Here is a 72,089-nt window from a genome sequence, read left to right as displayed (position 1 = left end):
CACCACTCCACCAACGTCGCACTCAAAACACCAACTTCCACCGTAGTCATCGTCACCATTGCCTTCTACAACACCGGACTGGATCACTTCCGCATTGACTCTCAAAACTCTCTCTTTGTTTACATTTAATAAACATTGTTATATTTTTCACCTGCATTTGCTTCCGTCTCTAACGAATCATTACAGAAGAATATGGCCAACATGGAAGCAGCAGGTGGTCAACCGATCTCCGCGTTGGAGGAGTTTCTCCAGCGATCCCTGGCTCGTATGGATCATCAGGATCAAACCATCGAGGATATGCGGAAGGTCGTCCAGGTAATGGTGGCGAAGGTTTCCGAGCTCTCTCAGCGATCTCCGGACATCACGCCTCCCACTGCGCCACCCATGCCGCCCGCACCATCTTCACCTTCAGGGGGTAGTTTCACCCCGGAACCGAGACTTCCCATCCCGGAAAAGTACGCTGGTGAGCCCAATTTTTGCCGTACTTTTCTCTCTCACTGTTCTTTACACTTCGCCCAACAGCCCCGGTCGTTCTTTCTCGAGGAGACGAAGGTGGCGTTCACACTCTCATTACTCACAGGCAAGGCTGCCCTCTGGGGGACGGCGGTATGGGAAAACAAGGACAGCTGTTGTTCCTCGTTCGCCTCGCTTGCTGAGGAGATGAGGAGGGTTTTCGATCGCTCCGTCGCCGGGAGGGAGGCCGCCCGTCTCCTCACGGATCTCCAGCAGGGGGAGCGGTCGGTCTCGGACTATGCCATCGAGTTCCGTACCCTGGCGGCGGAGTGCAGGTGGAACGAGGAAGCGCAGTGGGATCATTTCCTGCATGGGTTGGCGGATCGGATCCATCGAGAGATCATTACGGCGGAGTTACCGAAGTCGCTCAACGGGTTGGTGGATTTGGCGATCCGGGTTGACGCACGCCTTTCCACCGCTGCCAAGAGGAAGATTCAAGGTCCAGCCCTATGTCAAGCGGAGTCCACGGATCCGTTCAACGAAGTTTCCGCCGGTGGTCTCTCAGATCCGGAACCCATGCAGGTGGGTCGAGCTCGGTTACCCCGGGAGGAGAGGAAGCGGCGGAAATCCCTGGGATTGTGTATGTACTGTGGCGAGCCGGGTCACCAGTGTCAGAGGTGCCCGGTAAAAGACCAAGCCCGATAGTAAGACAGAGGCTACTATCGGGCGGGATCTCCGCACAGAAGACCTCTACGACATCCACTCTCCTTCCGGTGAGACTACGGTGGTCCACTATGTCACACTCACACCCTTGGCTTCATTCCCATAACCCAAGAATTGACTGGAAACTGGGTTCTGTTACCAGCTGGAGCGAGGAGTGTCATAAGTCCTGTCTTGTCTCTGCTTGTGGTTCTGTTTCCGAGTCTGTGTTTCAGGGGAAAGCAGTGGATTTGTCTACCGTGCCCGCAGAGTATCACGACCTGAAGGAGGTGTTCAGTAAGTCGCGGGCTGATTCTCTTCCTCCTCATCGTCCCTATGACTGTGCGATAGACTTATTGCCAGGTACGTTTCCGCCTAAGGGCAAGTTATACTCTCTGTCCGTTCCGGAGATGGAGGCCATGGAGAAATATATTTCTGATTCTCTGGCAACGGGGTTCATTCGCCCTTCCTCATCTCCAGCGGGGGCGGGGTTCTTTTTTGTGGGTAAGAAGGACGGATCCTTGCGACCTTGTATTGACTACCGAGGGTTGAACAACATCACGGTAAAGAATACTTATCCTTTGCCGTTGATGTCTTCAGCCTTCGAGAGGTTGCAGGGAGCGTCCGTCTTCACTAAATTGGACTTACGTAATGCATATCATTTGGTTCGCATCAGGAAGGGGGATGAATGGAAGACTGCGTTTAACACCCCTCGTGGCCATTTTGAGTACTGCGTGATGCCTTTCGGTCTCACGAACTCGCCGGCAGTCTTTCAAGCACTCGTTAATGACGTGTTGCGAGACATGGTAGATCAGTTCATATATGTTTACCTGGATGACATATTGATTTTTTCTTCGTCTCTCCAGGAACATTTGCAACACGTACGACGAGTGCTTCTGCGGTTGCTAGAGAATGGGCTTTTTGTCAAGGCGGAAAAATGCGTTTTTCATGCACAGTCTGTTTCTTTTTTAGGACACATCATTTCGACTGAGGGTGTTCGCATGGATCCTGAGAAGGTTAAGGCTGTGGTAGATTGGCCATCCCCAGAGTCTCGCAAGGCCCTGCAGAGATTTCTGGGGTTCGCCAATTTTTACCGGCGTTTCATTCGCAATTTCAGCCAACTAGCCGCACCTCTGACAGCTTTGACCTCCCCTGGTTTGACGTTCAGGTGGTCAGACGCAGCTGAGGCTGCGTTTGCCAAACTGAAAAGCTGCTTTGTTTCAGCTCCCATTCTCGTTACCCCTGATCGTTCACGTCAATTCATAGTGGAGGTCGACGCGTCAGAGGTGGGGGTAGGAGCAGTGTTGTCCCAGCGCGCATCCTCAGACGGAAAGGTTCATCCTTGCGCGTATTTTTCTCATCGTTTATCTCCTGCGGAAGTTAACTATGATATTGGCAATCGAGAGTTGTTGGCGGTCAAGCTAGCACTGGAAGAATGGCGTCACTGGCTTGAAGGGTCGGGTGTACCTTTCATTGTATGGACGGACCATAAGAATCTCGAATACATTAGAACCGCCAAAAGACTTAACTCCAGGCAGGCTCGGTGGGCATTGTTTTTCGGTCGTTTCGATTTTACACTTTCTTACCGGCCGGGTTCCAAAAACATCAAACCCGATGCTTTATCCCGTCTTTTTGAGCGTTCCGATCGTACTGCTACTCCCGAGCCCATTTTACCGGAGACCATCATTATCTCCGCGCTCAGATGGGAGGTCGAATCGAAGGTTTTGACAGCCTTAGAAGGGGTAACGCCCCCGGCTCGCTGCCCACCGAACCGTTTATTTGTGCCGGAAGGGTTACGGTCAGACGTCCTCCAGTGGGGTCATGGTTCCAGTGTTGCTTGTCACCCAGGGGTTAGTAGAACTAGGTTTCTAGTCAAGCAACGATTTTGGTGGCCTGGTATGGCTCGTGATGTCCACGACTTCGTCTTGGCTTGTTCGGTTTGTGCCGTTGGTAAGACTTCCAATCGTCCTCCAGATGGGTTACTTTTACCGCTGTCTGTCCCTTCGAGACCCTGGTCCCACATATCGCTAGATTTCATTACCGCCCTCCCACCCTCTAAGGGTAATACAGTGATTTTGACCGTAGTGGACCGGTTCTCGAAGGCGACTCATTTCATTCCCTTGCCCAAATTACCATCAGCCAAGGAAACAGCGGTAGCTGTCATTGATCACGTCTTCCGTATACATGGCCTCCCGACAGACGTGGTCTCTGACAGGGGTCCCCAGTTTGTGTCCAAATTTTGGCGAGAGTTCTGCAAATTGCTAGGGGCGACTGTTAGCCTTTCATCCGGGTTTCATCCCCAGAGCAACGGTCAAACCGAGCGAGCCAATCAGGACGTCGAAAGGGTGTTGCGATGTCTGGTTTCCAAGAATCCTTCGTCCTGGTGTCAGCAACTCTCAATTGTGGAGTACGCACACAATTCTCTGCCGGTGTCATCTACGGGCATGTCTCCATTTAAGTGTAGTTTAGGGTACCAACCACCTAATTTTGTCAGTACTGAATCCAAGGTGTCGGTTCCCTCCGCAAACGCACTAGTCCAGAGGTGTCACCGTACCTGGACCAGAGCTCGCAGAGCTCTGCTCCAGGCAAGGTCACGCACCAAGGCTAAGGCCGATCGCCACCGGTCGAAGCCTCCCCGATACGTCGTCGGTCAAAGAGTGTGGCTTTCAACCCAGAATATTCCGATGCGTTCCGTCTCGAATAAACTTGCTCCCAAATTTATTGGCCCGTTTTCTGTTACCAAAATCATTAATCCGGTAACAGTGCGTCTTAGCCTTCCTCCTGCGTACAGGAGGGTTCACCCCGTCTTTCACGTCTCCAAAATTAAACCGGTGATTTTTTCCCGTCTTAATCCGCCTGCCCCGGTTCCCCCTCCGCCTCGTATCGTTAATGGGGAGACCACATATTCGGTTAACCGTATTCTGGACTCCAGACGGAGGGGACGCGGATTTCAGTACTTGGTGGATTGGGAAGGTTACGGTCCGGAGGAGAGAAGGTGGGTTCCTGCTCGGGACATACTGGATCATCGCCTTATTGATGATTACAATCAACAGGTAAAGCAGGCTGGGAACGCCGAGGGGCGTTCCTAGGGGAGGGGGTACTGTCACGGTAGGAAAATCCATTGTTTTCCTCCGTGTCATGTTTGTGTGTGTGTGTTGTTCACTTACCCCTGCCATGTGCTCGTTAGAGCAATCCCATTCACCTGTGTGTTGATTGTCTCGCTCCAGCTGTTCATCATTACATCATCTCCATATATACTCACCTGACTTTCTGTTCCCTGCCAGATTCTATTGTTTGCTCAGTCTCCGTGTTGCTTGGTTGTTTCGTGTTCATTGGATTACGTGTCACAGTTGGATGTGTATTGTCGTCGTCGTCTTCGTGTGGATGTTCCGTGTCAGCTTGGATTTCACCACTGCTCACCACTCCACCAACGTCGCACTCAAAACACCAACTTCCACCGTAGTCATCGTCACCATTGCCTTCTACAACACCGGACTGGATCACTTCCGCATTGACTCTCAAAACTCTCTCTTTGTTTACATTTAATAAAAATTGTTATATTTTTCACCTGCATTTGCTTCCGTCTCTAACGAATCATTACACAACTAGGAGGACCAATAGTCTTGGTGATCCACCCGGAAAAAGAAAATCCTCCGCAATACCTTTAATGAACAAACCGTCAAATGAAACATATGTAGAACTGGGTGAAATATTCACAAATGGCCGCTAGACGGCGCTATTACCTCAGCAATAACCCAAATACCATCTAACACAGATTATCACAGATACATCCAATTAACGGTATAAGTAAATAACGTATGTATGCTTAAAGGAACAGTATGTAGGATTGTGGCCAAAACTGGTATTGCAATCACAAAACTTGTGGCTAAAACTGGTACTGCAATCACACAACTGGTGGCCAATACACAACATGACAACATAAACATCAGTTGAGGGCTGCAACTCCACTTTTTAAATGACAATATTCTGGCCAGACCACTGTTGTTAGTGATATAAGTATTTGACATGAAAATGATTTCTTAATGTCTAGTGACATATCAGGGCCATTTTATGATTAATTGATATACATTTCTTACATACTGTTCCTTTAAATGCTAACATACTAATTTAGCAACAAAACATATACAAAGGATTGAATATTATGCTATTAATATGGGCGATTGCAACAATGAGCTAACTTAAAACAGTTATGCTTGACATGACCGTAGATTAGTACACATATAAACGTGATGCACAATTCTTAATGCACGTAAACAATAGTATCTCAAACATGAAGAAATATAACTTACAGTCTCAAGGACGCACACATCAGAACGAACAATAAACTGCCTCGTCCATAGCGACCGAACTATTCAGAACTTGTCCGAATTTGTCTGGGCGGGTCCATAACTCCGCCCACATATTGCATCACCAATAACCCAGGAAGGTATTTTATACAACAACTTAAGTAGAACCAAAACAGCAGAAGACGACTTATTTTACTAAATATATGAATACAAACAGTGTAAGTTGTTCAGGGTTTACTCAACTAACTAATGAAAAACTCAGCAAATAAATTTTACAGTTGTGTGGATGTATAAGATTCATGTAATTTGTGTGCATTTATTGTGAAGATTTTGTGTTGTTTTTGTACCTCGTAAAAACTGCAAATATAATTGTTTATAAAGAGATTCCTTAAATAAAATAAAGACCAACAGCATCTGACAGAGATCAGTGTTGAGATGTTGAGTCTGATTACTGATCAGATTGTTCAGCACACAACTGTAAGAATCATCCAGACACTTCAGATGAAGAGAGATGATGTTGTTGAGATCAGACACACTGATCAGTTTATATTTAAAATTTAATAAAGTATTAAAGTATACAGTAAAGAAAATAATTGATAATGTATGATAACATAAAGCTTTAGGTAAAAGACATGAAATATTGAAATGGCAACGTATATCACATTTATTTGAATGTTTATCCTTTCTTTACTCACCATACAGTAAGATTGATTTTAAGTTGGTCTTTTTTTGGTGTTGATGACCTCATAAAGTCCAGTGTGTGTGATGTTGGTGTTTGTGATGGTCAGAGATCCAGTGTGTTTGTTTAACTTGAATCTTCCTTTAACTCTGTCTTTATAGAAACGGACATTATTTCCCTTATCTTCTAGTTCAGCTATGATTGTTTCTGGTACGGTCATTTCTTGACATCTAAACTTCCAGGAGATTCCCTCTTTAATCTGTGTTTCAGTGAGATTGACAGATAATGTGACAGAATCTCCCTCCATCACTGACACAAACTCACCAAACACACCTTAAGAAATAAACAACAACCTAAGTAGCCAACCTAATAAATAGTCTACATAAATAAATAAAACCCTTATCATCATGAACACTTCAAAAGCATTGTAAATTGTATTCATATTCTTAAGAAATACATTGAAACTTTGAAATAGTAGTTAAAATGTCCAGTTCATGTTCTGTCACTAAACACTTACACCCCTTCTTTCACAATGACATGGACTAGTCCGTAACGGTGTGCGCTGCGGCGCGAAAGATAAACACAAAGTGACACGGGGACTGGGAAAGTACACGAACAGAGACGTATCAAGACAAATATAAACACGAAAATGGGGCTTTGGTGAGTCAACATTGATAAAAATGATTTTGTGGTGAAGTAAATAACGTTACTAAAGAAAAAACTAATTTAACCCTACAGGGCTCCAGACTGCGAATAAATAGTCGCATTTTGCGAGTATTTTCCCTGCCTATGCGAAATTTTTTTATTAAACGTCTCACTGGGGCGACTGTGAAATTTAAATACAATTATATTAATATAATGCGCAGGCGATTGCGTCTGCGGTGCATTCAGTCACTCTTCCTGTTGCTGTCCGCTCCCCCGTCTTTCTATCATAGCTCAGGTGCATATCACCTCTCTAAATCCGTCTCTTTTGTCCACTTTCGACCGCTTCTGCCCTGATTACTTTGAGGGGTGGTCTATGGAGACGGCGGGCAAGAGCTAGTTTTTGTGCAGCATCAGATTTAAATAATTTCTCCCTCATTTACTGTCCGTGGCTGTTTTTGCCCCATTGACTTATTCTTTATTGGTTTGTGTAGTGCTGCACTTTGTGTGTCCTCTGCTTTCCATCTTCATTTTGGAGTAAAAAAATACTTTTATAGTTCGGATAGGGGACCCATACGTACCTTCGCTTTGGGCCCCCAATTTGCTAAATCCGCCACTGGGCTTGTTGATGTCCCGCAAGCGGATGACGTCAAAATACGGCGAGAAAAATGCGACATCAGGCTCCTCTTATGATTCTTCGCTCTCGCGGTACATTGACGTCACCCGGAATGAAGTCGAACACATTTAGCGATAATCTCTGCTTATTTGATATCATTATGTCATCTGTCAGTCAGTCAGGTAGCTTGAAATCATCGAGTGAATTTATACACACACAATCTTAAGTACTGAATTATCAATGTCACAAAAACAGTTTATTACTGAAGACTCACATACAACACACGCATACACTTTCTTTGACAAATCATTTCTACACACTTTGTAAGAATAACATGTATATATGAAAAAAATATTACCAAATTTGATTGATTATTTGATAACTGTTTTATAAATGTATGTGTAATAGTTATGAGTGTGTTTTCATGTTTAAACACTAGATGGCGCTGCAGTGTAATCTGTCATTAGGAGACGCATATGAACTGATCACTGATCAGATCTGTTTAAAAATCAATAAATATACTGTTTAAAATATAAAAAGATGAACATATGTTTGTAAATAAAGAGATTTATTATAATTTAAGAATATATTTCATGAACACAACCAATAAATTCATCGAATTTGAACTGTAGCATCAACAAATTTAACAACAAAGTTTTGTCTGTGAATACCATTAACATAATGTATATATGAAGGAAGTGACATCACACATGTAGTTCATCAACAACTTCAGGAGGCTGAGGCCTCAACCCAATATTATGAAGCTGCAGACTTGGAGCCTGCAGCTACAGACCCCCAATCAGAGACCCACATTCTCAGACTCCTCGTTTTTCGAGACAGCGCCCCCTGCTGTTTGGAAGACCGTATAACACCCTTATTCAATCACAATTCTATCACTGTTACCTCACAGCAAGAAGGTCTCTGGTTTGAGCCCCTGTTAGGTCAGGTGGCCTTCTTGTGTGGAGTTTGCATGATCTCCGTGTAAGCATGGGTTTACTCCAGGTACTCCGGTTTCCTCCAACAGGCCCAAAACATGTACGTTCTCTTTATGAAGCCTGAACAGTTTTGAATGTCAAATATGCGATTAAAAATTGTGATCCGGTTATTGTCTGATGTATTTCTGTCGCTTACATTTTCTTACACACTGAAGCCAACAGAAAGATCTGTGAGATATGACAGATGAAACACTGAACTGAAACTGAACTAAAATATAAAAGATGACTCTTTGAGTCATCACATTTACATTTATGCATTTGGCAGACGCTTTTATCTAAAGTGAGCAACGCTTTATGCTGCTAATGCAATGCTGTGACACTAAACTATACAGAAACACAGACACTTCATCAAATTCAATGACATTCAGACATTTTTAAATCTGTCTAAACATTTTATGTGTGTTATTGTATATTTATACATCATTATATATCTGAACTTCACCAGAAGCAAACATTTATTTCTGTTTTATACTGAACTATAGTGGATGACACAACACTCATATCTCAAGTTATACACAGCAAAATCCCCGGTGTTAAATACACACTGTGGGTGTATATATAATCCACTCCCAGATGGGTGTGTATAAAGACTGGTGTTAAAGTTTAACACTGAAGCAGTGTTAAAGTTAATGAGATAATGAAGTGATGATTAAGACATTAATGGTGAACACCTGCTGGTCATTCTGTGTCAAATCAACTTCAATCAATTTTCCCTGTCTTTAATGTTTTATTTTGATGACTCTTTTTCTGGATAAAGTAATACTAAAATAATGCAGAAAGACAAAATATTTAAATGTAATAGATGAAATCCCCATAGTTAAATAAACACTATCATCATCATCTCTGTTTGAAAACTAAAATTACAACTTGCTTGCAGAGTTACATGGATAACTTTGATACAACTGCTGTAAATCTGGTTAATAAAGTTAGTCACCATTGTTCCGATTAGTGTTTCCTTTAGTTGGGTACTTGGGTCTTAAAGTTTATTGTTAGTTTTTTTTCTGCTTATTGTGGCAGTGTGTTTATTAAACACATCTGTTAGAGCAGAGAAAGATGAGAGAAATGAAGTCTAGAACTATTACAATGTTAGTTAGTATGAAAACATAAGTGTTGTGATTCAATGATCTCATACAAAAAAATAATCACTGAATATAAGTGTATAATTTTATATTCGGTCCACCCCATGAAATCCATATAGCCTTAAGAGTTAATATTTTTCACCGAAATCTAATCTGTGCTTTCCGTCAGACACACTGAGACATCAACAATCAGCCTATAAAACACAATCATGGTGACAATCAACAACAAAGCTTCATGTCGCAATGCATGCTGGGTACCAGGATTGTATAAAACTCATTCATAACTCCCATCATGCATTGTGACATGACGAATTGTGCAAATTTCTTACCATTTACTGTCACCCTTGTTGAGATTTGTATCAGAAGTTATGATGTCTCTCTTAAGCAAAAAAAAAAAAAAAAAAAAAAAAACTAAAGCATAACAGCAGTCTTACAGAACAGTGCCTTTCATACAGCATGTTTGTATATGCATTGTTGTCTTTATCATTTATTTATGCTCAAATGTTTTAATGATTGGTAAAAAATAAAATAAATAACCAAACTCAGATGCTATGAAAAGTTTTCCCTCTACATCAAGCAATGAACAAACAGTCTTAATAAAACAATGTTACAATTGCTAAAAGAGGAAAATGAGTTTAGTGAAGGTTAAAGGAAGAATGCCTAACTAAAGGAAACGTTAATCACAATAATGGTGACTTCAAATGAACCCATAACAAACACAAACTTAAGATTTAATGTGATACATTCTGTGATTACATCACGTCAGAAAGAAGATTTGTCTACTAAATCACGTGTGTGGATGCTTGTATTTTGTTCTGCAGCTGTTTAGAAGTTTAACTTATCATCCCGGTTTAGAAAATAACGCTGCAAGTTATAATTTTAGTTTTCTTAACAGAGATGATGACAGAGAGGCAAACGTGAAAGATTGCAGCTTTTGGAGTCATACACCCAATAATGTTCATTTAATACTGGGGATCTCTCCTTAATTCATCCATTGCATTTTGTCTTTCTTCATAACCCCAGTATTACTTTCTCCAAAAAAAAATCCAGGAAAATTTAGTTAATTTGACACAGAATGACCAGCAGGTGTTCGCCATTGGTGTCTTGATCGTCACTTCATTGTCTCATTGACTTTAACACTGCTTCAGTGTTAAACTTTAACACCGGTCTTTGTGCACACCCATCTGGGAGTGGATTGTGTATGCACCCGCGGTGTGTGTTTGGCACCGGGGATTTTGCTGTGTAGCTATCTAACAGTGAATGTCATGAGTATTATGGGATGTGAGTCTATGTGATCATAAACATAATCCCATTGATTTATAGGATTTGCATAAGTGATCATTAATGACATCAATACAAAGATGCTTCAGAATCAAATTTATTCTCAAGTTTCTTTATTTTTCACATGTATCAGATATAATTTACACTTGTAGTTTAATGAATTGATCAATAAAATGAGATTTTGCCAATAAACACTGATGAAGAAAATAAAGCTGAATAAAGTTTGAAAACAGTCGAGCTGAACAAATGAAGAATATTAAAGAAATAATAAAGATTGTGTTTAGATATAATGAATAATGTGTGATAACTATAATAAATGAACTGAAGAGGTTTAGTGGAGTTTATCTGATCTCATCCTCTTCTCTTCATCTCTTCTGGATCTGATGTCATAAACCACAAAACCAACAGCAGCCACGCCCACCAGAACAGAGACGACCCATCGGATCACAACTTTAGTAAAACCACAACAGCAGTAGATCTTATCTGAGTAAAGAAATGAGTAACAATGAATATATATCTTATACTTGCTCTTGGTCTCAAATAAAGTAACTTGTGGAAATTTTTACAAAAAAATAAACTTTGTAAAACATTTATTTTGAAAATTCTATTTAATATAATGATTGTTTATAAATAGATTTCTCAAATAAATAAAAAAGAATAATAGGAGTCATACCTGAACACGTCTGACAGAATTGAGTGATGTTGAGATGTTGAGTTTGTTTTGTGATGGGATTGTTGAGTACACATCTGTATGTGTTGTTATCCTGATATTCAACCTCCAGAGGTAGAGAGTTGTTGAGATCAGACACACTGATGCTGGACAATAAACTGTTTCCTTTATACCAGGACAGACTCACATCTCTCACATTCAACACTGAACACAATAATGAACAATTTGATGATGATGAAGAACATTGTGAAGAGTTACTGCTGATGACAGGAACCGGCAGACGAGCTTTTAAAAAAAAAAGAATAAATTATGACCAGACTGATCAGACATAATCTAATACAATTTTATTGGTCAGTTCATATTAAAAATTAAATAAAGTATTAAAGTATTCAGTAAACAATAATCAATAATGCATGATAACATAAAGCTTTAGGTAAAAAACATCAACATATTGAAATGGCAACGCATATCACATTTATTTGAATGTTTATCCTTTCTTTACTCACCATAGACAGTAAGATTGATTGTTTTGAGATGTGTACTTGTACGGATGATGTTCACTTGATAAAGTCCAGTGTGTGTGATGTTGGTGTTTGTGATGGTCAGAGATCCAGTGTCTTTGTTTAACTTCAGTCTGTCTCTGAATCTTCCTTCAGCTCTATCTTCATGTAAAGTGACATTTTTTCCCTTATCTTCTGTTTCAACTATAATAATTTCTGCTGCTTTAATTTCTTGAGATGTAAACTTCCAGGAGATTCTGTCCTCTCTCTGTGTTTCAGTGAGACTGACAGATAAAGTCACTGAATCTCCTTCAGTCACTGACACAAACTTACCAAACACACCTGAAGAAATAAACAATAACATGAATTACAAACACAACTCATGAGACTAAAAATCTCCTTTCATTCTGTCAGTACAGTTACAGTTAAACATCATTATAACTAACCACATGTCTAATAAATCACTTATATAAAGTTTGACTAAAGTTTAAAAGTTATAAAAGCAGAGATGACTTACCCACCAGACTCCACAAACACAAGCAGAATAAAATCACATCAGACATTTTCTTCAGTAAATAACAGTCCATAATAATTCATAACATTATATTAATCTGACACTCATAAAGTTCATAATAAATCAATCTTTATCAGATAAGAGAGTAAATGACTGACTGAATGATTTCATGTAAGTTTGAATCCTCACAGGTCTCAGTTCAGTGTCTTAATATTCACATCTTCATCACAGCCCTCTGCTGGTCACATTAAACATTGTCGCTGTCAGTCATTGTGGGTGCAACCCAGAAACAAAATATTTATGTTGTGTCTCAATCAGATCTACTGTATAGAGTCTGTGATTATACGTCTGCAAAATCATTTCAATGCATTTAACACAAAATCCCAAACTGCACTGCGAACAGCATCTCTCTATTTTAAAGTATGCAGGCTTTTTTTTTTTTTTGATGTCTTGTTTGATGTCCCGCACGCGTATGACGTCAAATACCGTGAGAACAATGCGACATCAGGCTTCTCCTTATGATTTCTCGCTTCGCTCTCGCGGTACGTTGACGTCATCCGGCATGAAGTTGAACACATCAAGAGATAATCTCTGCTTATCTTATATCATTATGTCATCTATCAGTCAAGTAACTTTAAATCATTGAGAACTTATAAACACAATTTTAAGTACTGAATTATCAATGTCACAAAAATAAAAAAGTTTATAGGGTTCTCAAGACTCACACACAACACACACACATACACTTTACTTTCTTTAATAAATAATTTCTACACACTTTGTAAAAATAAAATGTAATATGAAAAAAACTATTACCAAATTTAATTGATATATTGATTATTTCATAACTGTTTTATAAATGTATGTGTAATAGTTATCAGTGTGTTTTCATGTTTAAACACTAGAGGGCGCTGCAGTGTAATCTGACACAGCTGAACTGAACACTGATAAGATCTGTTTACTGTAAAAATCAATAAATATACTGTTTAAAATATAAAAAGATGAACATATGTTTGTAAATAAAGAGATTTATTATAATTTAAGAATATATTTCATGAACACAACCATTAAAGTTCACCCGTAGAAACATTAATCTTTATTTAAAGTGCGTCATATTTGTAGTCAAAATGTAACATACATTTCGAATTTGGTGCCTATTTGACTGAGAAAAATGAGTGTTTGTAGTCTCACCCCCTCAACAAAGATATTGGACTTCCTGCTTTCAATGATGCAAAATGATGATTTTTACATCATAGAAAGAACGAAGTGCAACACTAAAATATCGGCAATGAGGAAATGATGCACGACCATTCAAAAACATGACTGGGGTTCTAACTATACAAAGCAAATGGGTGAAGTGTCCCTTTACCTAAATTCATCAAATTTGAACTGTAGCATAAACAAATTTAACATGAATTACTATAAAGATATTAAAAATGCAAAGTTTTGTCTGCTGTGAATACTGTTAACACATAACATAATGTATATATGAAGGAAGTGACATCACACATGTAGTTCATCAACAACTTCAAGAGGCTAAGGCCTCAGCCAGAGCCTGTGACTATAGTGGCAGGTTAATTTTTCCGTGGCCCTGCTATTCTCACGGATTGGTTACTAAACTGTTTTGTACTGTTTTCCTACCATTGTTGCTTCGGTTTAGGGTTAGATTTACATGAAATGACACCCCTACCCAAACCCAACTCTAACCCCAACGCCAGGTGACAATTGTTGAAAGTTTAGAAAATATAAAAGAATAAATCAGAAAAAATAGTACACTCTAAAAAAATAATCCGTAAAAAAACGGATAATGTCCTGGCAGAAAATTACCGGCACCTTTTCCGTTATGTTTACAAAATTTCAGTTTATGTAAAAACGGAACATTCTGTAGATTTATAGAACACTGTCCGCAAATTTACAGAACATTGTCCGTAACCTTTAGGGGCACTTCAATCTGCCTATGAAACGCAACAATGGTGACAATCTACAACAAAGCTTCATGCCGCAATGCATGCTGGGTACCAGGATTGTAGAAAACTCTCTTAACATTTACTCTCACCATTGTTGAGATTTGTATCCAAAGTATTGATGTCTCTGAAGCAAAAACCACAGCTGACACATTTGCAGCAATCTTATTCAAGACGGTGTGTTTTTAGATCAGCATAGAGCTTCACTCTTATACATTTCTGTTCTTTATTCTTATTTTATCATTTCATATTTAAATGTTAGGCAGCATAACATAAAAACAACTAAGCTTATATGACATTATAGACAATTCTCCTTCCTAAAACAATAAACAAGTTGTAATTGCTACAAGCAAAAACACTGTTGCAATGCTAAAAGAGCAGAGTCAGTTCTATGAAGGTCAAGGGACAAAAGCCTAACTAAAGGGAACACTAATCACCATAGTGGTGACTTCAAATGAATCTAAAACAAACACAAACTGGAGATTTAATGTGATAAATGTTGTGGTAAATATCCATTTGACTTACACGTCACGTCAGAAAGAAGATTTGTCTACTAAATCACATGTGTCACTGCTGTAACAGTTGAGCATTTGTATCTTGTTCTGACAGCATTTGTTTAGAAGTTAAACATCATCCATGTTAGAAAATAACTCTGCAAACAAGTTGTAATTTTAGGTTTCAAACAGAGATGGAGATAGAGAGGCAAAAGTGAAAGATTGCAGCAGGAGTTATTGCACCCATAATGCAACATGTTATTAAAAAAAACAGATAAATGCCTGTAAAACATAAATACGGAAAATTCCTTCATATTTACACAGTACTTTGTCCGTTTTTTTACGGATTTTTTTTTAGAGTGTATAAACCAATAGTTAAAGTGACATACTAACGCAAACACCAAGTCTAACCCTAAACCGAAGTGAAAATGGTTTGAAAATAGGAAAAAGCAGCTGAGTAACCAATCCGTGAGAATACCACGGAAAAAGACAGTTCGTAGCAGGGCCACAGAAAAATGCGGAGATCCGTGAGAATGCCACTGCCACGGAATTTTGTGAGATCAGGTTGGTTAGTGTGATGAGGTGAAAGGTCAAAGACTAAACATTCATCTGAACAAATAAAAGTCATTGATAAAAGAGTAAGAGCTCAAGATCAAAATGTAAACAAGATTTTAGCAAGCAGCCATGTTACTGAATTAACATTTCTACTAACTAATAATATTGCAGGATTGTTTGTGGTTATATCCTTTAATCTCACACACCAACACAAAACAGCGGAAATGTCCATGAGGTCTCAGATTTCCATGAGCTCATATTTCTCAACACTTTATCCACAAATAGCCTAGTTCCTCTTTCATCTCTGCTGCTTCTCTTTATTCTTTCTTTTACTTAATAACCGTAAATTGAAATAAGAACATACAATCTTGTCATGGTCCTGCCTTCCTGTCATAGTGATTCATAGTTCATGTGGCAGTACCCATGTTTGGTGTGGTAGCTCATGGCCTTTGGTTTAGGTAGTGTGCTCGGGTGTCTTGTCTCTTGTCTCTGCCCCCTCGTTCTCCTGCTTATTGTTAATCATTAGTTTATTCCCATCACCTGTTCCCTCCTTGTTATCTTGTTTGGTTTCCTTATTTAATGTCACTGTTTCCTTTGTTCTGTGCAGGATCATTTTGTACCGTGTGTGTTTGCCAGTCATGTTCGTCTAGAAGTCAAGTCTAGTTTATCTGTCTAGTTGTTTGTGAAGTTTAGCGTAAAGTCTCTGTTTACCCAGCTAGAAATAAAAAGTTCTAAGAACGTTCCCTGAAAGTTCCCGAATGTTCCCAAAAACATTCTGCCAACGTTGAAGGCGATTAGTTTTTTTTTAAGTTCTAGGAACGTTTCTGTTGTCTGAACGTTGGAGTAATGTTACATTTTACCATTTTTGGACGTTATGACAGTGTCGTGTTTTGATGTTCACACAATGTTTAAAACAACAACTGTTTATTATATTGACTTGTTTAATTGTTATGTAAATGATAGAGAAACATTGCATTTTATTATTTTAGAAAACATTATTTCTGTATGCAGTAAATATATTGCTGTAGAAAACTCAATTCACTTACTAGGTTTAGATGTTGATGTTTGTTTCATTTTAAATCACCCTTATTGTGATTAGTGTTTGTTTTAGTTGGTCTCTTGACACTTGACTTTTTGCTTGCTAGTTTTTTCCTGGTTGTGTTAACTTTGTGTTAATGCACCACATTTGTTATGAACATGCCAAGTTAATAGTGTTATTCTGTGGTTGTTGGTACATAATGGTAAAGATCATCACCTAATTCATTTACTAATCAAAAGTTTATTTTCTGTCAAAAATGTAAATAAGATCCAGCACTTTCACAGCATTTTGTCATTAAGGAGTTTTAGAAACTTTGGACAAAAAATATCTGCTATATAACTGGGATGCACAAACATCAAGAATCAGACTATGAATCTCAATCATGGTGACAATTAAATGAAAAACTTCATGCTGCAATGCATGCTGGGTATTAACAAATTACAAATCTCATTCAGGACTCCCAGCATGCACTGCAGCATGCATAAATAAGGATTTTTTTAACAATTTTAATTGTCACCATGGTTGAGATTCATAGTCTGATTCTTGATGTTTGGGCATCCCAACTATACAGCGGATATTTTTTGTCCAAAGTTTCTAAAACTCCTTAATGACAAACTGCTGTGAAAGAGTTGGATCTAATATACATTATTGGCAGAAAATAAACTTTTGATTAGTAAATGAACTAGCTGATGATCTTTACCATTATGTACCAACAACCACAGAAATACACTAATACTTTTCATAACAAATGTGGTGCATTACCACAAAGTTAACACAACCAGGAAAAAACTACTAGGCAAAAAGTCAAGTGTCAAGAGACCAACTAAAACAAACACGAATCACAATAAGGGTGACTTAAAATGAAACATCAACATCTAAACCTAGTAAGTGAATTGAGTTTTCTACAGCAATATATTTACTGAACATTCAGAAATAATGTTTTATAAAATAATAAAATGCAATGTTTCTCTATCATTTACATAACAATTAAACAAGTCAATATAATAAACAGTTGTTGTTTTAAACATTGTGTGAACATTAAAACATGACATTGTCATAACGTTTAAAAATGGTAAAATGTAACATTACTCTAACGTTCAGACAACAGAAACGTTCCTAGAACTTAAAAAAAACTAGCCGCTTTTAACGTTGGCAGAATGTTTTTGGGAACATTCGGGAACTTTCAGGGAACGTTCTTAGAACTTTTTATTTCTAGCTGGGTAGTGTATATCCCCTGTTGATGGGTTTTGCCCCCACGTGGGCTATTGTTTTGTCTTGTGTTTTCACTATTAAAGTCTTTTGTTAACCCCTCCATCTCCGTCTGCATTTGGGTTCTTCCTGCAATCCTGACAAGTCTATGATCTGTGTTGTAATCTGGTTTTGTTAGTTTATAATATTCATTTATGCTCCATTCCGTTTGCTTTGACACTCAGCATTAGGGATTTGAACAAACATCTAACGGTACATATTAAATTTATATCTCATGATATCACAAAGTCTTGGCTGTGACCTGGGGCCTCATTTATAAAACTTTGCGTAGGATTTGCGTCAGAAGTGGCGTACGGATGAAACATAGGATGGGCGTACGCACAGAAATATTCGGATTTATAAAACCGTGCGCACGCACATCCTACGCATTTTTTCCCTTAATAAATCACAATCAATTCTAAATGTAGCGCAGCTTTTGGGGCTTCATGACACGCCCATAGTTGCCCATAAATAGTCCGTGAAACGCCCACAAGTTAATATGCATTGATTGCGAAATCCTGGCAAACACAGAGAGGAAATAAAAAAAAAAAAACGTAAATTCACTCAATGTGAAGTAGAAGTTATCGTTGGCGAGGGGGAAAAGAGGAGAAAAACGTTGTTTGGAGGGCACAGTGTGGGCATTACGCATTGTGATGGGGCATTTTTTTCCATTCATTTAATTGCATCTGACAAGCTACAGATGTCGGTAATAATCGACGTGGAAATGGGACATTGTTCAGCGCAAATGTAATTTCTTGTTGCTTCCTGAATGGTTGAGACATACGCCATACATTGTTTTATCAAAAATAAAACACACTAAAGGCATATGCATGAATACCATAATTCCGTAGATTATGAAGATATGGTTTACTATGAAAACAACTTTCCCCAGTGGACAATTAATACATCTATCTATTTATTTATCTATCTATCTAACATATATCTCCTTAATTATCTATCTATCTGTCTATGCAATTGCATCTATATCTGCTCCGCCAGACGGACACATTGACGAGAATATCAGTTTCGTACATTATTTCATTCTGTTAACTATATTCTTTATGAGGATGAATTGCACAACATGCCAATATTATTGCAGAACATATTTCACTTTTCTTTTAGCAAATATGTGTTCATTTAATTTTTTGTTGTAATTTTCGATTTATTTATTTATTTATTTTGTTTCCCTGCTGATCGATCAAACGGGTGTTCGTGTAGGCTGTTAATTGTAAGACTTGCTTTGTGAAGTCTTCATGCTATTTATGAGAGGTAGTGTTGTCATTTTTACTTTCACTTTCACGTGTTTCTTCCATCTGCCGTCAGTGTCGCCATTTCTCATTTCACCCGTTTTTGTGCGTACGCCTGGGTCAGAGCTTGCGTGACGGACAGCACATTTTCCCGTCAAGTTTGCTTTTTATAAATAACAACTATTGCGTAGAGAGTGGCGTACGCATTCTTTTGTGCGTACGCAACGTTTATAAATGAGGCCCCTGGACCAAAAAACAACCATAGACCAAAAAAACAAGCCAGTAACCCCATAGCAACAGAAATTAAGTTCACTTGATATCATTTGAGCACTGAAAAAAATGATTCTGTGCCTTAGTAAATTTAACTTAAAAGAAATTATTAAATTCTATTAAAAAATGTAAAAAATAACACAAAAAATTTAAGTTAATTCTAAATTAACAAATTATTGAGTAAATTTCACTTAATTTTATTATGTAAAATCCACCCAAATTTGTAAGAAGGGAATTTTGTGTTGAAACTACTTGAATTATTTAAGTTAATATAACTAACTAGGCAGTGGGCTTGTACTTCCCAGCATGCTTTGCATGGGACTGCATTTGGAGAGTAAAATTTGAAATTAAATGCCATTTTTTGTGTTTTTAACAAAAAAGAAAGACTTGTTAGTGTTTCAGGTTAAATTATCTTTGAGATTTAGAAGAGTTTCTGTTTCTGTTTTGAGTTTTGTGGTTACCATCATTCAGAAGAGTGGTGCTTGTGTATAGACAATATAGGCGACACAATGTAAATCATGATGTAAGCAATAACTGTGCTTATGCCAGTACTGAGATCTATTGAGTCTCTTCTTACTTGCTCAACATAATGTGGCAGTTAAATGTGAAAAGTTAAATAGAATAAAAGATTAAAAAAAAAACAATTGGATTATCTTAATTTTAGTATGTAGAAATTAAACCATTAAATTGATTTGTTTGCACATAATTAATTTTAGTGTACTGAACATAAAAATTTTAGCAAATTCTACTCAAAATAATTATGAATTTAATGAATCTGAAATTACATATAAAATATAAGTACACTCAATGGATAAATTATAAGTACACTCAACTTAAATATATATATATATATATATATATATATGTATATATATATATATATATATTAATTGTGTGCATCTTCTTGTAATAATAAAATTAAGTAAATTCAACATAACATTTTTTTCAGTGAGTATACAGTCATTTATATGAGATATAAGTGTGAATAAATGTTGTTTATTTAAAGAGGTAGGACTTAGATTAGGTGAATGTGATGTTTGTAGATTTTAGAGAAACATTGAGCACTAAACAACAAACCTCATTCTGCTCCTGACTGTTAAAGAAAACACAAAAAACTTCAACCCATTTTTTAAATCTGTCTAAACATATTATGTGTGTTATTGTATATGTGTATTACTTATCTGAACTTCACCAGAAGCAAACATTGTTTTAAGTTTTCATACTGAACTATAGTGGATGACACAACACTCACATCTCAAGTTATAGATATCTAACAGTGAATGTCATGAGTATTATAGGATGTGAGTCTATGTGAGTCATTGATTTATGTAGGATTTTCATAAGTGATCATCAATGACATCAATACAAAGATGCTTCAGAATCAACATTTATTCTTTAGCTTCTTTATTTATTCACATGTATCAGATGAATTGATCAATAAAATGAGATTTCACCAATAAACAATGACCCAACTTAAAGCTGAATGAAGTTTGGATCCACAATAATATTTAATAAGAAAACAGTCGAGCTGAACAAATGAAGAATTTTAAAGAAATAATAAAGATTGTGTTTAATGAATAATGTGTGATAACTATAATAAATGAACTGAAGAGGTTTAGTGAGGTTTATCTGATCTCATCTTCTTCTCTTCATCTCTTCTGGATCTGATGTCATAAACCACAAAACCAACAGCAGCCACGCCCACCAGAACAGAGACGACCAATTGGATCACAACTTCAGTAAAACTACGACAGCAGTAGACGACTTCTTTTACTGAAGATAAGAGCAACAATAAACCAAATTATGATTCATTATCATCTAATAAAAAATCAATGTTAATTTCTCAGGATTTATTCAATTACACGATTACATAAAAAACACAATAAAGATTTAAATACGCAATAGAAATTTGTGTAGATCAGTGTGTTACTAATTTGTGTGCATTTATTTATTTATTTCGGTTCAAATATAATGACTGCTTATAAATAGACTCCTTAAGCAATTAAATAAACAATAAAACCTGTTGTACCTGAACAAGTCTGACAGAGATGAGTGATGTTAAGATGTTGAATTTGTTTTGTGTTGGTATTGTTCACCACACAGCTGTATTTGTTTGTATCCTGATATTCAACCTCCAGAGGTAGAGAGATGTTGTTGGTGTTGAGATCAGACCAACTGGTGCTGGACAATAAACTGTTTCCTTTGTACCAGGACAGACTCACATCTCTCACATTCAACACTGAACACAATAATGAACAGTTTGATGATGATGATGAAGATGATGAACATTGTGTTGGGTCTCTGGTGATGACAGGAACAGGAAGACGAGCTGGAGAATTTAAATAAATAAATACAGATTTAAAATTAAATGTAACATTAGAGAAGCAAAGTTAAAAACTCATCTATAATGTTCTTAATAATTGTAACACATTTATATATATATATAAAACATAACAGGGTGAAAACACATGAATGAAGGCAAATCTTTACTCACTGACAGTGATGTTAAATATGTTGAGAGGTTCATTTTGGCTCCTGTTGGTTATAATATAAAGTCCAGTGTGTGTGGTTCTGATGTTTGTGATGGTGAGAGTTCCCGTCTCATGGTTTATAAGAAGTCTGTTTTTGAATGCTCCATCAGGTCTATCATCATATATAGTAGTTCTATAGTTTATCATTTCAGCTATAGGAGTTTTATTAGGTCCAAACTTCCAGTAGATTCCATCTTTTATCTGTTTTTCAGTGAGACTAAACGATAAAACGACAGAATCTCCCTCCATCACTGACACAAACTGACTGCCAAACACACCTGAAGAAATAAACAACAAGAATTATTGAAGATCATTTATAGTCAAGTTTGTTCTCTCATGCAGATATTTTGTACACATGAAAGTACAGCGTTTATTAAATTATAATAGAAAACAAAATCTTCTCATATTTTGTATGTGAAGTGAAGCTCTCTGGCTCATCTCAAACAATCATATAATTACTTTGCTTTTTAATTAAATTTTACACACTTGACTTTAGTTGGATCAGTCTTGTTTTGGTCATATTAAAAAGCTGCTCATATAAATGTTTAGATTTACTGAATATTATTATGGGACATTTGATTGACATGATGTTTTGAAAAAATATAAACCTTATGATTAATTTCATTGTGATCATTGTCACATATTGGTAACTCAACTACTTTTTCCTATTTTCAAACCATTGTTGCTTCGGTTTAGGGTTAGATTTGGTGTTTTGTATTAGGATGTATTGCACTTATTGTATAAGTATTGGTTAATTTTTTCTAATTTTTATTTTCTGATTTTTAAACCATTGTTGCCTGGCGTTAGGGTTAGCGTTGAGTTTGGGAAATAATGTCATTTTATGTAAATCTAACCCTAAAATGAAGCAACAATGGAATGAAAGCAGGACGAAACAGTTGAGTAACCAATACGTTACAATGACACATAAACAGAAATGTGTGATGCAATCATGCCAAAATGTGGAAATTCATGGATACTGGGTTGACTAGGTCTTTATTAAATTCAGTGTTACATTTATGTCAAATATTATGGAGGACCCAGCTAAGCCCCACCTGCATTTGTTTATTTATTTTTTGGTCCTGGATCAAGGTTTTAATCAAATAAACCCTCAAATTAACTCAAAATTAACTTAAAATCAAAACATTTTAAAACCCCTAACCAAATACACAATCTAAAAATCTGTCAATTCCTCCAGAAAACAGCGTGAGGCGCACTTAAGAGTTTCATTTGTTTTAGATCGAAAGCTCTTGGAGTAGTATAGTTTATTGCGAAACTGGGATAAATAATGAACAATATCAATTGTGGCTGCGCAGAATGAGAAAATTTTATTTATCTAGCATTTTAATTTTAATAAAAAACACCCCTAATTATATTATTAATATTGTTGTGCTTTATAAGAGGTCCCTCAATACTTACAGGAGGTCAGGGGCCACCCCAGCCCCCCCTCAATTTAAACACTGCTTATATTAGGACAGTAAAGTAGTTTTACAAACAAACCCTACAATAAACATTACTTATGTGAATCTTGAAACAAAACAATAGCTCTGATGTCTGTTAAGATATACAAAACATGAATTTTAATCATAAAGCCCTGTCCGGTAACTACTCCTAAATGTTTTATCTGTATTTAAACCGTAAGAAAAAAAACTTACCAGACAGACTCCACAAACACAAACAGAAGAAAATCACACCGTTCATCTTCTCCATCAGGACAGATCTAAATAATAACTGAAGAGAAAACAGATATATCTTAGAACTGATAAATGAATATAATGTTGAGTGAGTAATTCAGAAGTGAGTTAAGTCTGATCAACACTTCTTGTTTTAGTTGTTTCGTGTTTCTTAATAGTTGTTGTGTAAGAAGACACATCTCAATGTCACACAAATCTATAACTATTGTGATATAAATTAATATCATATTAAGGTGAGCGCCCTCTACTGTTCACACTAAAACTCTTTTTGTAAATATTATTTCATTTGTTATCAAGTAAAATGATACCCTCGGAGTCAAGCTTACATCACTAGTCCAGCAGGTGGCGTTAATGCATTAATCTTACAGGTCCTGGTTTGTCAAAACACTACACACAATTAACACAACCCTACACCAAAGTAGCACAACACTTCAGATCATTTGCAAAATGGAACACTTTTGCCTAAACTATACACAACTTTATAAAAACAATACTTTGTTAAGTTTCATAAGACTTTTATCTTTTTGAACCAGTTACACACTGTTTCTAACCTTAAACACTTTTAACAAGTCTAATTCTCAGTGATTACTGTAAATGAAGTACACAGAGAAAGTGCAACTATACAATAGTTCACCAAATACTACACAAGACCAATGCCGCAAAATATCATTGATTTATCTCCATTTAACCAAATCAGTCAACATGGAGAATCACAACAAAACCTGTCCAGGTGTCATGCTACTACAGTAGTGTACATAGCTCAGCAAACAACAGACAAGTGTAAAATACTGCATCCAGGTTACAATTACAGTAAATGACAAAATTGGGGCCCCCTACCAGCAGTCATATTAGGGGGCTCCCAAACAACCTAATAAATCAATCAATAAATAAAACCCTTATCATCATGAACATTTCAAAAGCATTGTAAATTGTATTAAAATATGTTGAAACTTTGAAGTAGTAGTTAAAATGTCCAGTTCATGTTTATCTGTCACTACACACATACACCCCCGAATTCTTTCACAATTAATTGGACTAGTCCATAACGGTGCGTGCTGCGGCGTGAAAGATAAACACAAAGTGACACGAGGACTGTGAAAGTACATGAACAGAGACGTATCAAGACAAATATAAACACGAAAATGGCCTTTTGGTGAGTTTTATATTATATTAAACGTCTCACTGGCACGACTGTGAAATTTAAATATAATTAAATTAATATAATGCATCCAATCACTCTTCCTGTTACTGACCCGCTCCCCCGTCTTTCTTTCATAGCTCAGGTGCATATATCACCTTTCTAAATCCGTCTCTTTTGTCCACTTTCGACCGCTTCTGCCCTGATTACTTTAAAGGGTGGTCTATGGAAACGGCGGGCGAGAGCCTCTGCTTTCGTTTTCGGGAGAAAAGACGGGTTTAAAATGACGCGAACTAATATTATGTCAGAGTCCGGTGCTTGTGTTGTAACTAAACATGCTGCACAGTGTTTTTTATATGTGTATGTATGTAAGAGCATTCTCTGATAGTTTAGCGCAGCTCGCAAAATTAAACTAATGAAAGAGGCGGAGATCAGCTGCTTTAGTTTTATCAATGAAAGCCTAAAGAGAGCGCTGTACACACTGCATATTCACGCTAGGAGTCAGAAATCAGTACCTCAGATTATAGTTTACAAGTCCAGGCCAAATGATATCTTCAGAGTGCATGAAGACATTTTGTAGTGATTACAGCACAAGAATATGATTTCTTTACTCAAGTCCGTGTTAAAGTAGTCTAAAGCTTTTACAACAAAGTAATAAAAAGTTGATTGTTAAGTTTAATGGTTTACAGTAGGGCAAATATATGTTAAAAATAAAAGTATGGTAAAGTTAAAAAAATAATGAATGTATATAAAGAATACAATTATTTGCATTTGTAATGAATTTATTAATGCATTAAACATGTTTGGACTTAGTTTTAGTGTTTATTTTTTGTTTTTACACCACTCAGTGACTGGTGCCACCAGCTGTACAACTTGGTGGCACCAGTGCAACCTCTCTCAAATGTTAGTCTGGAGCCCTGGCTTATGTTATGTTGGAGATGTTTTCGTCCACTATGGGGTGCTGTTGAGTCTTAATTTGGCCACAACTTTCTCTGTGTTTCAGCAAATGGAATGATTTTTGGTGAAAATTCTTTTTTTGAGAAAATGCTTTGAACATTTTTCAAAAACTCAACAATAAACTGTGGGCAAATTCACAACCCATTTGTTGTGTTCGTGAAGAAAACATCAGAGAAAACATATTTTTAATATAAAATGTGATTGTAGACTGGATTTTTTTTACCTTTAATCACAGTCTTGTGCATGTGAAAGATTACTAACAACATTGGCTTTGATGCATTGCTAGTATTTGTGCAGCATCAGATTTAAATTATTTCTCCCTCATTTACTGTTCGTGGCTGTTTTTGCCCCATTGACTTATTCTCTATTGGTTTGTGTAGTGCTGCCCTTTGTGTGTCATCTGCTTTTCATCTTCATTTTGGAGTGAAAAAAATACTTATACACTGCAAAATCCCGGGAGTTAAATTAACACTGCTCAGTGTTTATATAGGTCCACTCTCCAGAGAGTTAAAAAAGTAACACCGGAGAGAGTTAAAAGCAGCAATCTGTGACTTTCTCCTTTCTATCACCATCTCTGTTTGAAAACTGAAATTGCATTTTACATCTTACTTGTAGAGTTATTTTCTTATCTTAGGACTAGATGTTGGCTGTCCCATTCAAAGTCACCACCATTGTGATCAGTGGCTGCTCCAGTAGGACTAGACTCTTGACTCTTTGCTTGTCAGTTTTTTCTAACTGCTATATCTTAGCGTGTTTAAAACACATGTTATAGCAAAGAAAATGTTACTGTGTGATTGAGTATTGATGATTAAAACAAAATGTCAAACATAATCATTTAATGAACAGATTTATTAATATAGTTTTTCCTCCCTCATCAGAAGCATCATTTTCTATTAACAATAAATTACTACAGTTCAAGGTCCAGAACTCTCATAGCAGTTTATCATTCTGAAGGATTTTGATAGTGTGCACAAAAACATTAACCGCTGAACAATTTAGATACAAAGACATCAAGAATCGGAGTATGAATCTCAACAATGGTGACAAAGAAAATGGTAAAAAAGTTCATTATTTATTCATGCCGCAGTGCATTCTGGGAGTTCTGGATGAGATTTGTAGTTTGTTAATACCCAGCATGCATTGCAGCATGAAGCTTTTCATTTTATTGTCACCATCATTGTGATTTATACTCTGATTCTTGATGTTTAAGTGTCTACGTTATATTGCAGTTAATCTGTAAGTGTCAGTGTTTCAAAACGGTTCAGAATGAAAAACTGCAATGAGATGGCCGGATCTCATACTACAGTATCACATTATTGACAGAAATAAATACATCTAGTAAGAAGTCACTAAATACATTATTTTTTAGGAGTGTTTTTTGAAAGCATATCCTAAGAACCATTACAATCATAGAAATGCACTAGTGTCTCCTCTTTGGCCACAACAAACATGTTTTAAATACATGCAATTATAACAGCCAGAAAGAGCTGAAAAGCTGAGACTAAGACTCAAGAGTCCAATTAAAACAACCATTGATCACAATAATGGTGACTTTAAATGAAACAGCCAACATCTAAACCTAAGTTAAGAAAATAACTCTACAGGTAAGATGTAAAATGCAATTTTAGTTTTCAAACAGAGATGGTGATAGAGAGAATAAAGTCACAGATTGCAGGTTTTAACTCTCTTCGGTGTTACTTTTTTAACTCTCTGGAGAGTGGACCTATATAAACACTGAGCAGTGTTAATTTAACTCCCGGGATTTTGCAGTGTAGATCTGATGGGGGCCCATACATACCTTCGCCTTGGGCCCCCAATTTGCTAAATCCGCCACTGACTCTTATATAAAAGCTGTAAGTGTGATGAGGTGAAAGATCTGATCACAGAACAGTTTCTACATGTTATTAAACTCAACATCATCATTATTCGCTCATCTTACTGTAACTTCAGCTCTCTGGGTTGTCCAGTTTCCTCCCATAGGACAAAAATCATGCTAGTTATGTGAACTGAAGATGACAAATTTCACCTAACCTCAGTTAAACAAACAAACATAATATCTTTGAATCTTTTTATATTTTCTTTATATATTTTGTATATTTGTATTACACTGTTCTTTCATAAGTTAATTGTGTGATCTTTTACTTTCACTTTCATTTTAAAAGAGTATTAAACCTGTTTGACTGTTGTTGTAAAATGTTTAAGTTAATTTTCAGATGGACTGTTGTTTGTGTCTCAAACATTCACACATTTATATCAGTAGAAAAGATCTGTCAACTTTTGTCACTTTGGGTTTCTGTAAGCTTCAGTTTCTTATGAATTGTGCTTTTAGCAGACAAATGTAGTTCCTCTTTCTTTAAAATTAATGTTTAGGCCTACTGATTAGAAAGTTAGCCTTGTAACCCTCAAGATGACTAAGTCCACACAACACCCTTTAAACAACTATAAACAAATTTAACTGACTAACATCTAACTGTCCACAATCTAACTTTGATTATATAATAAAATACATCTTCTGTATCTGTACTGTTGTTAAAATGGTCAAAAAGATGGCCCTAAGAAGTTATTGGAGCAGTACCTTTCAACATTATTCACCATTTACACTGTAAAAAATTTTTTGTGAAATTTACGGTAAATTACTGGCAATTAAGTTGCCAGCTAATACCCGTAGAATTAAAGTAATCTCCCGTAATACGAAATTACAATACATTACCGTAAAATAAAAACGGTACCTTGCTGTAGTTGTGTTGTGGTTTGTTGACGTTATTTTACAGCTTTTAACTGAATAAATACGGTATAATACTGTTTATTTTTATAGTATGCTAATTTTATAATGCCCTGGAAAACAACTCATTTCATTTAGAAAACCAATTGCCTGATCCATTCAAGTTTAAATATATATATATATATATATTCACATGGTGTTAGTACTGAAAAATTCATTTGAGTCCACAGAAAACAAATATAACTTTAAACTTAAACTGCAAACATTTAATGTGCAGTAGTGTTATAATCACTTTCACACAAATCTCACATAGTTCATCACGAACAAACTACACAATAACTGCTTTGAAATAAAACAACAGGCAGCATAACATCAATGATCTATTGCCCATCCTTGACCTAAACAACCACACTATTCTTCAGCACAATGGTAACCCAAAAACTGAGTCAAATCCTAACAAAACAAATCCCACTAAAAACATTACCTGTTTAACCCATTTAACCCTTTAAACCCCACAGCAAAATCTTTGGTGTCAAAGAACACTGCTTAATGTGCCAACACTACAAAGAGTAAAAGAAACAGAGCCAATGTTGAAGTGAATGAGATAATGAAGTGATGATTGAGTTAATGATGAACAGCTGCTATTAACAAACACAATCACTGAATGAAAGATGAACAAGAACCGAATTAAAGAGAAAACAAGCAGAAACTCAAGTTACAGACTTACAGTAGATGAGACTCAGACTTACTCAGATTTTCTAAGATCTCACAAGAAGAGCATCAAACTCTACAAACAGCATTACCATCTTCACTTATTACAAACCAGTTAGATTTTATTTTATATGTACATTAGCTCTTACTGAGAAGTAAATCATTAAGGGGTGTTTTCCTGGACAGGGATAATCTTAAACCAGGAATAGGCCTTAGTTTAATTAGGAAATATAACTAGTTTTAACAAACATGCAAACATTACAAAACAAAACAAAGGGCACTGATGTATTTTAGGATGTGTCAGTCTAAGTTGTTTTGAGTTTGGACAGCTCTAGTCTAGGACTCTCCCTGTCTGCGAAACCGTTCCAGTTGATTTTTTGTTGAAAATAATAGTTACCATTCTCGTGATCAGCGGTTGCTTTAGTAGGACTCTTGATCCTTGGCCTTTGGCGTTACATTTATCCTGCTATTTCAATGTGATTTTAAAGACATTGGGTATAGCAAAAATAGTATAAAGAAGTTATAATCAATGACTAATAACCATTATGGTGTTAGTTTCATAAGTTAAATGGAATTTACTGACTTTATACAGAAACTCATAAGTGATTAGATGGGTGGCAACCCCTTATAGTAGTCTAATAATGAAACAGAAACTCAGTGTTAAAGTATACAATCTTAAATAGGTTGCGAATAAATGAAAAAAAAAAACATATGCAAACTACACACACAGACATCAAGAATCAGTCTATGAATCGCAACAATGGTGACCATCAAATGAAAAGCTTCATGCTGCAATGCATGCTGGGTATCAGCATAGTAAAAACCTCATTCATGACTCCCAGCATGCATTGCATCATGAATAAATTATGCAGATGAAGTGTTTTCCCATTTTCTTTTGTCACCCTAGTTGAGAATCATAGGCTTATTCTTGATGTCCGTGTGTGTCAGTTGAGGGGTAGATTCAAGTTTGCAAAAGTCCATATGTATGCATCTCTATCAAGATATCAAATTACTGTAATAGCCTACTAGTATTTGTTGATTAATGATTCTGATTCAAACATGTAAATATTTAGTCATGAACACCCCTAAATACTACTAACTGTCATGATGCGGTATAACAAGGCTTGTAAGACAAACTACTGAACAAAAACCAGACATCCAACCTCATGAGACTCTATCACCTCTTGGTTTTCTTTGCCATAACAAACATGCATCATAAAGACACAGTTATAGCAACCAGACTGAAAAACAAGTCAAGAGCCCAACTAATGAAAACAGTGATCACCATAATGGTGACTTTAAAGAAAATGCTTGTAAAGTCTAGTGAACACATGTTGGTTCTCAGAAAGAAATGTTGTAAATGTATAACAGAAATAAAATCAAAGTGGTTTATAAGTGAAGATGGTGGTAATGGTGTTTGTGGAAATTTTTAATTCTCCTCTGGTGATATATGGAGAGATTTATTGTCTTCTGTTATTTTCAGTTGATGTTCATCTAAGTCTTTGTGTCTGTAAGTGTTTCTGCTCATCTCTTCTCTTTTTATTTCTCTTTTCTTTAGTGATTCTGTTTATTAGCAACAGGTGTCCATCATTAATGCTTCAGTACTTGAACTCATTGACTTGATTGCAGGTGGATCATTAGGAAACTAATGTAGGGAATAGTGAATGAGGGTGTAGGGTGTGATTTGGGACGCAGTCTGTAATGGTGGACAGTGTACAAATCCTGACAAATCAGGAAATAACGGGACGATGTTGTGGAATCTCCATGGTCTTATTGTAAATTTACAATTGTGGACTGTAAACTGTATGATATCCCACAATGCATTGCATATAACATTGTTTAACCGTGAAGTTACATATACAGTAATTTACCGTAAGATTTACCGTAAAAGACCGTAAAATTACAGAAATTTTTTACAGTGTAGGTACAGATATTTTTACATTTGGTACCAAAATATACCTCTGGGGTATACTAATATGAACTCTAGGTATAAAGGTGTACTTTTGGGAAGGACACTTCCCTAGACATATAGGGATTGTGTTTTATTGCCTGTGTATTACTTTTCATTTCTCAGCACTTTCACAGCTTTATAGCTTACACTTATTGTTATTTCATTGACAGAATGCTAAATGTTTTCTCATTTGTAAGTCAAAAGTGTCTGCTGAATTATTGTCAATGTAAATAGTGGATTGATCTTATTTGACCTAGGCCAGTAAGATTTATACGCGATCAGAGGGGTGAACTGGTTATGTGGAGCAATGTGGGCCGGCTCGCTGTTATGCTGGAGAGTTATAGAGAAATAATAACAACGATTATAATACTGTGTTTTATCTTTGGGCCCACTTGTAACTCGCTGCTGTCCTGCTGCTTCAGTGTCAAAATATTGACGAATCAAAAATGAAAGAAAGCTGTCAATGCAAGTTATTTTCAGTTAAAACAGCTTAAACATGTGTCTTAGTCTAAGTCTTAAACCTTATCTGTGAAACCAGGGGTTTATGTGTGTTAGTGTATATTTATGGTATATACATTGCGTATGCAAAATAAGGATTTATTTTTGTTTTCTTTCTGAAATATATTTGATGTGTAACGGGTGTGCTTTAAAGAAAGCGATGAAGAGGAGAATCCATGTGCAAAAGGTGTTTATTATGTAAAATCCCAATAAGGGCCAGCAAACAAATCCAAAGGGTTAATCCAAAATCAGAAATCCAAAGACAGGCAAAATATATCAGGGCAGGCGGCAAAACAGGCAATAAATCCAAATACAGGCACAGGTCAAAACAGGAACAGATACAAAAACAGATTAACAGGTAAACAGATTCAGGATACAGGCAAATACAGACAGAATGTGGCGATGTAATAATCAGCCAGGAGCAGGTGAACAGGATGTGACTTATATACAAGAACAAACAGGAAGTGTGAAGTGAAACATACGCACAACCGGCGCAACGTCATAGAATGTCTCTGAACAGGTTCACGCCCACTTTTGGGGGAAATCGCACTAGACGTTCCATTGACTTCCATTCAAAATAGCGGAACAAAGCAACGTTCGTACACAGCCGGCAGGCGTAAATAACTTATGAAATCACTCAGATTAAACACGTTGAGTAATTATCTGTCCACCCTGCCGGCCATAGAGCGCGAAAGATACATTAACACATTTAATTTGGTCAATATAAAAACATGTCTCTTTCATTCTCACAGCATCAAATTTGTGTAACAACGCTCCCTATTGGCTAGAGGTGTCTTACCCGGACATTAAACACGTACCTCATCAAGTCAACAGGGAAGCAAGTGAATGATTTTACTTCGTATTTGAAAGTTACTTCGTATTTATTTATTATGTCTTTATATTTAGAGTAATGAGTGCACTTTTCCGTCCAGCCATACAACTAACTGGCTTAGCGATATTTCCAGCAATCACTGGATGGCGTTGTTACACAAATTTGACGCTGTGAGAATGAAAGGGACATGTTCCCACACTGACCAAATTAAACGTGCCAATGCATCCTTCGCGCTCCACGGCAGGCAGGATGGACAGACAAATACTCGACATGTTTAATCTGAGTGATTTCATAAGTTATTTACGCCTGCCGGCAGTGTAAAAACGTTGCTTTGTTACGCTATTTTGAATGGAAGCCAATGGAGGCGCTGCTTTTTTAACCCCCGAAAAGGGGCGGTGACGAAATTTACAGTCAAGTTCCCGGATGTGCCGGTAGTCCGTATGGCAGGATGTATATCAAAATAAAAGCCAGAACAGAACAGGATGTCAAAATAAAAGTCCAAAATACAAAAAATACACAGAATACAAGAAAACACAGAACAAAACCTTACATGATGACAGCAGAGTGAGCATAATAACAAACTACATAATAACCCCAAAACACCTCAACAACCACACGCCAATACGATTTAAGTTCACTTGATATCATTTGAGTATACAGTCATTTATATAAGACATAAGTGTGAATAAATGTTGTTTGTTTATGTGGAGATGTTGGACTGAGATCAGATGACCACTAAACCACAGACCTCAATCTGCTCCTGACAAGTAAAGAACATACAAAACTTTAAAGTGCCCATATTATGAAAAACTCACTTTTTCTTGGTTTTGGGGTGTTCTTTTGTGTCTCTGATGCTTCCACACGCATACGAACTTGGAAAAAAATCCATCCATGCTGTTTTGAGTGAGATACAGGTTTCTGAATGTCCTCTGCCTTGAGTCTCAGATTGCACGATTTCAAAATCAGCTTCGTTGTGACGTAACTAGCCTTTTCGTCACATTCCGTTTGAATTTTCCCGCCCACCACCCCACTCGCAGGTCTCCACCCACCAGGTAGCTAGAGAGCAGTCACTTTGCTGATATCCTCTATACTGTTATCATGTCTCACTGAAATAACAGCGCTATTTGGATATTATGGATTATACTCCCGCCTACTTTTAAAAACAAAGTTTTAATGCGTGTTTATGTGTTTACTGGAACCTAAAGTGTAATCTCATATACAGTGTGTTACGACGTAAATAGTCCTCAGATTGTAGGCGATATTATATTCTATTACAAGATGTTCATATTTCACAGATTATACGCATTTGTGGACAAAAATGGTCATTAGAGGTATTTTATTGAATGGTTCTAATGGATTATTCACACACCTGAAACAGACTGGATTCGACTTGCGATCATTATATCAACACAAAGTTAAGAAGTCCCGTTTAAATTTTGCATGTTGTCATTCCGACTTTTGTCACAAAATACTACATTTATGATGCTAGAGCATCTGTATCTCAAAACAGAGACCATACACAACCCATTCTCACTCCTGAAGGCGTCAAAATCTGAAGCATGTTCAAAAGCCTTCAGCGTCAGTATGAAGACGCGAAGGGTGCCCCTATGCGTCACTATATCGACGAAATGGGAACTCCGTTGCTTTCATGCTAATCCCTCAGCGTCGGATATAGACGAAAGGGAATCCCGGAAGGTGATGCTGTCACGTTATGCGACGATCGGCAGGATCATGCCGCTTCTGGACGGTAACTACTCAATTTTTGTTCCAAATGTTATACCATTGTCGCTTGGGGTTGGGGTTAGAACGACTTTCTGTTACATAAAATTACATTCTAACCCAAACCAACTCTAACCCTAACCCCAAGTGACAATGGTTTAAAAATCAGAAGACAAAAAGTATAAACCAATACAGACATCCTAACCCAAACCCGAAGTCTAACCCTAACCCCAAGCAACAGTGGCTTAAAAATCAGAAGACAAAAAGTATAAACAAACTGACATCCAAACCCCAAGTCTAACCCCAACCCCAAGCGACAATGGTTTAAAAATTGGAAAAAAATAGTAGTTACCGTCCAGAAGCGGCATGATCCTGCCAATCGTCGCGTAACGTGACGACATCACCTTCTGGGATTCCCTTTCGTCTATATCCGACGCTGAGGGATTAGCATGAAAGCAACGGAGTTCCCATTTCGTCGATATAGTGACGCATAGGGGCACCCTTCGCGTCTTCATACTGATGCTGAAGGCGTTTGAACATGCTTCAGATTTTGACGCCTTGGGGAGTGAGAATGTGTTGCAACACACTGATGCTAAACCCGTAAGTTATACCTTTTAAACGATGTATAGTAATCTTATTATTAATGTTTGTAGACAGTAGGCTATATAGATATTGTTAGCAGAAAAAAACTGACATCATCCCGCCCACGAATTGGTGCACGTCGAGGGTGTGAACTTGTGTGTGTGTTTTAGCAGTCAACCGCGCTAGTTAGTTTGCAGCGTGGTTTCTCGTGCAAAGGCAGTGACCAGCTACCGTACTTTTTCGAAAGTTAAAAGAAATATTTAACTGCTTTATTTTACAATTCTACATGAACTTACTAAGTAATAGTGTTTTGCCAAACTAACCAGAACCAGCCTTACTGACCTGGCTTTTCCGACAAGGCTAACGTACCCCCAAGTCTCTCATCACTTTCCCAAGATACAGTCCGGACCTCCCACTAGCTTCTAGCAATTAGCATGCTATCCACAAGCAGTATACATCCCCCGCCGGCTCTTAATTTCTGTTATTTGCAAAAATTATGCGTTTGAAAATGTTTTATAACAGGAATATGTTAGCATTGTCCAGGGAAAATGAGTGTATTGTTGAGACTGCTACATCACAATTGACTCTGGAATCATTGTGTGTCATGAGTTTCTTCTCCTGGAGTGTACTTATTAGTGATACTTTTCTGCTTGATTTGTCTGTTGGCGATACATAAACCGTTAATAATATTATATGATATATAAAAATAATAATACAGTCTGTACTGCTTGCGATACCATTGTGCATGCACTAATGATGTTAGTAGTGGGGCGTGGCCAAAGGAGCAGCAGCTCATAAATATGTAATGACCAGCTCAAAATGGCACAATCTGAAATGCCCTGAAACAGAGGCTACTAGAGATGAGTATCAATCTTTTCCTACAAGCAATTTTGAGCAAACAACTTTTGAAACATGTTTTATGGAACTCATACACCTATTTAACTTGTGGAAAAGCAGTCATAAGATGGGCACTTCAAACCAAGGAAAACTGAAGAATATCTGAAGAGACACAAGACAGGAATCTCATGAGCTTTAGTAGATGAACAGAAAAGATGAAGATCTGAGATAAACATTAACTGAAGAACTGAGTTCACACGTTTATTTTAGTCTATAGGTTTGTGGTTATGGTCGTGTTTGGTCTTCACAGCTCTTGAGCTCTCTCGTGTTCACATGCACTGAATGTTTTAATCAATCTGAAGTCCAAACTAATGGCTTGTTTGTATATATTTTACACAACTATGGGTTAAAACAGTCCAACATTTTTTAGGACAGTGCTTCCCAGGCTGAGGGTTGCACAAGATGGAGTTTTATGACATTTTATAAAAACATTACTTAATCATACATTTGCTGTAATCAAACACCAGAAAAATATAGCTAGCAACCAAAAGAGATGTTTTATGTCATGAATTTTCTTTAAGTGGGGGACAAAGATGGGATGCACCCTACACAAAGGGTCACATTATGACCACCTGCCTAATATTGTGTAGGTCCCCCTTTTGCCACCTGAACAGCCATTTTAAAGCTTAGTGGTTAGCACTGTTACCTCACAACAAGAAGGTCACTGGTTTAAGCTGCTGTTTGGATCAGTTTGTTTCTGTGGAGTCTGTATGATCTCTGTGTGTAAGCGTGGGTTTACTCCGGTTTCTTCCCACAGGCCAAAAACATGCAAATTTTCTTTATGGGTCTTTGCCTGAACAGCTATGAATGTCAAATATACTATTAACCATACTATACTACCATTTTTTACCGTTTACACATTGAAGCCAACAGAAAGATCTGTGAGATATGACAGCTGAAACACTGAACTGAAACTGAACTAAAATATAAAAAATAAATGTGCATATTAACATTTATGCATTTGGCAGACGCTTTTATCTAAAGTGAGCAATGCTTTATGCTGATAATGCAATGCTGTGCCACTAAGCTATATAAACACAGACTCTACATCAAATTCAGTGACATTTAGACATTTTTAAATCTATCTAAACATTTTATGTGTTATTTTATATTTATACATCATTATATCTAAACTTCACCACAAGCAAACATTTATTTCTGTTTTCATAATAAACTATTAACCCTATAGATGAACACTGAGTATACAGAACAGACCATGAAGTGTCTCAGGTTATAGATATCTAACAGTGAATGTCATGAGTATTATGGGATGTGAGTCTATGTGACTCTTTATAATAAACATAATCTCATTGATTTATGTAAGATTTGATGAAGTGATCATCAATGACATCAATACAAAGATGCTTCAGAATCAACATTTATTCTTTAGTTTCTTTATTTTTCACATCCATCAGATATAATTTACACTTTTAGTTTAATGAATTGATCAATAAAATGAGATTTTGCCAATAAACACTGATAAAGAAACTCAAAGCTGAATAAAGTTTGAATCCACAATAATATTTAATAAGAAAACAGTCGAGCTGAACAAATGAAGTATTTTAAAGAAATAATAAAGATTGTGATTATATATAATGAATAATGTGTGATAACTATAATAAATGAACTGAAGAGGTTTAGTGGAGTTTATCTGATCTCATCCTCTTCTCTTCATCTCTTCTGGATCTGATGTCATAAACCACAAAACCAACAGCAGCCACGCCCACCAGAACAGAGACGACCAATCGGATCACAACTTCAGTAAAACCACACCAGGAGCAGGTCTCTTCTGAGTAAAGAAATGAGTAACAATGAATATATATCTTATATTTCTTAAATTAAATAAAGACTAACATCAGTCGTACCTGAACACGTGTGACAGAGATCAGTGTTGAGATGATGAGTTTGGTTTCTGATGGTATTGTTCATTACACAGCTGTAAGAATCATCCAGACACTTCAGATGAAGAGAGATGCTGCTGTGATCAGACACACTGATGCTGGACAATAAACTGTTTCCTTTATACCAGGACAGACTCACATCTCGCACATTTATCACTGAACACAATAATGAACAGATTGAGCTTGATGATAATGGTGATGAAACTCTGCTGATGACAGGAACGGGCAGACGAGCTTTAAAATAATAAAGAATAAAAAATAAATTAAATATATAATAAATGAGATCTGATAAGTTCATCTAATAAGATTTTATTTGTCAGTTAATATAAAGTAGTAAAATATACACTCTTAGAATGGATGTGTTAAAAACAACACAATCAGTTATGGACAATACACTAAATGTATTGTCTCAGAATACACACATCTCTGTGTTATTATTATAACAGTGTTATTATAACAAAGAATTAACACAAAATTACACATAATGTGTTACACAAAACATTTTTTAAAATTAACACATCCTTTTTTTAGAGTTTACAGTAAAAAATAACCAATAATGTACGATGACATTAAAGGGGACATATTATGAGATTTTTTTTAAGATGAAAACTAAGTCTAAAATAGGTCTGAGCAAAAGTGTCCCGTTTTGGGTGGGTCATTTGGAATGCAGGTGGGCGGATGGGGTGCAACCACTGATCGCGGTGATGGTGGTTTGTTGCGGTTGAAACTCAATTGTGCTGTGAAATTTTTTGTCTCTCTCTGTCTCTCCGTACTGAATGGTTGTGCTGTGATTGGATAGTGCAGATAAAGGGGGCGGTATTACCTTATTCTGACATCACAATAAGGGCCAAATTACAATGACCTATTTTTCACATGCTTGCAGAAAATGGTTTACCAAAACTAAGTTATTGGGTTGATCTTTTTAACATTTTCTAGGTTGATAGAAGCACTGGGGACACAATTATAGCACTTAAACATGGAAAAAGTCTGATTTTCATAATATGTCCCCTTTAAGCTTTAGGTAAAAATATTGAAATGGGAACACAAATCACATTTATATATTTGAACATGGATCAGTTCTTTACTCACCATAAACAGTAAGATTGAATATGTTGAGTTGGTTCTTTGTGTTGGTGTTGATTAGTTGATAAAGTCTAGAGTCTGTGGTTCTGGTGTTTGTGATGGTAAGAGATCCACTGTGATCCAACTTCAGTCTGCCTCTGAATCTCCCATCAGCTCTCTCTTCATATAAATTGATATATTTGCCACCAACCTCAATTTCAGCTATGGTGATTTCAGCTCCAAACTTCCAGGTGATTCCCTCTTTTCTCTGTGTTTCAGTGAGATTGACAGATAAAGTGACAGAATCTCCCTCCATCACCAACACAGACTCACTACCAAACACACCTGAAGAAATAAACAACAAGATGAAATACAAAGACAGCTAATTTCTCTCTGTGACTTCTGTGTGAAAAATATAGCTACCAACCAAAATAAATTGTTTTATGTCATGAATTTTCTTTAGGTGGGGACAAAGAAGGGATGCGCCCTACACAAAGGGTCACATTATGACCACCTGCCTAATATTGTGTAGGTCCCCTTTTGCCACCAGAACAGCCCTGACCTGTTTTAACACATCAACTTGTTTGTCCTGAAAGTTAATCTGTAAGAAGCCCCACCTCTTGTGCAGTGTTCCTGGTCTGTAGTGGTCAGTAACGATCAAAAGTGGTCCAAGAAAGGAAACGCAGTGAACCGGTGACAGGGTCATGGGTGGCCAAGGCTCATTGATGCACGTGGGGAGCGAAGGCTGATTTAACAGATGTGCTACTTTAGCTGAAATTGCTGAAAACGTGTTGTGATAGAAAGGTCTATAGTCCGTGCCTCGATGGGTCAGGCCTATTTTGGTGGCAAAAGGAAGACCTACACAATATTAGGCAGGTGGTCATAATGTTATGGCTGATTGGTGTATTAAAATAAACTTCTGTGCACTGTCACAAAAAAGTCAAAAACTGGTCTCTATAGCTGTGACTGGGGCAGTACCTTTGAAAAGGTCCTAGTATGTACCATTTACTGTAGGTAATATTAGATCACAGTTAGTGGAGCCCAGTCTCCTGAAGATGCGTATAAATAGCACGAAGTGTAAAACTCGTGCAATACATACGATAAATTCCACTTTGGCGTGCATATGATATGCAAGTCCTTCCCATTCACTTAAACGGTGCATCTTTTTTTTTGTCGTTTTATTTATTGGTTTCTCATTTTTTTTGCTATTTTTTACCATTTTCGCTTGGGTTTAGGGTTAGAACAACTTTTTGTTATATAAAAATGACATCCTAACCCAAACCCCAACTCTAACCCCAACTCCAAGCGACCATGGGTTAAATATGGACAAAAACATGTATATTAAATAACCTCATTAAGCAAATTTAAAATCTAACCCTAAACCCAAGTGAAAATGGTTTAAAAACAGGAAAAAATTGAGAAACCAATAAATAAAACGACAAAAAAAGATGCACCTTTTAAGTGAATGGGAAGGACTGGCGTATCATATGCACGCCAAAGTGGAATTTGGCATATGTATTGCACAAGTTTTACACTTCATGGTATTAATATGCATCCTCAGGAGACTGGGTAGGTTAGTGCTGGGCCTGTGGTGTTTTGTTGTTAAGTTTTAGGTATATCATTAGTGGGGGTGTGGTTTTTCCATCTGCGGCTCTTCATTGGGTCTATAAGAGCTTCTATATGCGGGGCAGTTTTCTATTATTATTTGTGTCATCCAGACCTTCAGCTTTCAGTCCTCTTCCATGCATTCTTCACTACTGATGTCCATACTACTAATTATTTGCTTATCTTTTGTTAAATATATTAATTTGTTAAATAAAACTCTTTTTCCTCAGGGTTCCCACTCCTAAGTTAACTTCAAATTCAAGGACCTTTCAAGGACTTTCCAGGTCCAATACCCTAAAATTCAAGGACTAATGTGAGATCTCAAGTGAGAGCAAGGTTACATTGTGTTATCTTTTAAGATACATTGTTACAGTTCCCTTTCAAGGGAACTTGCGCTGCGTCACTGCGGTGACACTTTGGGGACGCCTCCAGGGGTAAATGCGTCTGAATGTGTATATCAAATTCAACCTATAGTCAGGCTTAATGACAAAGACACGGTGACGCGGGAGCCAGGAAGTATATTGCTATCTGAAATATTGCCAAAGACGGCGTTACAGGGATGCATGAAGTATGACAAGATAGACTCAGCGCCTCGTTCCCTTCTCAGGAAACAACAGTTACATTCGTAACCCGAGACATTTTCATGTGTCAAACACAACTATACCAAAAAGCATTTTGGTATAATTCAAAATTTGTTTAGCACGTGTGCTTAAAGAGTCTAGAATTTTTATGATATTATCCTACACTACACAGGGAATAATATGGATTTTTTTTCCAGAAAACGTCTTGCATAAAATATATTCAAGCACTTTCAATGACCTGTATCTATGTATGGAAATTTTCAATAACTTTTCCCCCAGATTCACAAACTTTCAAGGACCAGTGGGAACCTTGTTTCTTTCGTGCCCGCCTGTGTTGCCTCTTGTCAATATTGCAATTCTGAGCCAGTTGTAACAGTACAGATATGTATATATTTGTTACCAATATATACCTCTGAGGTACTAATATGAACTCTCAGGGTGGCACAGTGGCTTAGTGGGTATCACTGTTACCTCACAACAAGAAGGTCTCTGGTTTAAGCCCCTGTTAGGTCAGGTGGCCTTTTTATGGAGTTTGCATGATTTCTGTGTAAGCATGGGTTTACTCCAGGTACTCCGGTTTCCTCTGACAGGCCATGCAAGTTTTCTTTATGGATCTTTGCCTGAACAGCTATGAATGTCAAATATACGATTAAAAATTATGATCCTGTTATAGTCTGATGAATTTCTGTCGCTTAGATTTATTTACTCACTGAAGCCAACAGAAAGATCTGTGAGATACGACAGATGAAACACTGAACTGAAACTGAACTAAAAGATAAAAGTCTTTGAGTCATAAAGCATTTTTGCACATTTTTATTTATGCATTTGGCAGACGCTTTTATCCAAAGTGAGCAACGCTTTATGCTGCTAATGCAATGCTGTGACGCTAAGCTATACAAAAACACAGACACTTCAACAAATTCAGTGACATTTAGACATTTTTAAACTGTTTATACATCACATATCTGAACTTCACCAGAAGCAAAGATTTATTTCTGTTTTATACTGAACTATAGTGGATGACACAACAGTGAAGGTCATGAGTATAAAGTTTTAGGTATAGGGGAGACCGGGGCTGGTTGTCTCACGGGTTGGTTGTCACACTGTTTATTCCAGACATACTACATGGCGCCGTGGTACAATTTTGATATCAATTTGTTAGTCTTTAATAGCTTACTCATTTGCATTTGTAATTTTGCTAAGCAGACACAAAACATTGAGGTTAGGAGACAATTTTTTATTTTATGGGTCAGAGTAAATTTTCATGTTGGTGTTGTTTTTGTGTTGAGATCTTGTAGGATATTAGTCATTCAAAAACAAAACACTCATTAAAAAGCTAAAAGTAGTAGCTTTATTTTGAATCATCTTTTAGCGATCAAGTTAAAGCCGTGTGGCAGCTAGCTTAGCATGTTTGTCAAGAAGTCAGTTGGGGATGGTTGTCACATAGCTTGCGGGGTTGGTTGTCACATAAGAATATTGGACATGTAGACCTTTTAAGACTGTTTGTCTGTTTGTTTGTTTGTTTGTTTTTGTTTGCTGTTAAAATAAAATAAATAAAGCATTAAATAAAGAGGTTTGAACACTAAAAATTATTTCATTTTATTTCTCAACACAGTAGACAATGGGCTTTATGCCCAGCTGCACTACTTCCTGAACTTCGGCCGGCTTCTTGTTTCCTGTCTGCCATTGTTGGACGGGCTGATTAATTCAGGTGTGCCTGACCTCAGTAGTCACAATAACAAAAATTAGAAACACCTGGATTAATCAGTTTGTCCAATAATGGCAGACAGGAAACAAGGAGCTGGCTGAAGTTCATAGTGCAGATGGGCATAAAGCCTATTCAAGTAACTGATCACCCACTTTAATCCCATTGTTTAAACATAAGGGGCATTAATAACAACTATCATATGGGGTGGATTCATATTAAAACTTATTTGCAGTTTTTAGCTTAAAAAAATCAAAAGTTACACATTATCTTTTCAGATCCCAATTTATCACTGAAATCCTATTGAACCTATATAGGGACAACCAACCCCATACCCTGTGACAACCAACCCCGTGATGGGGTTGGTTGTCACATTGTGTCAGAGTGTCTTTGATGGTTAATTACTTCCTGTTACAATACAATCGAAAAGTAAAAAGTATACACATATAAAGCCAAGACTCCAAAGTTTCATTTCATGTAGGAATTACTGCTGAAAGATTTTTTGAAGATGAGCAATTCATGCATGAGTAAAAATTGTGACAACCAACCCCGGTCTCCCCTAAGACATAAAATATTGAAATGGGAACATAAATCACATTTATATATTTAAATATTTATCTGTTCTTTACTCACCATAGACAGTAACGTTGAATGTTTTTAGTTGGTCTTTTGTTTTGGTGTTGATTAGTTGATAAAGTCCACTGTGTGTGATGTTGGTGTTTGTGATGGTCAGAGATCCAGTGTGATCCAGCTTCAGTCTGAATCTGAATCTTCCTTCAACTCTATCTTTGTAGAAACGGAAATTATTTCCCTTATCTTCTATTTCAGCTATGGTTGTTTCTGGTGCGCTCATTTCTTGAGATCCAAACTTCCAGGCGATTCCCTCTTTAATCTGTGATTCATCAAGACTGACAGATAAAGTCACAGAATCTCCCTCCAACACTGACACAAACTCACTACCAAACACACCTGAAGAAATAAACAACATGAATTACAAACACAACTCATTTCTCTCTTTGTCTTCTGTGCGAGCGAGAGCTAAAAAGACATGAGACTAAAAATCTCCTTTAATTCTGTACAGATACAGTAATAAGTACAGTTAGAGATTATTATTACAAACCACATCTCAAATCAATCCACTTATTTAAAGTTTGACTAAAACTGAAGTGAAGTTATAAAAGCAGAGATCACTTACCCATCAGACTCCACAAACACAAGCAGAATAAAATCACATCAGACATTTTCTTCAGTAAATAACAGTCCATAATAATTCATAACATTATATTAATCTGACACTCATAAAGTTCATAATAAATCAATCTTTATCAGATAAGAGAGTAACTGACTGACTGAATGCTTTCATGTAGTTTTAATCCTCACAGGTCTCAGTTCAGTGTCTTTATATTCACATCTTCATCACAGTCCTCTGCTGGTCACACTAAACCTCTTACAGCAGATCTGAGACCTCAAGACACTTTCAATGAATATTAAGAGGTAATGTGAGGTGTTATTGTATTTAAATGATTATATCATTATTAAGATGTTTTCTGGTATTTGCTATTAAATTAAATGATGCTTAAATTGCACGATTGATGTAGTCCAGCAAGTGACATGAATGATCTTCTTTAAACCAAACGCCAGTTTTAGAGCAGAAGAATGACAGTGCAGTGTTGCCAAGTCCCCAGTGTTTTTAGTCTGTTCACTTTGAATCTTTTTAAGATTTGATATATTACATAGATTATTTTTTTAAGATTTAATGATTGTATTGAAATATTTTTATCTACCCAATTTATACTCTACAAATAATAAACTATAATTGAAAACATAAAGTCAGTAATAAGGACATTTTTGTGAGGGAAGCGAAATGCTAGGAAACTTTTGTATTATTTGGCAACCCTGGACCCGGTTCACTGACAGATGCTTTCATTATTTCACTTCTACTCTTTCAGTGGATACAAAGAATTACTGGCGTCTCTTTCATAGCATAAAATTAATTGATGTAAATGCATTAGTAAATGATAGTGGATGTAGGACTGTTGACCTAGTAGTCGTTTAGTGATTGTCGCTGTCGGTCATTGTGGGAGCAACCGAAACAAAATATTTAGGTTGTGTCTCAATCAGATCTATAGTGTGTGACGTCTGCAAAATCATTCCAGTGCATTGAAACACAAAAATTATGCAGACTTGTTTGAGGTCCGGCAGACGGATGACGTCAAAATACCGCGAGAACAATGAGACATCAGGCTTCTTCTTATGGTTTCTCGTTTCACTCTCGCGGTACGTGGTCGTCCTCCGGCATGAAGTTGAACACATCTAGAGATAATCTCTGCTTATTTGATATCATTATGTCATCTGTCAGTCAAGTAACTTTAAATCATCGAGAACTTATAGACACAATCTTAAATACTGAATTATCAATGTCACAAAAACAGTTTATTACTCAAGACCAGACATAAAACACACACATACACTTTACATTCTTTAACAAATAATTTCTACACACTTTGTAAGAATAACATACATAAATATGAAAAAATACCAAATTTAATTGATTGATTTATTATTTGATAACTGTTGTATAAATATATCTGTAATAGCTTTAAGTGTGTTTTCAATGTTTAAACACTAGATGACGCTGCAGTATAATCTGCATTAAGAGCCAGCTGAACTGATCACTGATCAGATCTGTTTAAAAATCAATAAATATACTGTTTAAAATCTAAAAGGTGAACATGTGTTTGGAAATAAAGAGATGTATTTGATGAACACAACCATTAAAGTCTTGACTAAATTCCTCACATTTGAACTGTAGCATAAATAAATCTAAAACGAATTATCATAAACATGTTAAAAATGCAAGGGTTTTGTCTGTGAATACTGTTTTTACACATAACATAATGTATATATGAAGCTGAAGATGAATGAGATGAAGGAAGTGACATCCCACATGTAGTTCATGGTGGTGAACTTCAGGATGCTGAGGCCTCAATTAGAGTCTGTTGAGTTTATAAAGACTTACAAATATCTATGAGTGAAGCAGGGGCGTAGCCAGAATTAAATTTTTGGGGGGTCCTATCTTAAAATGAGGGGGCAACTAATATCTATACATATATAAGATGTAGATGGCGCATTGTCACCATATGAACTCTCATGCGAAGATGACTGCGTAAGTTACGCACAACAGCGCGTGACATGAGCTAATCCAATCAAGATTGAAAATAGCTGCATTTTACCGCACAGCATTTTGATTCATCAATCTATCAATCAGACTAAGAAATCAACATTTTCTTATTTTACTTTAAGCAATTGGAAATCTGAAACCCTCATGGCTACGCCCCTGGAGTGAAGCTGGATGATAAACTGGACTGCTAACACAGACGCTCTGTGCAGGAGAGGACAGAGACGCTTACATCCTCAGAAAGCTACGCATCATTTAACATCTGCAAAAAAAACTCCCTGCACAGCCTCCTTTAATCTCACACACCAACACAAAACAGCGTCAGTGTCAATGAGGTGTCAGTTTTCCGTGAGCTCATTTCTCAAGACTTTATCCACAAATAGCCTATAGTTCCTCTTTCATCTCTGCTGCTTCTCTTTATTCTTTCTTTTACTTCATAACCTTAAACTGAAATAAGAAAATACAATCTATGAAATAAGAAAATACAATCTATGATCTGTGTTTTAATCTGGTTTTGTTAGTTTATATTATACATTTATGCTCCATTTCCATTTGCTTTGACACTCATCATTAGGGATTTGAACAAACATCTAACTGTACATATTAATCTTATATCTCATGATATCACAGAGAATTGACTGTGATCTTATTTGACCTGGGCCAGAAAACAACCAAAGCCCCAAACACCTCAACAACCACAAAAAACATAACAGTAACCCCATAGCAACAGAACTTAAGTTAACTTGACATCATTTGAACAGATGTGAGATAGAAAAGATAGATAAGATGATAAGATCAGATAAAGATCTGAGATGAACATCAACTGAAGAACTGACCTCACACATTTATTTTAGTCTATAGGTTTGTAGTTTTGGTCGGTTTAGTCCTCACAGCTCTTGTGGTGTCTTGTTTCATTCTGAAGTCCAGTGAGTTTTATGTCTAACTGTTAGACTTTAAAAAACAGCAAAAGAAGCCTGCACGCTGATAAATTGCTCCGATATAAATTTAATAGTGCAACATTTCGACCATCAGTTCTTCATCAGGCACAATATCACCGTGTAATCAATTCGCCTCTAGAAAACAGGTGTATGACTTTATTAGACTCACTTTCAAAATAAGATTCACTACACACAAAAAACATAAATTTGCTTACATTCTGTTCATGTGAGCGAATATATGCTTTTTTGTGCATAGTGGCCTTATTTTGAAAGTGAGGCTAATACCTTTGCACAAACGAATCCTAAACATACCTGCCTAACCAACTAATCCGGCTTATGGTATAGGTCCTGATGGTTGAAACGTTGCACTATTAAATTTAAATTGGAGCAATTGACCCTTCGCTAAGCCCCGTCCTCCTTAGTTACTGTTGCTACGCCCAGGGATGCTGTAAGGGGGGGTAAACAATCATGATTCTCGGGGCCCACGAGTAAGAGGGGGCCCAGAGAAGCCCCCAAAATTGTGGTGCTAAAAAATATTTAATAGTAAAAATTATTAACTTTAAATTATTCTTTTTGCTGTTTACTGGTATCAAAAAAATGTATTTATTTAGGAAACACAAACGTCTGTGGGCCCCTTTCCCCCCTCTCAATTGTCATAAAATGGTTCAGTCCGCCCAAATTGTATAATCCAGGCAACACAGCTTGACTTCACTTATAGTGCCGGCAGAATATCAACTTGACTGACAAGGAAGTGAAAATGCCTCAACAATCTGGAAGTCAAAAACGGAAAGAGAAAAAAATAAGAAGTGAAAGAGGCAAAGGGTCGAGATTATGTTACCCAATTTTTCACAAGAAAATGTGGGTTTGTAAGTAGGCCTAAATTGTTAGTGGACCGCCGTCCGTGACAATGATCGTAGCTTACGGCACTTTTCTGTGCTAACGCGCACACTTTGTACACGAGGCCCCAGATCTCTACGGTAGCATTTTCCGACAAGTAAGCACGTTTATTTATGCACGTGACTTATTTGGACAAAGTTATTGACTATGCAAATTTCAAACGGTCAAAATGACGCCTTGTTCATTCTAGTGTTAAAGATAATTACCACACTGCAAAAAAAAATTTTCAAGAAAAAATTCTTAGTATTTTTGTCTTGTTTTCAGTAAAAATATATAAAATTTCTTAAATAAAGATGCTTTTTCATGATGAGCAAAACAACCCAAGAAAATAGGTCTAGTTTTTAGACCAAAAATATTACATTTAAGGGATTTTGTGCATAAAACAAGCAAAAAATCTGCCAATGGAGTAAGCAAAAAAATCTTGAACATTTTTCTTAAACACTAAATTCAAGAAAAATTTGCTTACCCCATTGGCCGATTTTTTTTGCTTGTTTTATGCACAAAATCCCTTAAATGTAATATTTTTGGTCTAAAAACTAGACTTGTTTTCTTGGGTCGTTTTGCTCATCGGGAAGGAGCATCTTAATTTGGGAATTTTTTGATATTTTTACTTAAAAAAAGACAAAAATACTAAGAATTTTTTTCTTGAAAATCATTTTTTGCTATGCATAAGTTTAAATGTTGCGGTTAAAATGACTACTGGTGGCCGTTCTAGTGTTAAAAGTGCATGATAGGGGAACTCAATTTTCTCATGTTAGGTCAAGAAAATGCTGGAAAAAATAACAATACACAGTTTTAGTTAAACATTCAACACTGCAAAAAATGACTTTCTTACTTAGTATTTTTGTCTTGTTTTCAGTAGAAATATCAAAAAAATCTCAAATTAAGATTCTTTTTCTTGATGAGCAAAATCACCTAAGTAAATAAGTCTAGTTTTAAGACAAATTAATATACAATTTAAGTGAAACGAGCAAAATGATCTGCCAATGGGGTGAGAAAAAATTGTGAAATAAGATTTCTTTTTTCTTAAACACTTAATTCAAAATTAAATTAAAATTTTCTCACCCCATTGGTAGTCAAAATACCGTAAAAGCGCATTATTTTATGTAAATTAATATGAAAAAAGTCTCAGCTGTGTTGGGGGCCCTGTCCAGATTCTTTTCATGGGGCCCAAAATCCTTAGCAGCGCCCCTGGCTACGCCTGTCAAGCCTAGTTACTGCTACCCCCCGCGCCTAGTTACGATTGCTAAAATACGATTGGCCTGTGGCGGTTTTCAAGCGTGGCTTAGCGAAGGGTCAATTTATCAGTGTACGTGCTTCTTTTGCTGTTATTTCGTGTTTCATTATTCATTGTCCTGCACCTGCACAAAAATTCTGGATGTTTTTGGATGCGCAGTTCTCTTCGCATGCTTTTGATATCTGTTGGACTTTATCCTACAAACTGATGAGTTTCAAGTTGTTTAGAATGATGAAGATATTCATCATTGGGTTGAAACAGTCCAACATTTTTTAGGGCAGTGGTTCCCAAGCTGGGTGGCGGCCCAAGATGCCCCAGTTTTCTGTCATTTTACAAAATACATGTACTTTATGACAAATTCAGTGTAATCAAACTTTAAATATAGCTACCACTGTTTGAGGTGACCTTTAGGGTGTATTAATTATGTAGGAGTGCAACATTTTCAGGACCAAAATAGATTTTTTAAAGAAAAAATACAGAAGCCCAGTAGGGGTTGAACGACTTCAAATTATTTAAAGTCGACTGTTATGACATCAAGGTCGAGTTGACGTCAACTAGTCGTTGATGTCAATCATATAAAACACAAGAGATGGGACTGCTTTGCAACATGTGGCAATTTATTAGCAGAACATTAATACAGACGCTGATTATACAGCTTATGATGCAACTTAAATTAAAAAAAATATACAGCTCATATGTTGCAACTTAACGTAACAATGCAACAATAACTCCCATTTTAGAGCATTTTTTATCGATGCATGTCAGCATAACAATGCTAAAATTATACAGCTCCTATGTTGCAACTTAATGTTAACAATGCAACAATAAATCAAAAAAGTATGGTTCTCAGCGCGACTAGTTGACATCAGGGTTAAAGCGTCATGACATTGCATTAAGTCGACTAGTTGGTTCAACCCCTAAAGCCCAGAGGTCATTGGAGGTGCAACCTTAAATGCATTGTTAGAAAACTATAAATTAATCACTCTGATAGTATGTGGGGTAAAGGAGAAATCCATGTTGTCATCTTTAAAAACAGATTCCTTCATGTAAAAACTCATCAATAGGAGTTTTAACACCTACACTATCATTCTGTCAATCACAGTGACTCATGTCAGTCAACAGATAATAGCAAACACTGTTTAATATCAATTGAACACAAAAGACACACAAAAATACAGTACAATAACTTTCCAGTAAATTACATTTGTAGAGGTCTCTTGTGTTATTGTTATTTATAATAAAATATTAATATATATATATATATTTGATATTTGTGTTAATACTAACTAAACAAACTACAAATAAATTAGCAAGAAAACTAGAAAAACACACAAGTAAAAACTAAATTGCATAATTCCTCAAAAAACCATAACATACTTATACTGCACAATAAAACATATACACACAAATTTACATCTGTTAAAAAAACGATGGGCAACCCTCCGATCGCTCCGATGAAGCCAATACGGAATGATTTAAACTGCAATTTTAAGCTCCAAAGGGAGTTAATTCCCATAGACCTCCATGTTAAAATGTCCAACTTAACAGTAGAAAATAATATGTTTACAGCCTGGTACAAAAAGTGTTTTTGGTCTGTCTAGCTAATTTTGCCCTTTATAACAACTGTTTTTGTAACTCATCCGTTTAAATAATATTAATACTTAAAGTTCAGCATAATTAAGGGCGTGGCCATTTGAGTGATGGTCGAATAGCCACTGCTGTCAATACGGACTAGCGGCACATCCGGGAACTTGACTGTAAATTTCGTCACCGCCCCTTTTTGGGGGATAAAAAAGCAGCCCTTCCATTGGCTTCCATTCAAAATAGCGGAACAAAGCAACGTTTTTACACAGCCGGTAGGTGTAAATAACTTATGAAATCACTCAGATTAAACATGTCGAGTATTTATCTGTCCACCCTGCCTGCCATAGAGCCCGAAAGATACATTAACACATTTAATTTGGTCAATATAAAAACATGTCCCTTTCATTCTCACAGCGTCCAATTTGTGTAACAACGCCGTCCAGTGATAGCTGGAAATATCGCTAAGTTACAGTTTTTTCCAATTGCTAACACACAATTTTGCAAACTAGTCTGGTTTTATCAAAAAACTTAACACAATTTACAAAACCACTCACCCAAATAGCAAAATACAACATATATCCTGCAAAATGAAGCACTCCAACCGAAACTACATATAACATTATCAAAATCAAACTTTGACACAAATTGGAACACACTTCATTCATATTACCAGATTTTTGTCTAACCAACTACACACAGTTGGGCACAATGAAAAGTGCACTTTTCTTTAGTATGCTTTGCCATAATACTAAAATATGTATTAGATTGTTCACATGCACAAACATATTTGCAGATACACACACATGCTGTTGATTTTTTTTATTTTTCACCAAACAAGTCACAACGCCTCGTCCACATCACAGGCAATATATTCCCTTGCCAGACATCGAGGGAAGAAGCGCCTTGAGTGCCTTATCCATCCCTAAATTGCACCAACATCAATCTCATCATATGTCTCTTCCATAGCTTGCAAAAGAGGCATGCCCACAAATGGCTGCTGGTCATATACCTTCCATATACCTCTTCTATGGGGTTCAAAAATGGCAAGTATAGTGGGAGGTATTGCACGATAAATGTTTCGTAGTCAGCAAACCAGTTTTGGACTGGAGCTACACGATGAAAGCTCGTGTTGTGCCATACTACAACATACCGGTTTCTTTGGTCTACATCATTCATACACTCTGATGGTATGAGAATGTTGTGGAATCTTTCTAGAAATGTGAGAATATGGGCTGTATTGTATCAAGGTTGGCATGACGGTCGAGGACACCATCCATATTGGAGATGGCAGCACACATTGTGATGTTCCCACCACGTTAGCCAGGAACATCTATAATGGCTCTGTGGCCAATGACGTACCTGTGGTCTTTTCTAGTGCTTACATCCTGATGGAAGTGTTAACAATTAACCATTCAGGTGTTTGGGCACGTGGCACATATATTGGCCATTTAGCTCGTGTAGTGTCATTTTGAATGGTAGTGTTTTGAAAAGGCAAACATGTGACTTTATGTCAGATTGTTGTGTCTTGTGCAGAGAACCGTGTTCAGTGCATTTAAAAAGTGCCATTTTGAATTGCAAAATGTGTGTAAAGCAGGAAATGTGTTTAGACTTTTGGAGACTTGAGAAGAGGTGTTGCTCTCTGTGTGTCAGTTTAAATAGTTGTGCTGTTTATGTCATTTTAGTGTGTTAGCAATTGGAAAAAACTGTAAAAGTTAGTTGTATGACTCGACGGAAAAGTGCACTCATTACTCTAAATATAAAGACATAATAAATAAATACGAAGTAACTTTCAAATACAAAGTAAAATCATTCACTTGCTTCCCTGTTGACTCGATGAGGTACGAGTAAATGTTTGGGTAACACACCTCTGGCCAATAGGGAGCGTTGTTACACAAATTTGATGCTGTGAGAATGAAAGAGACATGTTTTTATATTGACCAAATTAAATATGTTAATTTATCTTTCGGGCTCTATGGCAGGCAGGGTGGACAGATAATTACTCAACATGTTTAATCTGAGTGATTTCATAAGTTATTTACGCCTGCCGGCTGTGTACGAAGGTTGCTTTGTTCCGCTATTTTGAATGGAAGCCAATAGAAGGTATAGTCTGATTTCCCCCAAAAGTGGGCGTGAACCTGTTCAGAGACATTCTATGACGTTGCGCCGGTTGTGCGTATTGAGCTAGGCGGGCGTGGTTTCAGGAACCAGCCACCTCAGCTTCACTCACATCTTTATCCACTTTCAGATATCCGTGAGTACACAAGATAAATGGCCAATATATGTGCCACCTGCCCAAACACCTGAATGGTTAATTGTTAACACTTCAATCAGGATGTAAGCACTAGAAAAGACCACAGGAATGGCCACAGAGCCATTATAGATCTTCCTGGCTAACGTGGTGGGAACATCACAATGTGTGCTGCCATCTCCAATATGGATGGTGTCCTCAACCGTCATGCCAACCTTGATACAACACAGCCCATATTCTCACATTTCTAGAAAGATTCCACAACATTCTCATACCATCAGAGTGTATGAATGATGTAGACCAAAGAAACCGGTATGTTGTAGTATGGCACAACGTGAGCTTTCATCGTGTAGCTCCAGTCCAAAACTGGTTTGCTGACTACGAAACATTTATCGTGCAATACCTCCCACTATACTTGCCATTTTTGAACCCCATAGAAGAGTTATATGGAAGGTATATGACCAGCAGCCCTTTGTGCGCATGCCTCTTTTGCAAGCTATGGAAGAGACATATGATGAGATTGATGTTGGTGTAATTTATGGATGGATAAAGCGCTCAAGGTGCTTCTTCCCTCGATGTCTGGCAAGGGAATATATTGCCTGTGATGTGGACGAGGCGTTGTGACTTGTTTGGTGAAAAATAAAAAAAAATCAACAGCATGTGTGTGTATCTGCAAATATTTGTGTGCATGTGAACAATCTAATACATATTTTAGTATTATGGCAAAGCATACAAAAGAAAAGTGCACTTTTCATTATGCCCAACTGTGTGTAGTTGGTTAGACAAAAATCTGGTAATATGAATGAAGTGTGTTCCAATTTGTGTCAAAGTTTGATTTTGATAATGTTATATGTAGTTTCGGTTGGAGTGCTTCATTTTGCAGGATATATGTTGTATTTTGCTATTTGGGTGTGTGGTTTTGTAAATTGAGTTTTTTTATAAAACCAGACTAGTTTGCAAAATTGTGTGTTAGCAATTGGAAAAAACTGTAATAACATTGTCACTTTAAATGGTTTTGTATACAGTGTATGTTTCTACTGATAACAACTAAAGATCCAGAACTATCTGAACTTCTGTTTTTACTCTGTACTCATCTGTGACTGTGGTCAGATAATTTTTATCTTCTCAGCATCACTCAGTGTACAAAGTTTGTTCATCGACTCATGATTCCTGCATACACCACATCATCATCTACTGGAGCTCCCTGCACAGATAGAAACACAACACAACACAACACACACACACACACACACACACACACACACACACACACACACACACACACAAACATACGCATGCCTTAACATGATTATATAACAACAGTACAGAATAAATATGAATGTTATATGTATTGTTAACATCAGGGACGTGCACCGACATTTTGAGGGGCAGGGGCTCAAGTGAAATAAAGGGCACTTCTCATAAATATGTATATTTTTTTCTTTTTTTTTAAACAAAAAGTTTATATATTAACGCAATTCTGACTTCCTTTTTAAAACATATTAAAAAAGTTAATTAATTTTATCTTCCTCAAACTCACGCAATTGTTTAATTTTCAAAAGATGTCTACAAAATAATCAGTTGTTCACACAGACACCATGGTCTCCTTAGTAGTCTAGGTTTATAGAGCAGGAAAGGAAGCCATTACACAATGTGCATGTTTTGAAAACATTAAATTACACATTAATTACAAATTTGTTAAAATGCTAAAAACAAAGTTGTGACTGCTGAGTTAGCACTACATGCCAATAAATGCTATATCATATGCTAGCGTTTAGCTGATTAGTTGTTACTCAAAATGTATTTTTGTCTGATAAGGGCTCAAAACAGTGCCGCTGCTAGCCATTTTTGTGCCCTAAGCATAATTCCTTTATAATGCCCCCCACCCCGACCCTGAGAAAAAAAAGTTTGTTTTGGCCAGTTTAACTTTTTAAAAACATATAACTTAAAAGCAGAAAGTAAAATCTTCACAGTTTTAGCCAACACACACTAATTTGAACGTGCAAACTTTTATAGAATAGCAAAATAGAAAAATTATCAAAATAATCCAGACATGTTTTTCCCAAGTACAATGTCACTTTAAATAAATTACATTAAATAAACATCAATAAGTAAACAAGAATACCCAATATTCTTAAATAAAACAAAGATTTAGAGAACTAAGTGTCACAGTAATGTTTGCTTCATATCATACATGATGACATTTTAAATTTATATATATTTAACAATCAGGAATTGTTAGCCTACCATGTGCACTGACTGCTAACGTTAACTTTTACTGAGAAAGTATTAACCACCGTCACGTCAAAATAAACCACAAAATAAACTACTGCTCAATATCTAAAGAAACGTAAAGAAAGTAACAGCTGGCATCAGTTATTTGTAAAATGCATATGCATAGGTAATGTTTTACAGTAAAATCTCAATTTAACTTGCACTAAAGTTATAAATTATAACAACATAGTTGGCTAACATTAATGTCAGCACAGCAAGTTCGAGGTGTATTACGATTAGCAGCAGCTGCAGACCAACGTGCACACTTCCCTTATTAGGATTGATTAAACATGATGGACTAACCTGCAAGTGATGCACGCGCATCATCCCGCAGTTTTTTCTTTTTTCCGAATATGAGTCCTGCTGTCTTTTCGGGGCCATTTTTAAAAGTTGCCTACTGTCTGGCCGTTTCTCAATCCGAAGGCTGCAGCCTGCGCGAGGTCACATATGCAGGCTGCATACGTCATCAAGCCTGGTTTATTTCAGTTAACTGAACATTACATTATCAAGTCATAAGCATATTACAACCATTTACGATTAACTAAGAATAATAGTCAACTTAATAAGCGTTAATATTACGAAATAAGAAAGTTTTGATGACGTATCCAGCCTAGAAATGCGACCTCTGGATGCTGCAGCCTTCGGATTGAGAAACGGCCTCTGTCAAACTTCGTCAGGCGCCCGCGCGATCAACCGGCACGGACCATCAAAGGCTGGGGGGCATACTTTCTATACTAGAGCAATTAAATTATCTCGTTTCCCCTTTTTTGTAACATATACATGGATAAAAATTGCCTGATAATATTTCTATAGGCTAATGAAATTCTATCAGCATTATAATTTTTTTTCATTAGGATTATTTTTGGTGCCCTAACAGCACCTGGTGCCCTACGCACAGCGCGTGATGCGCGTTATGGGAGCGGCGGGGCTGGCTCAAAATATAAGGTCTGTTTACTAATGTGAGCTTCTGGCATGAGCCTCAGAGCAGAGCAATCAGAGCAGAGCTCAACATTATTATTCATGACCCATTCAAATAGGGCAAAAATAGACAATTTAATTAAAATGACAAATTCTAGGGTTGTAAATGGACATGTAAAAACGTTTCTGGATAATTTTTGCACTTAATAAAGCAACATACCTTCTATGTAATTGTCAAAGAACAATTTAACATATTATGACAACACATCCTATGGCACCTTTAATCTTAGGTTTCATATTTATTAGGGTTACACATGTCAGAAACAGCAAATATAGATTAGGCCTATTTTATTTGTATTTTATATTTTACTTTTTTTGTGATGTCAGTGAAAATTCAGACTGGGCAAGTAAAATACTGAACCATCAGATTTCTTCCCAATCTGCTCCAGCACTCCAGTATAACACATTATACTTATTTAACAGCCATTACAAAAAACGCAAACAAAAAAGCTTACTACTGCAGTTAGCAATTATTTTATTGTTTGTGCTATATTATTGTATGAGCAGTCTGTTTAAACTACATACACTACACTGTTACAAGTTTGCAACTCTTCAGTTTAATATGGGATTGCCATGGAAAACAATGTCCCTGAATCGTTATGTGTAACAACGTGTCCCATATTTTGTGCATAAAACTGTTAATATAAGAATGCTTTCTTCCTCACACACTTTGTTATCATAATCATGCACATGATCGCGTCTCGTTCAGGGCAGGCTGAGCTTTGGCGCTTGAAGCGCGAATGATGCAGCACGAGTGTAGACAGACCAATCATAACGCGAAGTAAGTTACAGAGGCGGGACTAAGGAAAGGTAAAGCCAATCATATTAGCGATTTGAATTTTGGAGGCGGGACTCATCTGTTAACCGTTTGTGTGCCAAAAATAGCGCTATTTTTCTTTATATGAGTTTAAATCTCATTTAAATGATTTCTGAATAAATTCATGTTAAATTAAATAAGCAACAAGTAAAAAACACAAGAAACAGACAGACATCAGTTGTTATATGAATAAAGATCTTTTTTTTTTTTTTAAGCACCCCAGAAAAAAGGGCACTTTCTCTCCAGGAATAAAAAGGGCAGGTGCTCAAGCCCCCTTTGATGTCTATGTGTGCACGTGCTTGGTTAACATAATGAGATTTTGCTTTGTCTCATAAACAGTAGCTTTGGCTTTGAGTGTACAGTTAAAAAAAAACCGAATAATTTTATGGCCTGCTGTGTTTCTGCTCTTATCTTTCACATTTCTCTCTCACACTAACACTAACTCCCACACAAAAACTAAAATTTCTACAACATTTCTCACTTTGGTTTATGTCCAGATTCTTGTGAGATGGTTTAACTGCTGAAACATGCTGTATGTTTGTATATTTTCTGTTTAAACAGGTTTAACGTTATTGAATTATCATGTTTATGATTATCAGTTGAGTCTTGAATATAAAATGACCCAGGGTGACTCACAACTATAAGTCTAGTGCATGCATCAAAACAGGCTTCAAATTCATTAAACATCTCATTATAGAATATTCATGTAAACCACATATACCAACACACACACACACAGATCTAAATCTGATATACCATGGAAAGATACATAGAAAAACAAACAACACATGACATGAATGATCTCACCGGTTTAAGTGTTTGTCTTTTGTGAAATGTTGTATCGGCATAAATGATCTCCTCTCCAACGCTCTGAACTGTTACAGAGACAGAAAACATGTTACTACAACAGATAATAATGTTTTAAAATATTTTACACTATTTTTATTACAAAACTTTGTAGTAGATATTTGATATTGTGAGCTGTAGTTGACATTTACCTTGTTGATGTGCATTTTTGTGTTTCCTGTAGATCCAGACCATCAGAACTGCAGTTACAAACATCAGAAATCCAAGAGCAACACAACAGATCGCAATTATATAAAGTGAGGTGATACCTTAGAAGAGTAATAAGAGACATAACTGTAACTGAATCTGTCTGTCTGTTCTTAGATTACACCTAATAATAATTACAGCAGTCATACCTGAACAGATCTGACAGAAATGATTGATATTGAGATGTTGAGTTTGGTTTTTAATGGGATTGTTCACCACACAGCTGTATGTGTTTGTATCCTGATATTCAACCTCCAGAGGTAGAGAGATGTTGATGATGTTGAGATCAGACACACTGATGCTGGACAATAAACTGTTTCCTTTATACCAGGACAGACTCACATCTCTCACATCTCTCATATTCAACACGGAACACAATAATGAACAGTTTGAGACTGATGATGAAGAACATTGTGAAGAAACTCTGCTGATTACAGGGACGGGCAGACAAGCTGGAAAACATAAAAAAATCAAATAAGTTTAAGGTGCAGTGGCCAAAAGTGTCCCACCTTACAACAGGGCTGAAAAAAAAGACCCATAAGCAAATCAGAAAAAAGTAAAATACCATAAACATTAACAGGGTGTGGTCTGTAGCATGAAGCCAGTTTAGTTGGCTGACCAGTTATGTTTACACTGCATAAAATGATGTGTTCATTTTTTTACACATTGTGTGTGTCATGTCATTTAAGGCGTTATTTCATGTTAAAATAAATGAAAGGTCCAACGCAAGTTGTGTTAAAAACAGTGATGGGAGTAACGCATTACAAAGTAATGTTGTTACTGTAATTCCACTACTTTTAGCGGTAATGAGCATGTAGTTTGTATACTCGTGTTACTCTATTTTGTGATAAATGAACACTTGCATACAAGACATTTCTGATCTAGTGTTGCAGGGCCGTGGTGGACGGCACAATTAATCTCACACTTGTCTGCAAGTGTTCATTTATCTGTTCATTTTATTTGCATCCCAAACCTTGACAGCATCTTTAGCACGCAAACTCTTGACAGAGCTGACAAAATATTGTGTTATTTATTCACTGTTTTCGCGTGTAGATCCAGAAAGGTATTTTCAACCATGATGAAGTAAAGTCCAAAAGTGGTCATTTTTTATAACGTGTTGTGTTTCTGGTTTCATCTGTTACAATACTCATCAATCTACAGGTTATTTAGAAGTTTCACTTCTCAGAGTTATTCAAAATAAAAAATATATACTGTCCAAAATCAAAACAAAAATTTAAACAAATGAAACACACTCACAAAATCTCTTTCTCAAAAAAAAAGAAAAAAAATCAAACAAAAAAAGGTAGTAGCTTTAAAGGGATAGTTCGGCCAAATTATTTACTCACCCCCAAGCTGTCCAAGTTGCATATGTCCATCGTTTTTCAGACAAACACATTTTCGGATATTTTAGAAAATATTTTAGATCTTTCTGTTGATTAAATGTAATGTTACGGGGTCCAGCAATAGTCCACGACCTTCAAGTCCAAAAAAAGTGCGTCCATCCTTCACAAATTAAATCCAAACGGCTCCAGGATGATAAACAAAGGTCTTCTGTGGGTAATCCGTGCGGTGTTCTTGTAGAAATATCCATATTTAAAGTTTTATTAACTTAATTAAGTACCTTCCGGTAGCGCCGCCATCTTAGAGTCATCCGCATTCAGGATGAGCGCTTACGCAGCATACAGCGGTTTCTCTGCTGCTGCACTGTCCCCCCGCCCTCCGAATGTGTCATACGTCACTAAGAAAAGTGCGTACACTACGCTAATACTCTCTCCTGAGTCTAAGATGGCGGCGCTACCGGAAGCTAGTTAATTACGTTAATAACATTTTAAATATGGATACTTCTACAAGAACACCGCACGGATTACCCTCAGAAGACCTTTGTTTATCATCCTGGAGCCGTTTGGATTTAATTTGTGAAGGATGGACGCACTTTTTTTGGACTTGAAGGTCGTGGACTATGGCTGGGCCCCGTGGCATTGCATTTGATCAACAGAAAGATCTAAAATATTTTCTAAAATATCTGAAAATGTGTTTGTCTGAAAAACGATGGACATATGCAACTTGGACAGCTTGGGGGTGAGTAAATAATGGGTTTAATATCGTTTTTGGCCGAACTATCCCTTTAAAAAGATTTTAAATTTGTTAAGATTTGTATCTTTTAAGTAGTTTGCATCTCTGGATTTGCTAACTGGTTGTATTTTTTAATGTAAGGATGCATTTTCTGTAATGCAGTTTTAAAACAATATGCATTCATGTGTTAAGCACTATACAAATGTCACAGAGTGACCAATGCAGGCGGAACAAAAGTTGGCAGAAATATTTCTGCCCGGACCGATTTTCGCAAACACTATCCCGGTTCCGGCTGACTCCGGGCAAATCTAAATCAAGGATAATATCTAACAGTGGAGTGGAATAAAGGGGGTGAACGGTGATTGGCTTTTATGAGAAGAGGAGGCTCATAAATAGAGCAGAAAAGGGATCAGAAGGAAGTTCAGTTTGAGTTGGAGTTCGCTCCGGGAGCCTGGAGGGTTTCGTTAGAAAAGGGGGCAGCGAGGGGAAGCTAAAAGGAATAAAACTAAGAGTAAAGGACGACCGTCTGGAAGCAGATGTCAAACGGATGTGATGAGTAAAACTAAAGAGAGGAAGTGAAGTTGGAGGTCTAAAACGTCTGTTGTGAGGTGAAAAAGGAGACACAGTGTGTTCTATCAGAACCCCTTCTGGATGTACTGCTGTCCTTATCTCTGTCCTAACACAGTCTGAATTCGTTTATAGCATTAAATGCTTATTCATCATCCAGTCTGTTTCAGTCCCTGTGAAGGAGTTTCGAGATCGTGACATAAACGTCTTCACGTGCTGTTCTCCTGCCCCCTGTCGCCTGTTCGTCCAGGTCTCCGAACCCAGGCTGAAGCTGTGATACTGACCCTAGTCACTGTGAGTGTGAAGAGTGCGGTGGGTGCTTTTTAATGAAGTGGATACACCTGGAGAATTGCTGTGCTGTCTTCAATGTTGTCAGTAATCATACTCTAGACTGAGGAAAGAGCCCAGTGTATGAGGAGTCGAGTGGTGACAACGAACGGCGTTTCTTACCTATGCACGATCAAAGGACCAGTTTCATCCTCCTGAGCCATGTGTAAAGAGGTGTTGTATGTCCTGCTGCACAAATATTGGAGTTGTTAAACGTGAGTGAAGTGTGTGTTCTCTGCCACCAGCATACAGGTCCCAAGCCAAGGGCTCCTATCGACGTGGGACTGACTTCACCGACTGTTGGAAAGTGAAAGAGTGGGAGTTCTCCATAAGTCTGCTTGCAAGCGGAACGTTACGTTGGGATGATACCCACCCTCGTCTCCTCCACCTGTTTGTGCTTCGAAAAGCTAAAGCCCAGTGTGCCCCCAGCCTGCTGTAAGTAAAGCTTACCTGAATACTCACCTGTAAAGCTCCATGCCCGCAAAAGCTAAAGCCCAGTGTGCCCCCAGCCTGCTGTAAGTAAAGCTTACCTGAATACTTATCTGTGAAGCCCCCCCTTGTGTCCTTGTGTTCTCTCGCTACTTCATCATTAACCGTCGAAGTTCAATTTCAATTCTCAAGAACACAAGTACAGAGGACGCATGAAAAGATGTGTTCTTGATATCGAGGGTGCATCGAGTGCAGACTTGCGCGCTGAAATCTTGTGCGGTCTGGTGATCAACAGGAAGATTGCACACATCTCAATTCTCACAAGTCTGTTCTTTGAGTTCTTGCAATTGAACAGAGACTCCCGCCTTCTTTCATTTAATTGGTTGGAATTCTGCTTTGCTCTGTAATGTGATTGGCTGGAATTCATGTTCGTTTTAACAAAAACTCAATTTTTTTCATTTGATTGGTTAAAAATCTTGCTTGGTCGTGTAATCCGATTGGTTGGGAGTCGTTTTTCGACGACTTCTGTGAACAGAAACTCCCGCCTTCTTTCATTTTTATTTGTCAACATTTTGATGCTGTAACTACAGTACGTCAGTGAAGAAAATAACCTATGGGCCGCAGAGTGTGTGTCAAGGGCCGGTAGTTACTCTTGCGCTATTTATGTTTTTTAATGCATTACGCCGGCAGGACCAAAGTGAAAGGGTTTGGTGCTTAACCATGTGATTGAGTCAGCCCAATGTCAATCAGGCCGCTGATCAACTGTCTGGATTTATGGGCCCGTCAAAAACAATAATATATAGATGAAAAAAGTGTCGGAATCTGGACTGTCGGCCCAAATAGCTTCGTGGCCCACCGGGAAAATGCCTGGTTTGCCATATGGCACAACAAGTCAGCGACCGTGTGTGTTTTGAGGGAAGCAGCAGTAACAACAACAGCGAAGTTGGTCCATAAAAACACACAGTATTGTAATCATTATTATTATTTCTCTATAACTTGCGTGCGAACTGGCCCACATTTCTTTATATGACCAGTTCGCCCCTGCCTCCGCGTAAGCTCTGATTGGGTATATATGTGTATATATATACAGTTGAAAGAAAAAGTATGTGAACCCTTTGGGCTTACTTGGATTTCTTCATAAATTGGTCATAAAATGTGTTCTGATCTTCATCTAAGTCACAACAATAGAGAAACACAGTCTGCTTAAACTAATATCACACAAAAATTATACGTTTTTATGTTTTTATTGAACACAACATGTAAACACCCACAGTGCAGGGTGGAAAAAGCACGCGAAACCCTAGGCCAATGACTTCTCCAAGAGCTAATTGGAGCCAGGAGTCAGCCAACCTGGGGTCCAATCAATGTGATGAGATTTTTGAGTTTGCTGTTCTGAAGAAGCATTGTCTGATGTGAACCATGCCTCACACAAAAGAGCTCTCAGAAGACCTACGATCAAGAATTGTTGACTTATATAAAGCTGGAAAGGGCTACAAAAGTATATCTAAAAGCCTTTATGTCCATGTGTCCACGGTAAGACAGATTGTCTACAAATGGAGAAAGTTCAGCTCTGTTGCTATACTCCCTAGGCGTGGTCATCCTGTAAAGATGACTGCAAGAGCACAGCGCAGAATGCTCAATGAGGTGAAGAAGAATCCTAGAGTGTCAGCTAAAGACTTACAGAAATCTCTGGCACATGCTAACATTTTTGTTGACAAATCTACAATAAGGAAAACATTAAACAAGAATGGACTTCATGTGAGGATACCACGGAGGAACCCACTGCTGTCCAAAAAAAAACATTGCAGCACGTTTGAAGTTTGCAAAAGAGCACCTGGATGTTCCACAGCACTTCTGGCAAAACATTCTGTGGACAGATGAAACCAAAATTGAGTTGTTTGGAAAGAACACACAACGCTATGTGTGGAGAACAAAAGGCACAGCACACCAACATCAAAACCTCATCCCAACTATGAAATATGGTGGAAGCGGCATCATGGTTTGGGGCTGCTTTGCTGCCTCAGGCCCTGGACGGATTACTGTCATCGATGGAAAAATGAATTTCAGTTTATCAAGACATTTTGCAGGAAAACTTAAGACCATCTGTCCGCCAACTGAAGCTTAACAGAGGATGGACGATGCAACAGGACAACGACCCAAAGGATAGAAGTAAATCAACAACAGAATTGCTTCAACAGAAGAAAATATGCCTTCTGGAGTGGCCCAGTCAGAGTCCTGACCTCAACCCGATTGAGATGCTGTGGTATGACCTCAAGAGAGCGATTCACACCAGACATCCCAAGAATATTGCTGAACTGAAACACTTTTGTAAAGAAGAATGGTCTAAATTTTCTCCTGACCGTTGTGCAGGTCTGATCTGCAACTATAGGAAACGTTTGGTTAAGGTTATTGCTGCCAAAGGAGGGTCAACCCGTTATTAAACCCAAAGGTTCACATACTTTTTCCACCCTGCACTATGAATGTTTACATGTTGTGTTCAATAAAAACATGAAAACGTATAATGTTTGTGTGGTAGTTTAAGCAGACTGTGTTTCTCTATTGTTGTGACTTAGATGAAGATCAGAACACATTTTATGACCAATTTATGAAGAAATCCAAGTAAGCCCAAAGGGTTCACATACTTTTTCTTTCAACTGTATATATTAAATCACACCGGCCCAAATTAAAAAAATGGTCCTGCCCCTCTGGCATTTGCCAAATTTGCCAGACGGCCAATCCACCCATGCAGTCTTAAATATTATCTTTTAAAATTATTTTTTTCTGAAAATTTTTACTTTTGACCCTGCTCTCCCCTACTATGAAAGTAGCTCAGATTTAAGCAGTGTTTGTCAACATAGTAACTTACGCTACACAGCTAAACTGCTCTGGGGTAGATTATGTTCAATTCAACTGAACTTTATTTGTATAGCGCTTTTAACATTTTTGTGGGAGGCTGGATCTGAACTGGAGCTGGTGTAATCACTGGGTGTCTTAGGATGGGCATCCCAATGTGAAAGTAGAAGAGCAAATAAAGAATAATTAGCGTACCTGCAGTTCATAAATTTTAGTGTAAAGGATTGTTTATTGGTAATTTATCAATAAACTTATAGGGCAGGGTTGTCATATGCATTATGTGTATGCTTGGCTTAAGAGATGTGTCCTTAGATTTAAAGTTGAAGAGTATCTGATCATTAAACAGTGTCGGGAAGGCTATTCAACAGTTTAGGTGCTTTAGGGCCTTTTGGTAGATTTTGCCATCCTAAGAACGTCTGGAGTTTTGCGATCTTTAAGAGAATGATGGAGTGTAGAGTAATAGAAGATTTGTTAAAGGTGTTATGTGTAAATTTTAGTGTCTTCTAGTGGTAAGATTGCGAATTGGAACCAATAACTCACCCCTAATTGTCCATGTAGGTCTACTGTAGAAAGTTCATTGTGTAAGGCCTTATATACTTTATACATGTTCTTACCACAACTTAGACAAATTAATACCTATTTTTTTTCAATGCATGCACTTAATCTTTGTACAGCGCGTCGTGAATGTGTTAGCATTTAGCCTAGCCCAATTCATTCCTTAGGCTCCAAACAGGGATCAATTCAGAAGCCACAAACGTGCTTCTGATGGAAAGAGCAGTGTGGTAGCATGTAGGGTGTAGTTGTTTGTTGCTTGTTGTTTTCTTATTTGTTTTATCGTGTTTATTTGTTAATTAGTTTTATTTTATGTTCTCTTTTAACATGACGGGCCTTTTCCTTCTCTTGGTGTTTTTTTGCCATCTTAGGAGTGTTTTGTGCGAACTCCATGAACCTCTCTCGTTACGATATATAGTCACGAGTTTCTGCTATTATTACGCAATTCTGGAGAAGGAGTTGTGGACCCACTAGTGGCGTTTCCAGCAGAAGTTGTCCGGTCGGACTCTACCCCGCCAAACCGTGGATGGGTATTGAGGAAGAGGGGTAGACAGGGTGGCGTCCGTCAGCGGTTAAAGAGACAAGGTCAACGTCGTATACCTCTCCCTACAGTCATGTTAGCTAATGTGCAGTCACTCCGCAATAAAATGGATGAGCTCCAGGCCAACCTGAAGTACCTGAAGGAATACAACTATGGAGGCCTTCTTGCTCTTACGGAAACATGGCTTAAGGATCAAGACTCGTATTCCAATCTGAAAATGTATGGTTTTGGCAAACCTTATCGCTTGGACAGGGATCCAACTGTGATGGGTAAGTCCTTCGGTGGAGGCTTATGTCTTTATGTTTACAAAAACTGGTGTAACCAAGTGGTTATTAGGGAAACATTGTGCACGCCTGATATTGAACTCCTGTCTGTGTCCCTACGACCCCATTTTTTACCATTAGTTCCCGCAGCTTTTTGTCACGCTCATATATATTCACCCAAAGGCAAATGTGGATATGGCCACCCGTACTATTGTAAAAACTGTGCAAAAGCTTCAACAGATGCACCAAATTTTGTCAGGGGTGATTTTAATCATTGTAAAATGGGAAAGTCCCTGTGTGGTTTCTACTTGTTTTACACGCACGTAATATGAAATGTTTGGATCTCTGTTGCGGCTCCGTTAAGGGAGCTTATAAATCACTTTGTAGAGCTCCCTTGGGTATGTCGGATCACAATGTTGTTTATTTGGTTCTGTCATACAAATCAGTCTGGAAAAAAAATTAGCCGTAACGTTGTTTAGTTCCGGAGTGGACGGAGGAATCGATTAACTGTCTCCAGGACTGTTTTAGTTGTACTGATTGGGACGTGTTCATAAACGATTGTGCTGATCTTGATGAACTCACAGAGACTGTGTCAGCTTAAATTATTTTTGTAAGGATCTTGTGATCCCTAAGAAAGAAATTTATTTTTACCCAAATAACAAACCATGGGTAACTAAATCTGTAAAAAAAACTCTATTATTCAGAGGAATATTTGTTTTAAACAAGGTGATGTGACCCAGTATAAGGTATTACAAAAACAAGTTAAAAAAGAACTTAAACTGGCAAGGCTTAACTATAAGGATAAAGTGGAACATATGCTCATATGCTTCGCGCAGTGCCGCATTTTATAATCATTTTATATCATTAAATCATATTCATGATTTTAGCCAGGAACGGGATGTTTTTAAGAATGGTCTTAAACTTTTCTGGGGTGTAAGAGAGAGGACAAGTCCTGGCCCAGATGGTATTGGTGGACGAATTATCAAAAATTGTGCAGTACAACTGGCCGATATCTTTTGTATAATTACAATGTAACAGTGACGCCTTAAAATAAAGTGTAACCGTTTTTTTATGGAGAGATCTCAACGTGTGAAGGTAAATGGTATTCTATCTGATGCACTTCTGTCTTCCACTGGGTCACCGCAGGGATGCGTTCTCTCCCCTCTTTTATTTGTGCTGTGTACAAATGAGTGTCAGAGAGGCAACTGGAGAGGTGTCGCATCATTTAGTTTGCAGATGATTCTGTGATTGTTTCTCTCCTTAATAATGAAGATCTGGATCATGATCCTGTATTGGCAGATTTTACCGATTGGTGTAACTTGTCCTTTTTGGACATCAATGCACTTAAAACTAAAGAGATGATTGTGGATTTTAGGAAGAATCCTACAGTCATCTCTCCCATAGCTATAAATGGAAATGCCAAGATTGTTGGCACTTCCTCGAATGATATGAACAATGTGTACAAAACTAGGACTCTGAGGAAGGCTGAGTTAATTATTATGGATTTAAGCCATCCCTTGCAGAAGGCTTTTAAACTGCTCCCATCTACACGCAGATACCATGTGCCCCTTTGTCGTACAAACAGATTTAAAAAATCTTTTGTACCTGCTGCTATTGTTTTTTAAAACAATTTTTAGGTAATTATTTACTAAGGTCTTGTGTGTGAGTGTGGTTGTTGATTATGTGTTTTACTGCTGGCTGTACAACAAATTTCACCTTGTGGGATAATAAAGTTTACCTTACCTTACTCATCCCATGTCATCCAAAATGTTGATGTCTTTCTTTGTTCAGTCGAGAACATTCCAGGATTTTTCTCATTTTAGTATTGGACCCCAACACTTTAGTTTTAATGGGGTTTAAAATTGTAGTTTCAAAGCAGCTTCAAAGGACTCCGATTCCAAACGTCACATATATAAAACGCACATTTGTGGACCATTTTAAACACTAAACTGACACAAAGACAATAATTAATATCATTCCACATACAACAAAGTCTGAATGCTCCTCTTTCTACACACTTGTAAACATTGGAGCGGTAGTTTAGTATATGTCATCCGTGACCTCTTGACGTGATGACGTATTACATGAGGTCACACTAGCGCGTCACACGGCCGAATGAAGATGAGAAGTTGTGTTTTAAAGTGCATATTTTTTATTTTTCTTACCAAAAATGACATTCATTTCACTAGATAGGGCCCTTATTCATTGTTTGGAATTGTTTAGAGACCTTTGAAGCTCAGTTGAAGCTGCAATTTTAAACTGCATTAAAGCTGTAAAGTGTTGGGGGCCAATAAAGTCCATTAAAATGAGAATTTTTTTCCTCAGAAAACTTAATTTCTTCTCGACTGAACAAAGAAAGAAATCAACATTTTGGATGACATGGGGGTGAGTACATTATCTGGATTTTTTTAAGAAAATGGACTAATCCTTTAAATATGCGGGAGCTTAACCATTTAAGGCTTTATTTGTTGTAACTGATATGTAAATTAAGTGGTACCAGTGAAAAGAAACTAGAATTGAGGTTAAAGATGTTGTGTCCCCTCTGCGTCTTGAACTAACTGCATTTTGTGTAATGAGGATGCAGAGCAGCCACCTAACAGTTCATTACAATAATCTAGTTTTGATGTCATAAATGGATAAACAATCTCCAACAGCTATTAGAGAACATGAGGCTGGTTTATAAATACAACCATAAGGCCATGTACTCCAAATGAACAACAATAAGGTATGGAATACAACATCATAACGCAGGAGGTATACAAACCACAAAACAAATTAATGGCAAACAAAAACAACATAGGCTACTGTATGTTAGGTTGGTGGTCATATGTGTGCGCGTGCGTGTGCGCGTGTGTGTGTGTGTGTGTGTGTGTGTGTGTGTGTGTGTGTGTGTGTGTGTGTGTGTGTGTGTGTGTGTGTGTGTGTGTGTGTGTGTGTGTGGGTGTGTGTGCGTGTGTGTGTGTGTGTGTGTGTGTGTGTTATACATGTATGTATAACTAGTTCTTCTTTACTCACCATAGACAGTAAGATTGAATGTTTTAAGTTGGTCTTTTGTTTTGGTGTTGATGACTTTATAAAGTCCAGTGTGTGTGATGTTGGTGTTTGTGATGGTTAGAGATCCGGTCTGTTTGTTTAACTCCAATCTGTCTCTGAATCTTCCTTCAGCTCTATCTTTGTAGAAACGAACTTTATCTCCCTTATCTTCTAGTTCAGCTATGGTTGTTTCTGGTACAGTCATTTCTTGATGTCCAAACTTCCAGGCGATTCCCTCTTTAATCTGTGCTTCATCAAGACTGAAAGATAAAGTCACAGAATCTCCCTCCATCACCGACCTAGACTCACTACCAAACACACCTGAAGAAATAAACAAGAAGTATTACAAACATTCTGTACATCTGTATTCATTTCGCGGTTGGAAATGGGCTAGCAAATACCGCTAAAACTCGATTATAAATAGATATTATTCATTATTAAAATTAATACGTAATAGAAAATGAATAAAGAAAAAAAATGATCTGTAAATGTTTCAATTATTATTCTTAAGATTTCAAGAGAAATGTTTTTAAGATCATCACTGATTTGTAATCAACATCAGATATTAAAATCTCACGGAAAAAGCTAAAGGTATTAAAAGCTCATATAACTTACCGAATAGACTCCGCAAACAGATTAACATCACACAAGATATTTTTTTTAACATCTTACGGAACGTACAAATAATAACAGCAATATTTCCGAAGATCATAAAGAACAGAACCGTTTAAAACGAGTTTCGTTATAAAACAACAGATAGTCTAAGGAGACCGCTGATCTAGTTTAGTTGTGAACGAATGAACGGTCAAAGAACCGCCCTGCAAAGCATGTTGCGTAAAACAACATGAATATTTACACACCCGCAGAAAAAAAAATAAGAAACCAGCACTCCAGTTTTGCCTTTATTCATCATTTCTACATGTATGGTGATCATTTCAGTACAGTGTCTGTTGAATTCCAACAAAAGCAAACCTCAGGAATGACGTAACGTCATCTAACAACAATGTTAAAGACTGAGAGCTATACATGGAAGATGACGTGATTAAAAATCAGGGTTATTTCATCAAATGTTCACTTTTGAATTGTTACTAAAATAAAAACATAAGCATTGTGTTGTTTAAAAATGAATACAAACTTGCTTTATCTGCAGTATTTGCATTGCAACTTTTTGTTAGTTTGTCCGGCTTCAGTTTCTGCAAATAAATCCAAATGAAAACATTATTTTTTTTAGGAATTTGGCCGAAATGTTGTCGGTTATTCATCTTTGTTAGTTAATGTCAATACAGTTACATTTTTGACGTTTGATCAGTGTTATTAAATTTTTAAATTTAAATATAGTTGATATGACTTGTAAAGCCAGTTGTACTCAAAATTGTATTAAAAAATATGAAAAATGTAGGCTTACTCACAATTGTACTTAGAAATTTAAAAATGTGTAGCAGCATAAATGTTACAGTGTTTGTCTTTTTGACAGCAACAGGAGCAGCCCCCTTAACGGCAGATCTGGTGCGTCAGGGCATGGACTCTGAAAGTGTCCTGTGGTATCCCCTGTGGGGTTAAGTATTTTCCAGGCCCTACCTCTACAAATAACTTTAAATGAAACAACATAGAGCAATATCATAGCTTTAGGGAAGTTACATGAGGTCATTCAAAAGCTGAATCATTTATTTATTAGGGCTGTCAAAAGATTGGATACCCCAAAGGTTTATTTATTTTTTATAATCTTAACCTTTCATAAAGGGCTAGTTTCTTTTAAATGGAAATTATACTTTAAATATGAAACTTAAACCGGCAGTGGGGCAGCAAGATTTTAAGATATTCGATAAGCTATTGATTTAACCAGTTCATTCAACAAATTGTAAAAAAAATGTATGGCATAAATGTATATAGTATTTGAGAGATTTATATTTCACAGCTAAATATGAATACAATTTTTAATTGGCCTTTATACAAATCATTGTCAATACTTGTATAAAAATGGTGTACAGTGTCATGCACATAAATACAAAACACATTGAAGGTAAAACATTAGTCATGATAATAATGGTATATGAACATTAATTAAACAACATCAAACCTAATACAAAACACCCTGATATATGTATAAGCAGAAGCATAATTATTTAAATAAAATTTCATTAAATGTGAAGATTCACTATAAATTGTTTGGTGATTAGATTTTTTTAAACATAAAAAAACTATGGAAACTATGGGAATTATTATATTACATTATATAAATATACATGTACTCTTTTGTTAAACATTATACAGATTTCATACAGAGATCATAAAATATATGGTAATTGATGTCTTTTATTAAAAAACACATTTTGCATTATTTTACAATAAACAATTTGTATCTTGTCAAATCTATTACAGCGTATCTCTGTTTATGTTAAGGTAGTTGCAGTAAAATCTTTCAGTTAAGAGTACAAATATTTACAGTATATGTTACAGTATACAGTATACACATAGCCTACTAATAACCAATCACCTGCCATTTATTTGTGACATTTAGGGTGGGTTGCACCAACAAGCATTAGTCTTAAATCTAGTTTAAATTCATGTTTATCTTGTTTTCAAGCGCATATAGAATTAACATTCAACCTGACCACAATCTGGCTATTTTTGGCTATTCTGATGTTATGGATACTATCCCTCATACTCATCAGCACACACTAATGATAGGCTTAATCGCAGCCGAAAAGATTATACTTCTCAATTGGAAAACTTCACAAGCTCCTTGTTTTCAGAGATGAGATGCTTTATATTATCCAAATGGAACTGTTATGTTTTTGTGAGCTTGGCTCACTAAAAAGATTTAAAGCCACATGGGGACCTCTCTTGAGACTTTTGGAAGTTTAAAAATAATATACTCTGTATATCATCTCCTATTTATTTATTTGTTAATTTGTACCAGTTTTATTTACTTCTCCAGTTGTGATATAACTGCTTTACAAAACAAATGGTCAGTTATGTTTATTCTCAATAATTATTATTCATATATTTGCTGACTGAGGCAAACACTTGCAAAAGATGTTTCTCGTCTTTTTTATTTATTTATCTTGTGTAAATGTGTATCTTATGTTGGTTATTGATGTATAATTATGTGTTTGTTAATATAACTTCAAAACTGTAAATAAAATATAAAAAAATGTTTATTAAAAAAAATCTATTGACTTCAAGCCTTGTTTAAAATTATTTTAAAAATTACATTAAAAACAATATTTTGCTCCACATTTAAAGTAAAGTGAGATTAATTTTATTTCTGTTGCTTCATTACTTTAAACTCTGATTCAAATCTTAGATAGAAATTAACTTTAATCTTGCATCTAGTGAGGTTTGGAAAAAATGAGAAAATGTTTGTAAAATTATATGTTTGGCTAAATGATCAGAAACCCAATGTAAGCGTTCAGAGATAAATTTCTAAATAAATGGAAAGCCAATCCACAAAAGCAGATGAATAAATTGAAGATGAAAGTTTTGAAGTTAATATATTTGTCCATCTGTGTGGTGCAACACACAAAACACTCTTAAATTAAGATAAACTTAATTTAATCCTTGTTGATGCAACCAACTCTTAAATAATTATTTATTTCCAAATATTTACTTTATATTTCTTTAGAAAGAATGGTAACTTTTATTTATTTTCCACTAAATTATGATTCTGTCTCACTGTCTTTCGACACCAAAGCTTGTACACCAGTTAAACATGCTGAATCTGGGGAAGCAGGAACCAAATAGTGCCAATGGTACAGAACAAAAACTGTAAAAAAGCAGCATTTTTGCAAAATCAACATATTATTTTAACTTAAATAATTAAGTTAAACAATTTCAACTTGTTTTTAAAAGTTATGTCAACTTTTTAAAAGGCAAAACTTAAAATGGTAGGCTGATTTGACTTGCAAAAAC

General features: G+C 36.8%; 2 protein-coding genes across 2 annotated transcripts; both read right to left on the bottom strand.

Moving 5' to 3' along the window:
- Window positions 1-20,626: 20,626 nt before the first annotated feature.
- LOC141359259 (uncharacterized) lies at window positions 20,627-23,661 on the bottom strand. The gene is made up of 4 exons (XM_073861404.1): window positions 23,436-23,661; window positions 21,747-22,061; window positions 21,282-21,581; window positions 20,627-21,025 (listed from the first exon to the last, which is right to left on the bottom strand). The coding sequence occupies exons 1-4, from the start codon at window positions 23,488-23,490 to the stop codon at window positions 20,868-20,870; spliced, it is 828 nt and encodes a 275-aa protein (XP_073717505.1). The 5' UTR covers window positions 23,491-23,661; the 3' UTR covers window positions 20,627-20,867.
- Window positions 23,662-36,887: 13,226 nt separating this feature from the next.
- Window positions 36,888-68,496, bottom strand: LOC141359439 (uncharacterized). Its single transcript, XM_073861878.1, has 4 exons — window positions 68,160-68,496; window positions 38,472-38,789; window positions 37,332-37,616; window positions 36,888-37,270 (listed from the first exon to the last, which is right to left on the bottom strand). Exons 1-4 carry the CDS (start codon window positions 68,467-68,469, stop codon window positions 37,119-37,121), a joined length of 1,065 nt encoding a protein of 354 aa, XP_073717979.1. The 5' UTR covers window positions 68,470-68,496; the 3' UTR covers window positions 36,888-37,118.
- Window positions 68,497-72,089: the final 3,593 nt, after the last annotated feature.

This window comes from Misgurnus anguillicaudatus, chromosome 23, assembly GCF_027580225.2.
Source record: "Misgurnus anguillicaudatus chromosome 23, ASM2758022v2, whole genome shotgun sequence".
Taxonomy (NCBI): Eukaryota; Metazoa; Chordata; class Actinopteri; order Cypriniformes; family Cobitidae; genus Misgurnus; species Misgurnus anguillicaudatus.
This window is presented reverse-complemented; position numbering and strand designations above follow the sequence as displayed.

Coding starts and splice junctions, on each gene's coding strand:
- LOC141359259 (XM_073861404.1), bottom strand. CDS start 23,490: ATGGAGAAGATGAACGGTGTGATTTTCTTCTGTTTGTGTTTGTGGAGT. Junction 22,062..23,435: donor GTGTTTGTGGAGTCTGTCTG/GTAAGTTTTTTT, acceptor TTATTTCTTCAG/GTGTGTTTGGCAGTCAGTTT. Junction 21,582..21,746: donor CATATTTAACATCACTGTCA/GTGAGTAAAGAT, acceptor TAAATTCTCCAG/CTCGTCTTCCTGTTCCTGTC.
- LOC141359439 (XM_073861878.1), bottom strand. CDS start 68,469: ATGGAGGGAGATTCTGTGACTTTATCTTTCAGTCTTGATGAAGCACAG. Junction 38,790..68,159: donor ATTCAATCTTACTGTCTATG/GTGAGTAAAGAA, acceptor TTATTTCTTCAG/GTGTGTTTGGTAGTGAGTCT. Junction 37,271..37,331: donor TTCAGGTACGACTGATGTTA/GTCTTTATTTAA, acceptor TTCTTTACTCAG/AAGAGACCTGCTCCTGGTGT.